We start from the raw sequence: 72089 nt of genomic DNA on the forward strand, positions 1-72089 counted from the left end.
TGTTGCCCTTGACCCTACGGATCCACGGTGAGGCCCCCGGCCTCTCTTCCTCCCGGCTCCTCGCGTCGTCCCGCAGCCGTGCACGAGCACCACCGCGTCGGCCACGCCGTCGCCCGCGTCCCTGGCCGCCCGACTGCGCGCCAGGCCAAGCCCCCTCCTCCCCGCGCACGCCTCGCGCCCTGCGCGCGCGGCAGCCCAGGCCCGGCTCGCCGTGCCGTCGCTCCCCGCTGTCCCCGCACCGCGCCTGGGCCGCGTGCCCCGCTCACGCCCTGGTTGTGCTCCGGCACCACCGCGCGTTGCTCGTCTCCGCCTCTGGCTCCCGCCGCTCCTGCCACTCGCCGTGGCCTCGCCACTTCCACCGGAGGCGGACAGCCCCCGTCTCTGCGGGCGGGCGTCCTGGCGCCCCGCACCTGATCCACCGCCCGCGCCCGTTTGGCCCTATGGGCCACTGCCCAGTGGGCCCCCCACCCACGCCCCTGTTAAAAAAAAAGAAAAAAAACATAATAAAAATAATTAATTAATTAATTAATTAGTTAACTTAATTAGATCTATTAAATTAACCTAATCACTTATTAAACTAACTAATCCTTTTTAGTTAACCTAAGTCAATGACAACCGGGACCCACGCGTCAGTTTGACCAAGTCAACTGACTATTAACTGCTGACATCACCCTGATGTCATGCTGACATCATAATGGCATTTCCAAATTAATTTTATTCTATTAATTTCAAAAATGATTTAAATCTTTTAAAATTAATATAAAATAAACCGTAGCTCGGATGGAAAAACTTTGTACATGAAAGTTGCTCAGAACGACGAGACGAATCCAGATACGCAGTCCGTTCACCCGCTACGCATCCCTAGCATAGCGAACACGCAACTTTCCCCCTCTGTTTCATCTGTGCGAAAACGCGAAACACCGGGGATACTCTCCCGGATGTTTCCCCCCCTTCACCGGTATCACCTCATACCGCGATAGGGCACCCCTAGCACCGCTACTTGTCATGTCATGCATCGCTATGCATCTATTTGCTTAAATATTTATTGTTTCTCCCCCCTCTTCTCTTGCTAGACACCGGGACCGACGCCGCTGCTACCCAGTACGACTACGGAGTTGACGATCCCTCTCTCTTGCCAGAGCAACCAGGCAAGCCCCCCCCCCTTTGATCACCAGATATCGCCTACTCTTCTCTATACTGCTTGCATTAGAGTAGTGTAGCATGTTACTGCTTCCCGTTAATCCTATACTGATGCATAGCCTGTCCTTGCTACTACTGTTGTTACCTTACCTGCAATCCTAATGCTTAGTATAGGATGCTAGTTTTTCATCAGTGGCCCTACATCCTTGTCCGTCTGCCATGCTATACTATCGGGCCGTGATCACTCGGGAGTTGATCACGGGTATATACTGTATACTTTATACATGATACATGTGGTGACTAAAGACGGGTCGGCTTGAGGAGCACCCGCGAGTGGATCTTTGAGGCGGAGCGACAGGGCAGGTTCCGACCACCTAGGAGAGAGGTGGGCCTGGCCCTGGTCGACGTTCGCGGATACTTAACACGCTTAACGAGATCTGGGTATTTGATCTGAGTTTGGCCATTTGGCCTATACGCACTAACCATCTACGCGGGAGTAGTTATGGGTATCCCGGCGTCGTGGTATCAGCCGAAGCCTTCGTGACGTCAGCGACTGAGTGGCGCGCGCCGGATTGGAACGTAAGCCTGCTCTTGTATTAAGGGGGCTAGTTCTGCTTCCGGCCGCGTACGCAACGTGCAGGTGTGCTAAGGGCGATGGGCCCAGACCCCTGTGCGCTTAGGTTTAGACCGGCGTGCTGACCTCTCTGTTGTGCCTAGGTGGGGCTGCGACGTGTTGATCTTCCGAGGCCGGGCATGACCCAGGAAAGTGTGTCCGGCCAAATGGGATCGAGCGTGTTGGGGTATGTGGTGCACCCCTGCAGGGAAGTTAATCTATTCGAATAGCCGTGATCTTCGGTAACAGGACGACTTGGAGTTGTACCTTGACCTTATGACAACTAGAACCGGATACTTAATAAAACACACCCTTCCAAGTGCCAGATACAACCGGTGGTCGCTCTCTCTCAGGGATACGAGGAGGGGATCGCCGGGTAGGTTTATGCTATGCGATGCTACTTGGAGGACTTCAGTCTACTCTCTTCTACATGTTGCAAGACGGAGGCTGCCAGAAGCGTAGTCTTCGAAAGGATTAGTTATCCCCCTCTTATTCTGGCTTTCTGCAGTTCAGTCCACCGATATGGCCCTTTACACATTTACCCATGCATATGTAGTGTAGCTTCTTGCTTGCGAGTACTTTGGATGAGTACTCACGGTTGCTTTCTCCCTCTTTTCCCCCTATCCCTTCTACCTGGTTGTCGCAACCAGATGTTGGAGCCCAGGAGCCAGACGCCACCTTCGACGACGACTCCTACTGCACCGGAGGTGCCTACTACTACGTGATGCCCGCTGACGACGACCAGGAGTAGTTAGGAGGATCCCAGGCAGGAGGCCTGCGCCTCTTTCGATCTGTATCCCAGTTTGTGCTAGCCTTCTTAAGGCAAACTTGTTTAACTTATGTCTGTACTCAGATATTGTTGCTTCCGCTGACTCGTCTATGATCGAGCTCTTGTATTCGAGCCCTCGAGGCCCCTGGCTTGTAATATGATGCTTGTATGACTTATTTTATTTATAGAGTTGTGTTGTGATATCTTCCCGTGAGTCCCTGATCTTGATCGTACACGTTTGCGTGTATGATTAGTGTACGATTAAATCGGGGGCGTCACATGATTGATGCTTCTTCCCTCATGAGTACAGTAAAGGGAAAAATGAAAAGGCAAAGGGCAGCGCTTTGTAAATGCATATATTCCAAAGATATAACATGGACGGGCCCCTTCCATGCTAGTTCCTTTTTTTTTCATTCGTTCATTTTTATTTTTCTATTCGGTATTATTTTAGGAATGTTGTAGATAGATGTATCCCAAAGACATAAAATTAATTAAATAACAATTGGAATCTGTGAATTTGGAAAACAAATAACGCAATGTAAAAAAATGTTATATTAATTCACAAAATGTTGATTGCATTAAAAAATTGTTTGTGACATTTAAGAAATGGTCATGGTTTCAAAACAATGTTTTACACCATTCAAACAACATATACATTATATCTCTAAAAATGTTCATGCTTTTCAGAATAGTATGTCCATGACATTTTTTAAAGACATAAAAGTAATTAAATAAATTTTGGAAACCGTGAATTTGGAAAACAAATAACGTAATGTAAAAAATTTGCTAGATTAATTCACAAAATGTTGATAGCATTAAAACAGTGTTTGTGACATTTAATAAATGGTCGTGGTTTCAAAACAATTATACCATTCAAACAACATGCACATTATATCTCAAAAAATGTTCGTGCTTTTCAGGATACTATGTCCATGACAATTATTTATTTTTTTATACAATCTACAATAATGTTATCGTAGCATAATTTTTTTATTCATATTCAAACAAAATGTTCCAAGTTGTATTTGAAAAATGTTTAAGAAAGTATCAACAACAAAATTCAAAAGCATTTGTTTGTAAAAATATTAAGGTTGTATATGAAAGATATTATACATGTATAAACATGTTAGATGTATAAAAAATGTTCAATCCTTTAAAAAAATAGACACCAAACATGTATTTGGAAAAAAATATCTAAGAAGCATTAAACATGTACAAAACAATGTTCCCGATGTATATCAAAAAATTATAAATGTGTACGAAAAATGTAGATATATGTTGAAAACAAAGGAAAGAAAATAAAAAAGGAAAAATATTTTCCATTATTTTTTCAAAAAAATTCAACATTTATAAATAAACTATGGCACATCTACACTGAAAATGAACACTATGTAAACGTAGATGTGTGTAGAAAAAAAAGGAAAAAAGGGTTAAAGGAAAAAACAGAAAAAAAACCATGAAGAAATGCCCAAAAATATAAGAAACCCATGAGGAAACTAAGGAAAATAGAAACCAAATAAGACATGTAAATAAACAAAGAAAAAGAAGGGGAAACAAAAAAAGGATATCGGCAACTTGAGCGCGGTAGTAGCCCAGTGATCATGATAAACTAGCAGACAACCTAGTTACGTCGAAGGATGACATAGAGGAAGCCGAACGTACGCGGCTACGCGAGAACAATATCTCGCATTAAGCGAGATGGTAGCTTCTCTTGTATAGACATCAACATTAATGGGTCGGCCGCTAAGACATGGTTGAGTTCATGATAGATAAAGTAGAGAGAAAAAGGGCGGGCGTGGGGTTCGAAACTTCGAACCATAGATCTCCAAGTCTCTTCGTGGCGCTGGTAGCCGCTAAGACATGGTGGAGTTCATGCTAGATAAAAAGGGTCTGGTATATTTGAAGGAAAAACGTCGGGTTTTATACTGGCTTTCCTTTTTCAATTTTCTTTTCTTGTTTTCCACCGGGTTTTCTTCGTTTCTTTCTTTTTCTACTCCTTTTTTCTTTTCTTCATTTTTTCTTTGTTTTTTTTCCTTTCCTTTGATTTTCTTTCTTTTTCTTCGGTTTTCTTCCTTTCTTCATTGTTTTTCATCTGTTATTTTGTTTCTCTCTCATGTTTTGACTGTTTTCAAATACAAGTTTAACATATTTCATATACCACTTTAACATTTTTAATACACGGTCAACATTTTTTCTACACACATTTTTCAGATGCTTGATTAACATTTTTCCAGTACCAGATTTAAAAAATTGAATACATGGTCGACATTTTTTCTATACATATTTAACGTTTTTTTGTGGGTGGATATTTAACATTTTTTAAAATGATTTATTATCATTTTTGGAATATAAGTTTAACATTTTTAATACATGATCAACATTTTTTTATACACATCTAACATTCTTCAAATACAAGTTTAACATTTTTTAATAAACGCTCAACAATTTTTCTATACACATTTAGCATTCTTAAAATATATATTCAAAATATTTTTAATACATGGTCAAATTTTTTCTATACACGTTTCACATTTTTCATATACAAGTTCAATTTTTTTAATACATGGTAAAACAAATCTATACAAATTTTAACATTTTTCAAATGATGCGTCATTAATATTTTTCAAATGCTTGATTAACATTTTTCAAATACTTGTTTAACAATAGATTTCAAAATATTTATTAACATTTTTTAAATACATGATCAACTTTTTCACACATTTATGAAGGGGCCTGGTGGTTTTCAAAATCTTTATGCTTGATTAACCACGAGCCATTCCATGTTGGCGCCATGTTGATGTCATGCACATTTTTCATTTTTCCCTCACACTTTTATTTAGGTTTCTCACTTTTTATATTTCAGAAAAATGTATATATTAAAAAATAATTTACATAAAAGTTGGAAAAATGTTGATCATACATTTTTAAAAAGTAAATGTATATAGGAAAATGTTTCTGACGTATACAAAAAAATGTATAAATGTGAATGCAAAAAGTGGAAGATGTCAACCATTTATTCGAAAAATGTTAATTGTATGTTCGGAAAAATCAACGTAACATTAAAATAATTTTTTATAACATTTAAAAAACTGTTTGTGTAATTAAATAAAAATATTTCATACATTCAATAAAATTTACAATAAATTTGAGAAAATATTTAAAGGTATCAAAAATGTGTTCATGAATTTTTTATAAAAGCCTTGTACAATTTAGAAAAAATGTTGGATAGTTCAAAAATATTTTTTATCATTTAGAAAATATTTCAACATGTATTTGAGAAAATCTTCAACAAGTATTTGAAAAAAAGTTCTAAATATGTTTTTGTAAAAAATGTTAAAGCTTGTATTTGAAATGTTGAATGTGTATAAAAAATGTTTGATATTTATACAAAAGATGAACAACATGTATGAGGAAAGTAGACATGTGTTGAAAAAACCAAGACAATGGACACCAACAAAAGATTATGCGCATAAAAAGAAAACCAACAAAAGATACAAAAAGAAAAGTGAAGTAACAAAAAAAACCTAGAAGAAAATCAAGACAAACAATGGAAACTAAATTATACAGAAGAAGAAAAGGAACACAAAAATGTTGTTGAAAAAAAACTCATGCATAAGGGAAAAAGGGCAAAATTGCTGGAAAACCTTACAGTATTACCAATAGATAGAAAGAAACAAAAAATCCAATAAAATCCTGACATTGCAACCAATAGACGGAAAGAAGAAGAAAAGATCCAGTTAAATTCGAGCGATTGATCGAAACACAACGACGAGGCATTTCCTATTTGGCCCCTTAAGCGCCCTTACAATGCATTTTCCAAACCGGCGGACACCCCTTCCACGTTTGGGCCTGCTCATTTGCTTTTTTTCTCTTTTTCTATTAAATCTACAAAAGGAGTGTGTGGGCTACGGTTCAAACTCGGAACATCAACCTTCTCAGAAGCAGCGCAACAACCACTAGGACATTGCACCACTTGTGCCTACTAACATCATTTTTTTCCTTTTATTGTTTGTCCTATTCGTGAAGCCCCCGGAGAAGCTTCCCAAACAAGTTTTTCCGTTTTTCTTCTTTTTGGAATAGTTTTATTTTTTATTTTACATTTAATAATGCACAAGTTTTGTTTTCGAAATCATGATTTTTTTAAAAATCTATGAACTTTAAAAAAATCATGAAGTTTTTTTCAAAATCGATGAACTTTTTGTCATAATTGATGAACTATTTTTGAAACTTTTGAATTTGAAAAAATTTGTGAACTTTTTCTAGAAATTCATTAACATTTTTGAATACATGATTTTTACAAAAAAAATATGAAAAAATATTTTTTTTAAAAAAGTCAACAGTTGGCCGGTCAACCATTGAGCAGCCCATGATGCAGCCAGTGGGCGGCGGAACTCCTAGCCGGCTCATAAGGTGCCGACTAGTAGCTCCTAACGAACGAACGAAACCAAGCGAGCAGCGAACGAAAAGCAAAATCCCAGAAAACAGGTCGGCGTAGTAACTTTGTGAGGGGGGGATCCTTCAGGCGGGGGCGGATCCTATATGGGGCGCAGGAGATTCTTTTTTCATTTTTCCTTTTCTTTTCTATTTCCCTTTTTCTTTCCTCTTTACTTTTTTTACCTTTTTGTGAATTTTATTTGAAATTCATGAACACTTTTTTGTTCATCAAATTCAAAAAATGTACATCAATGTAAAAAAGTGTTCAACAATTCAAAAATGTTCATCGTATTCAACTTTTTTGTCCATCGGATTTCAAAAATGTTCACCAAAAATCAAAATTTGTTCACCGACCTACAAAAATGTTCATTAAATTCAAATTTTGTTCGTCATTTTCAAAAAATGTTCATCAAACTCAAAATTTGTTCATTTAATTCAAAAACTTTTCATCCATTTTTCAAAATAAAATCTTGAATACAAATTTTTTTCATCAAGTTCAAAAAGTGTTAACCGAAATCAAAAAAATTTCATGAAATATTAAAAATGTTCATCGTTATTAAAAAATGCTCATTAAAATGTTCAATAAAATTTCAAAAAATGTTCATTCTTTTGAATCGGAAACATTTTTGAATTCAAGAACTGTTTTTATGACAATTCACAATATTTTGAATTTTAGAACCAATCCAGAATTATGTGAATATAGAATTAAACAAAAATAAAAAAGGAAAAGGAAAAGTAAAAAACGAAAACGGTGGCGCCCATCCCGCGCATGGGCCGGCGCAACAGGGCGCGCGGCTCGTTAAGCTCGTCGGCTCGTAACCGGGACGTCGCGCGAAATGATCGTGAGCTCGTGGTGCAATGCAATGGTTAATCTCAGTCTGGCACTCGGTACCACGCCGAGGGCGGACGGACGGCCATCTCTCACCTCTTGGCCGCCAGCCGCTCGGAGCTGCTGTGCAGATCCGGCACCGCACGTCTTCCAATCAAATAAAATGTGGTCCGTGTGGCTTTACCGGCTAGGAACAGGCAAGCTGGTAACGTCTTTACCGATTTGGAGCAGCCAAGTACGTAGCTTCACTTTTATATGGACGACTTCAAGAGATTAGCTGACATAGCTCGCTGGCTACAACGTCGCTTTCTGCTCAGAGTTCCCACGCGATAGTTCACGGCCATTCGTCTGCCTGCCGCTACTACAAAACTATACTCGCGACACAAGCTGTAGCCTGAACAGACAACACGGTCCAGCCTCCAGGTGTGGAGCCGGTGGCCGTAGGTACGTGTCATATTCTGCCTCCGACGTTCCTTATCGTTTAGGTACAACAGATGCCGAAATACCACCGTCAGTGAGACGTAGGACGAAGCCCATTCATTCAAGCTTATTAGTCATGTATCTCCGTCGGCTACTTGACGCAAGGCTTGCTTATTGGAATACGCGGGAGCCAACGTTCGGTACTTGATTTATGTGAATAATCTATATCCCACTTGTGATCTATGTCTAATGCCATTGTTTAATGGTCATTCGATTCTCGATTGGCTAACTAGTTAGTGTATTCTTTTTTCCGACGCCATGCCTACTAATCGTGTCGTGTGAATGATTTAGTTTGCTGAATAAGCGATCGATTCTCATTATCCAGTTTGTTTTCTGTCACCTATCGATGCTGATGGCTCATCTAACTGAATAAAAAACTCTTTTCAGGGTGAATGGGTACGAATCCTTACAATATAGTTCGAATGCATATTCTTGTCCTCTCCAACTATATTTCTTGCGTTACAACTTCTGTGAACACAAGTACGCAGTGAGATTACTGTGGCCTCTACATTTAGAACTATAAATATTCTACTATCTTGTTTTCTTTTCTTTTGACATCAATTCTGCTATATTGTTGTTAATAGTAGATGATCACCTTTACAAAATGATCAAACAAGGTACCTCCTTGCTCTTTCATTGACTGCGACAGCCATACAGTTTCTTGTCATTATCTTCTTCAGTTTTAAATGCAAAGAACCAATCAGTTAGAGCTTGCCATCTTACTCAATTGAATCGTAGTAGTAGTAATATATCAAAAGGGAATATGACGGTTTCGTACGTGTAAGGCCACACAATGACTGAAAACTAAACAATCATTGAGAAGAGCATTACGTGACTAGATGCCGACGGACAAGTGCAAGCTTGACTTCACCATCATTGTCCATCCACCATACGAGTCCTAGACTTCGTCGTCGTCACCAGACAACTCTGCGCATCTTGCAGAAACACATAAGCTCTAGCTAAGTATGTACCACATGAACCAGTAATAATAGAGCTAGTCTGGTAAATGTACAACTTAACAAATATGCTTGGGGTACGTACATCACATCACATGGCGAGTGCATAGAGTATCATATCCATGCCGTTTGCCCCTTCATAAACGAGAAAAATGGTCAAAGAAGAAAAAACCGGCGAGAGGGTGCATGCATGGCATGCAGATGCAGGACACCTCAGCTTGGACATCTCAAATCACAAACACACCCTCGCCAAACCCACGTGGTGCTGCCGCAGCAAGCAAGCTACCCCTGTTTATTCTCTTGACTCAATGGCCGGGAAAGGTTCACGTCCCCTGCGCTGTAGTTTACTGTGCAGCCAGCCCAGCAGGACTTGACCATGTTTAAGCAGCAGCTAGCTGCGCCTGCGCACATGAACTGCAGTCCACGACCTTTTCGTCGATCTGGCAGAGGCAGACAGTACCACGCACCACACCTGGATCGCGATCTGGCTCGCGAAACCAACGACCTACATCCTGTCTAGCCCGTGAGTAAATTTCACTGCAAAATGCACCCTTGTGTTCTGTCTCCGGTTAGGGCATCTCGCTCGCTGATCCTAAGGGAATGATCGTACTTATCTAAGCAGATCCCGAAGTTACAGTTTACTGCGGTATCCAGGTGAGGTTACGAGACGAGACGGAGAAAACTGTGTGGCCCGTCGTGTCATGGGCATCTTCCTCGTGGTCTCTTCTTCTTCACTCTCGCCGGCCACGTACAGTACACAGTAACACAACATACTCGCGGGCGCGCACATGTGCATACGACAAGGTGACTTGCCACTATAAACAACTCGTGTTATTAAAGCCCAAGCGATGTGACCTGCGATAAGATGTGCACTGCTTCACAACCGCATATTCAAAGGAAAACTACGGCGTAGGTCCACGCTGATTCATCATCTTGTTTCTACCGACAAGCCGTGACTAGACGTGAAGCTTTAGGCTATGTTTGGTAGGAAAGTATTGCAAAAACTGTAGTATTGCAAAACTACAGTATTTTAGCATATAGGCACAAAATACCACAATTTTAACAAAACAAAGTATTTTGAAGTATTAAGAATACTGCGACATGTTTGGTTAGTGCTTGTATGCATCAACCTAACTTAGCTAGCTATAGTCGTTCACGACACGCATGGGTTCCAACGAGCGCGTTAGGGTGGAGTGCATGGGGCACCTCGTGGTGCCATTCATGTTGGCGGCAGTCACGAGCAGTGCGTGTGGGATGAGCAGCAGCTAGCAAGGTCGCGGCATGGCGGCGGCTGCACAACCAGTGGCAAAACAACACGCATACAATACAGCTTTGACCAGCAGTAGCACACAACTAGGAGTGCGCAGAGCACATTCGAGCTTGGACAATAGTGCGTTGGGGGTTCACGGAGCAGCAGTACCACGTGAGTTGGCCAGCGGGGCAACCAGCTGCTTGGGGGCATGGGGCATAGGAGCAGAGAGGGAGGAGCGCAAGCGGCAGTACGATGGACACCGTTTTTTCTCTCCATCGTCATCTCTTAGTTTATCCATGTCTGCCCATGGAGAAGATCTGAACAACATGCAGGGGCGACACCTTGGGAGCGAGGAAGACGATACAAACGTCGTTTTTTCCGCTTGCTCTGTTAAAGAAAAAAAAAGGTCCGTGGTTCTTTTCTATATGCAGAAAAAATACCACGGTTTTGGCAATACTGTAATATTAAAATTGCAGTTTTTTATGGCAACCAAATAGCTCATTGCAAATAAAACTATGATAATATGAATGACTGTAGTATTTTTGGATTACTTAGAAAATACTTTACTATCAAACAGGGCCTTATATATAATCTTTCACACAAAGTCGGGAACATTAGACCAACTCCACCGCGTGACCCTATCCTGTCCGGCCCTGCCCGTTTGGAGTAAAAGGGAGAAAAGAGGTGGCCCAGCGCGCGGGAGCAAACGAACTTTTGTCCGTTTTGTGTCCTCTTTCGACCCATCCATGGCCCAAGTTTGCGCCGCTTTTGGGGTGAAACGGACACCAAGCGGACGCGCGGGTCGTCTGCGCGTGTCCTCCGCTGGCCCGCCCGTCGGTGGCACAAGGCGGGCCTTTTTCTATCCGCCCCCTCCCTCCGGTCGCACCCCCTCCACTCTTCCCCACTCTTCCCCTCGCTGCCGCCGCTGCCGCACCCCCTCCACTCTGCCGCCGCCGCCGCGAGCTCGCCCAACCCCTTCCCCTCGGCGCCGCCGAGCTACCCAACCACGGCCACCTGGTTTGCGCACCCGCCGGCCGGTTTTGGGGCGGATCCGGTCGGTCTTGAACTCGGCCGGCTGTGGGAGGCCGGGCCACGCCATGGACTGGTCGGGCACCTCACGGAAGGCCCTGGCAGGGCCGCAAGGCCACATGCAGGCAGTGGCTCCTCCTCTAGCCGCTCGGATCTGCATCGTCGGTTGTCCGCCGGCAAATACACGAATGGCGGTCGGCCGGGCTCGGTGCTTGCCCAAAAGCTCGCCGGCGCACCGTTGCCACTCATTAAGTGCGACCACTGCCCAAAGATGGTTGTGCGCCGCGTGTCTACAACGCCGGAACATCCCGGATGGGTGTTCATCAAGTGCTTAACCGATGGGGTATGCGCTTTTCTTAGCTTCAGTTTGTGCTCTACATTTGACTAGTTGTGCTAACTTCAAATTTTGCTGTGTAGAATGGATGCAAGTTTTGGTATTGGGAAGAAGAGTACATCGATATATTGATAGAGCGAAATTTAGTACATGTTCGTGCACTTTTAGCTAGCATAGAGGCTGTAAATGAGACAAGTGCACTTGTTGCTAGATTAGAGGCTAGACACGAGACTAGGTCTGAGAAAGCAGCATCTACATCTGGCTTGAAGAAGAAAAGAGGATGACAGATCGAGCCTCCTCCACAGATCAACAATGAGTGCATCGAAAAGGCCCTAACCCAACTCAAAGGGGCAGTTATGGAAGTTGGTTATCTTCTAAAATGTATTCTTGTTGTTCTTATTTTCTTTGGCCTTACTTTACTAGTCAAAATGTGATGATGTATTGTCATGTACCAAAAATGAATGAAAAAAAGTTAAGGACTTGCAAAGAAAAATGCACGCGGACAGGATGCGGCCGGGATGCGTCTGCGGGCTGGGCGCACGGCCACCGCATCCCAAGACACGCCCGGACACGACCCCAAATCCCTACCCAAATGGACAGAATCCGGACAAAACGGACGTCCTTTTGGGGTCGCGCGGTGGAGTTGGCCTTAGAGCATCTCCAGCGGTTCACCCCCCAGCTGCTAGAAAAAAGCGCTGTTTGGGGCAAACCGACGATATTTTTGTCGGGTTCCCAGTCGCCGTCCCTAGGTCGCCCCAGACGTTCTTTTTGTAAATATTTAAAAAAAAACATTTGGGCAAAATTTGACAAACACGACATACATTCGGCGGTATTTAGGCGTTCCATACTTTTTTACATATAGAAAACATAAAATCTACTAAAAAAGAAAACAAAGGGCTACTGCCACGCGTACAGGTCAAAGAACTTGATGAAGGCGGCGTAGTGGCCGTCGTCGCCGCCGTCGTCGTCCTCTTCTCCTTCTTCACACGACCGTCCCTGCTGGACCCCTGCCCGAGGTCGCCCTGGCAGAATGGTTTGGTCGGCGGCGGCGCCTCGTCGTCGCTGTCCTCGAGGACGATGACGCCTCCCTCGCCGCGGCCACGACGCTGTGCGACGATCTCCACTAGGGAGCGGTGTTGGCGCTCCATTTCTAGCCGCGCCCAGTCCTCACGGGCCCACTTCATGACAGCCTCGTCGTCACGTGTGGCCATGTCAGTGTGCTCGTTCTTCATGGGGGCGAGCCCCGGCTCCGTCTTCGGCTTGATGAGGCGGGACGTAGGAGCCGAGGAGGCGTGGAAGCCCTCGTTGATGACGAGGGCGGCGCCGCGGGTGCGCCGGTCGAGTGGCGTTTCCACGGGCTCGGCCTTGATGCTGACGAGCGCCAGCGACCCAGAGGAGTGGGAGGAGGATCGCACTACAAGAAATATGTCAACTTGTGACCTTGACTATTGGTCACTGAAAGGTCATTATTTTTCATTTGCGACCTTTTTGTGAGCAAAAACAGAAGGTCAAAAGCTGGCGGTCGTAAACTAAAATTAGCGACCTTCTCTGTGAGAAGGTCGTAGACGTTTACGACTAAAATATGCCTATTGTTTTGTTTTGGTCACTAGCAGCCTCCCCAGGCCACGTAGGCATCCGGCATGGCAATCTGATGTGGCACAAGAATCAGCCCGGTCCAATTCGATTTTCTACATGGGTCTAGCCCAACAATTCGGCCTTTTTAATGTTTTTTTCCTATGCTTTTATTAGCTACATGGGTCTGACCCAGTAATTCGGCCCATGTATTATTTTTTAGGCAAACCCTTTTAATATATGTATATTATGTTAATTTCAGTTAGCTATATGGGCCTGGCCTATATTTGGCCTTTTTATTTTCTAAAGCACAACATTTTGTAGTCAATTTATTTTTTATTTCCAGCTTTTTTTCGCAGCTCCAGTTTACAGATGGGTCCCAAATGTCAGATTTTTCACAGCTTATTAATGAGCAATATATATGTATATATCAAACAGACAGAAGAGAGAAAGCATATGAAAATCTTCAAATAACAGCTAAAATAAGTTTATTACAATATGCTATACAAAACAGAACACGTGAAACTTCATACACTCATTCACATCACAACAATCAGTTTCCATACACTCATTCACATCACATCAGCCAGTTTAACCATCGAATCTTGCATACCCAGGAACTTCAAACTTCACCCAGATCCACACAATCATAAATATTGGGATCTACAAATAGACCGCTCTGCCAGTACAAAAGCTAGCTGCTCTTCAACATGGGTAGAAGTCCTCAACGGAGTTCCATTCACCTACAAGAACAGAATGGAATATCAAGTACTTGCATTCTTCAAGAAGATTACAACCAACATATATATGTAGAAGGACATCAGGAAAGCTGATGGAGCAAAATCAACCAACAGATAAATCAAGTAAAGAGACCATTTGGAAAAAATACTACCAGGCTTGAACATGAGCATAGAAAAGAAAAGATGATTTCAGTGAAATAAAACTGCCAATGAAAGCTGAATAACAGTGCAGGTGATTAGCTCCTAGTATGGAGGAATATTACAAAATTAAACAAGATGGCCATACCAGTTTCTATACAAGTATTCGTGATTACAGTTTGTTATCATCGTCTAAATTCTCCAACATGCACAAAATTAATTAATATATCCGAATGTGCTACCAATGAAGCAAATTCTAAAAGATACACGGACAGGGCTTAATTAGCCAACCATGTCATTCTATAAACACACATCAAACTCAACGATAACGTGTATACTTATTACCATATAGTTTCTATATGAGTATTCATGATTTCAGTTTGTCATCGTCGTTTAAATAGCTTGGCAAACATTGACAACAAAGAAACAAAAAATTTAAGTCAATAGCTTTGTAAGCATGTAGTAGATTGTTCACATCCTAATGAAATACATGTCAAAGAAGCTTTACCATGTAGACAAACACCCACTAACTCAGACGCTACATGTGCTTGTTTCATCATGTTACAAAGGAGAAGCACAAACCACAACTTTACTCCACACACACACATTAAATACATGGAAAATATTTAATGAGAGCAGAGGTAAGAATGAGAATGTACGTATGTGTTAGTATCATTTTGAGCTACTCTCAACCTTGTAAAAGATAATAATTAAGGAAGGCCCTTTCAGTTGGCTAGAATCTTCCTAAGAGATGAGACCATTAGGACTAACTAAATAGGGCACAAAATTCAAATATAAAACAAAACCAGATGCATATGCTGACAATCAAGCAGGTGCATAACAGGGACCAATCAGCATGAACAGGACTGTAGTTGCTGCTACAAATCTTAAGAACACACACTTTACAAACTATCCTACAGTATTTTCTTCCGAACATAGTTCAGTCTCTATAAACAGAAACTAAGTCTGTATGTACGTGGATCAGTGGATGCATCTATCAACCTTTCTGATGCCAAACGTGTGACATGAGAGTGAGGCAAGTCACGATCCACAAAAGGGACTCACCCCTTTCTGCTTCCTACACTAACTTACATTTTTGGTTCCTCTTTTGGGGAAAAGCGAAGCAAGTAACAACAATTATCCAGATTCGTTGGGTTCTCAAAAGCGAAATCCTGGCCTTTTCTGAAGACGAAAATACAGTATATACCTCCGGAAGCAGCTCAAGGTTGCGGATCCGAGCACCAGGTTATGGACACCGGACTCCGTCGCGTACCTGGCCAGCGCCTCCGCGATGTTGTGCCCCTCCAGAACCACAGTCACCACCTGCACGCACGCACGCACGCTGGAATTCAGACACGATCTAGGCGGCTAGTAGGCGCCTCGAAGAAGGGAAGATGGTCGAGGACTTACGGTTTTGCTGCCGAAGAGGCGGCGGATCAGTAGGATAGCAATCAACGAGCTCTCAACAGGATGATTTTGCTCTGCTCAAGCAAGCAATGAACAACACGATAGCAATCACATACATTCAGGTTGTGTCAAACTGAACCAAACCAAAGCAATCAACATCACCAAGTTGTGTCCGGAAGAATCGCGTGTGTTTATGTGCACATCAATCAAATCAAATATAATCAGATGTGCAGGGGGCCAGGTAGAACACCACTTGAGATGGGGAGGCACTCACCACTTGAGATGTGCAGCAGCCACGTCCGTCGGGGGGGTTGCTTCTTCTGGTTCCACCTGCAGCAGCAACAACAGCTTCTACAGATCAGATCGGACACAAAACAAATCACACGCAGGCAGACAGAAGGAATCAGAGGGAGGGAGGAAACAGACAAGACAAGGGAGGAGGGATTCACGCTCACCCACCATGGTCGGAGAGGAGATGCACGTCGTGGAAGGTCGAGGAAGAACCGGCCTTGGTCGGAGACAAGGCCACCGCATCAGGACGCTCCGGCCCCCACCGAGAGATGGTGGATGCGGATCCGGAGCCGCTGCCGTCGTCCCCGTCCATCCATCCATCCATCTGGGGAGGGAGGGAAGTCGCCGGTGGTGATGGGGTTGGTGGAGACGGTCGCGAGTGGGGGTGGGGTTGGGGGTTGGCGACGGCGACGGCAGCGGGATTGGAGGAGGGGAGCTCGAGTGGATCTCCAGCCAGTGAAGGGAGGGGAGGTGGCACCGGCAGCGGAGTGGAGGCGGTCGCCGGCGGCTGGTTCACCGGAGGGGGATCCAAATCGAATCATGGGGAGACGAGGAGGAGGAGGAGAAGGTTGGTTAGTCGGCCGGCGGGTGTGAAGTAGAGGATGTTGCCGGGCAGTCGAGGAGTGGGGGAGGAGGTCGCTGACGGGGCTGGTGTCGTGGATCTAAGACTGATAGTAGAATGGGGGGTAAGTATGAGGAGGCAAGATCCTAGCTATGAAGGAGTTGTACACGCGAATTTTACGAGTTCAGGCCCTTCTCGGAGGAAGTAACAGCCCTACGTCTCGGTGCCCTGAGGCGGTCGACTGGATTATATGTGTGTGTGAGTTTACAAAAAGATGCGAACCCTTGTCCCAGAGGAGGGGGTGGCTTATATAGAGTGCGCCAGGACCCCAGCTCCCCTCCGTTACACATGATTCAATGTTCATAAAGGAAAGGTGTTACTGGTAACGTCTACAGTAAAGCGTCATAAATGCTCATAATGCTATGGTTTAAGTCCTGGCCGTTGCAGAGTGGAGGGTCCTCATCTTCTGGGGGTCGAGTGTCTTCAAGGTGGTCGAGTGAGTGCATCTCCACGGTCGAGTGGTTGATGGTTTCTCTTCGACTGTTTCTGATTCTTTGTAGAGATGTCCTTGGGGAGGGTAAGTTGGACAGGTCCATGACCCTACCCTAGGTACATAGCTTCATCATTAGCCCCAGAATGGATCATGGTTTGAGTGAGGAAGGGGTTGAGAACACTTCCGACCCACTCTTTGTGCTATGAATATGCCTTGTCTGGAACAATGAGTTGAGGTGACGGCGTCGACTCCTTTCTCAATCGCCTTGGTCCATTCTTGGTTGTTGTCGAGTGAACTTTCATGGTAAAATTCTAAATGATGATGTAGTGGGTGTTTGTCTTCAGTCTGACAGGTTGTTCTGCTCTCCGCGGATCTCGCGGGATTCGAATTTTGGGAAGTGCGCCAGACGGGCGGAACCGAAGTTATCGGGACGGATTAGGCAAGTCTCCTCGATCCCCGCGCCACCTTTTTTGCCACGTACTATGCGCGCGACTGTTGCGGGATTTGTTTAGATCACTTGGGTCCACCAGTCAGCCACTCGGTGAAAGGCCTTATAAAAGGTCTCGGGCCAGGCCTCTGCTCCGTGTGCTCCCATTCTCTCTTCTCTTTCCCCCGATCTCTCTGCCACTCTCGCTTCCGCTTCGTCGCCGGACCTCTGTTCGAGCTTGACCCATCACCATGGGGAAGGAGAAGACGGCGGCGCTGGAACGCGCAAAGAAGGCGACCGTGAAGGAGAAGGGCAAGCGGACCAGCCGGGGCGGATCCTCGTCGAGGTCCGGCCTGCCGGCGGGCTGGATCCAGGGCGACTAGATCCGCTCGGCAATCACGTAGGACGACCTCGACGACCTGGTGGAGGGGGGATTGATCCCTCACAAGTCGGCTCGGCTCCCGGGGGATGAAACCGAGCCGTAGCCTAGAGAGGGTGAGTGTGTCCTCCTCGCAACCCACATAGATCGCGGATTCTCACTGCCTCCCCACCCTTTCTTCCGGGGTTTTTTGAACTTCTTTGGGGCTCAGCTCCACCATTTCACTCCGAACACCATAGTCTATCTGGCCGCTTTCGTGTCCATGTGCGAAAACTTCTTGGGCTGTCGACTGCACTGGGGGCTTTTCAAACACATCTTCACTTGCCGTTCCCAGTCGGTCAAAAATGGCCAAGTCGAGTGACGAGAGGACGCGGGTGATCCAGATGTGCGGTGGTCTGGGGATCCAGATGAGGAGCAAGAGTACTTTCCCAGCCATGATCCTTCCTGACTCGGTCCGGGGCTGGCAGTCGACTTGGTTTTACTACAAGGATCAGCCAACCCCTGGCCAGTCGACTGGACTTCCTCCTTTTTCCTTGGCTCGAGTGGAGAAGCCTGCTCCCCTGAAGGTAGTTCCAGAAGAGAAGGCGCAGGTCAAGGAGCTGGTTGAACGGGTCGTCCAGCTTGTCCGCGACGGAGTGACCGAGAAGGATCTGCTGGAGGTCTTTCTCGGTCGACGCATCCAACCTCTTCAGGCACGCGATCATCCGAAGTGGATGTACTCTGGGCTCGAGGATACCACTCGGATCCACCCGGAGGAGGTTAGCGAGGATATCTTGGAGAACTGGTTGAGGGGAATCACTGGCAACAAAGACAACCCTCGGGGATCCAGGAGGGTGATTCCATTCGATAACTCGCATCAGCCAGAGCAGGTATATTTCTGTTTTATCAAGTATCTTTCCGATTCACCATGTGATGTCCCATTTGTGGTCGACTGAATGTCCTTTGATTGTTATCCTTTCAGGCCCTCATTGAAATGTACTCGATGCCCAACGGAGTGCAGGACCTAGGCACTGAAGAAGAAGGGAGCGGGGGCGAGAGCGGCGAGGAGCATTCGGAAGCCGAGGAGGAGGAGAGCGATGAATCGACTGATGAGGAAGAAGTCGACTCGCCTCCTCGCAGGGAGAGGAGGTCCAAGCACACTCATGACCCGGCAAGCGCTCCGGACTTGGTGGCTGCGCCAATCGGGCAGTCCTCGAAGCTCCCCAGGACGTCTTCCCCGACGCCGACTGAGAAGGCTCCAAAGCAATCTAAGGTCGCGTCGCCCCCAGCGCCGAAAGTGCCGAAAGCCATCTCCTATAAACTGCCAAAAGCTTTGCCCAGGATCAAAGTGACCGTTCCTACTATCTCCGGGTAACCATCTGACTTGTCCTTTATGTGGATTCGATTAACTGGGTGTAACCAATTGAATGCTGGCCTTTGCAGTGCTGCTACGTCAGGGACCTCTTCATACCAGTACCGGGACGAGGAAATGGAGGATGCAGTAACCTCCAACCCAGGTATAAACTCTTGTGATTTCGATTCTTGATCCTTTTAGGGTCGAGTGGTTCACTTGGGGTCGAATGTTCTGTCTTGCAGCTCCACCCAACATCATTGATCTTCCGGATGACGACGAAGATGTGGCTCCTAAGCCTAGGAAGAGCAAGAAGGTAACAGCTGGCAGGGTGACTCGGCAAGAACCAACTGCAACGCCTCCCGTCCGTCAAGCTGAAAACGCGGGTAGGGCCACTGTGACGTTCGTTGCACCCTTGCCGAGTGGGCATCCCACGCGGTCGACCGTGCCTGTGGTTCCTTCAACTATCCAACTCCACACCACGGAGCTTCAAGCAGCCGCACCTGGGTCGTCTGCACACTTTTTCACCAGCAACCCTGTCCCAGACAACCAGTCGGAAGCGGCTGCAGAAGCCATCCGGCAGGCTGATATGATGATGGAGCGGGTGAAGATAGTGCACGAGAGCAGTCAGGCTTCCTACGACGCTAGCGCTGCCCTTCGGGCCAATGTCTAGGTGAGTAGACTTTCTGACTGTTTTTGTTCTCAAAAAATCTTCTTCTGCACAATCTCCTGTTGTTCGCGTCGAATTAGAGCACCCACTTGGTGTCGCTGTCGTTTTTGGTAGTTTCGCTCTTCCACTCGGTCTCGGTGAGTGGGACCAGAACTGGTGGGGGCACGCTAAGTGCACCCACTGGGTGTAGTCCACGAGACCGCGGTCGACTGCTGGCAGTCGACTGTGGTCTTAGTTCTTCTTTCTTGACAGCGCAATTGTTCTTTCTCTCTTTTTTTACTCCTTGCACTCGACTCCGGCGGGCCGGTCGTGTCGGATCAGAACCGGTGGGGGCACGCCAAGTGCACCCACTGGGTGTAGTCCCCGAGACCGCGGTCGACTGCTGGTAGTCGACTGGGGTCTGAACAGCTTGTTGCCCACTTCTTTAGGTTGTATTCACTCGAAAATGAACTGCCTTCGAACCTATCGATTGATCTGTCTCTTGCCTCCCGCAGAAGTCTTGTACTCTTATCTCCAAGTTTGCCGAACTCGAAGAGAAGCAGAGGCAACTCGACTTAGACTTGGAATTGGCTCAGCAAAATCTGAAAAAAGCTCAAGACGAGGCCGCTGGTATGGAAGGTAACTGATTGCTGACTGAATTTCAATATATTTCTTTGATCTCTTCTTTGATTTGATTATTTCTTTTGCAGAGAAAATGAAGTTGGCTCTGGACAAGAAGGACTTGGACCTCACCGCCGCGCAAAAAGCAGCCCAAGACAAAACCACTCTCGCAGACAAGAAGCTTGCTTCAGTCGAAACGCTTGAAGGAGAGGTGAATAGACTGAAATCTTGTCTTAATGAAGCTAACCGCGAAGTGACCAGCCTGAAGAAGGACAAGGTCGTCCTGAACAAAAAGTTGGAGTCTGCGATCCGCAAGAGGAACGACACAGAAGCTTATCTGAGGACCCTCGCCAAGAAACTTTATCTCGTGCTGGAAGGTATTTCTTTTAATCCGACTGTGTTGATGCTTGCAATTGGGTCTTGCTCGGTTGATGGACTGACTTTTGGCTGCAGAACTCTGCCAAGACTTCGACGAAGAAACTGGAAGGGTCGAGACGGGTCTGGACCCTATCGCTTCTCCAGTCTGCGACGAAACTGCGATGAACGTGCTCTGACTGGAGTCCCGTATCGCCAGCGCCACAAGCTACCTCGCACGCCTGAAGGAGGTTGTCTCTCGAATCGACTCGACGCTTTGGCCGGGGTTGATGCTTCAGAATGATCTAGAATCTCTGATGACTCGTCTGAACAAGATCCCTGACCGAGTGCAAGAATGGAAGAAATCCTCCGCCCGGTGTGGTACTGATGTGGCGCTGTCCTTGGTGCGAGTCCATTGCAAGGAGGCTCGTGAAGACAAGCTGGCTGCAATCAAAGTTGCTAACACCAAAAAGCACGACTTCCAGTCCTTCATGGAGACTTTCATTGCTGCCGCCACTCGGATCGCTGATGGGATCGATCTGGACTCATTCGTGGAGCCTGCCAGCCCTCCTCCGGCCGAGTGAACAATCTTATGAAACTCAGAAACGCTTTAAATTTTCCTTGGAATGCCGAGTGGTTTCTGTAACCGTTAAACTCCTTCGTGCTTGGTGCCCGAGTACTTTTGATTCGCTGCTTGGAACCTTTTAGGATTTATTTGAATTTGGTTTATCTCCGAATGTGCTTGTGTTTGCCTCCGGATGGACTTTGCTCACTGCACCTCGTCGCCCTTGTGGATAGGGATGGAGCGGACGTTCTATTTGTGCCGCAGTTCCGAAGGAGAAGGTTTCAGTCGACCTGCACCTCGTCGTCCTTGTGGATAGGGATTGAGCGGACGTTGTATTTGTGCCGCAGCTCCGAAGGAGATGGTTGCAGTCAACCTGCACCTCGTCGTCCTTGCGGATGGGGATGGAGCCGATGTTGTATTTGTGCCGCAGCTCCGAAGGAGAAGGTTGCAGTCGACCTGCACCTCGTCATCCTTGCGGATGGGGATGGATCTCGAACTTAGGCGAGTGCTGGACTGTCGTTAAGCCTCTTAGTGAGAGAACTTAGGTGAGTGCTCGACTGCAGCTAAGCCCCCCGAGTGGGAGGATTGCTCTCCACTCGGTAGGATTTTTCCAAACTTAGGCGAGTGCTGGATTGCCGTTAAGTCTCTTAGTGAGAGAACTTAGGCGAGTGCTCGACTGCAGCTAAGCCCCCGAGTGGGAGGATTGCTCTCCACTCGGTAGGATTTTTCCAAACTTAGGCGAGTGCTGGACTGCCGTTAAGTCTCTTAGTGAGAGAACTTAGGCGAGTGCTCGACTGCAGCTAAGCCCCCGAGTGGGAGGATTGCTCTCCACTCGGTAGGATTTTTCCAAACTTAGGCGAGTGCTGGACTGCCGTTAAGTCTCTTAGTGAGAGAACTTAGGCGAGTGCTCGACTGCAGCTAATCCCCCGAGTGGGAGGATTGCTCTCCACTCGGTGAGATTTTTCCAAACTTAGGCGAGTGCTGGACTGCCGTTAAGTCTCTTAGTGAGAGAACTTAGGCGAGTGCTCGACTGGAGCTAAGCCCCCGAGTGGGAGGATTGCTTTCCACTCGGTAGGATTTTTTCAAACTTAGGCGAGTGCTGGACTACCGTTAAGTCTCTTAGTGAGAGAACTAAGGTGAGTGCTCAACTGCAGCTAAGCCCCCGAGTGGGAGGATTGCTCTCCACTCGGTGGGATTTTTTTCAAACTTAGGCGAGTGCTCGACTGCCTTTAAGTCTCTTAGTAAGAGAACTTAGGCGAGTGCTCGACTGCAGCTAAGCCCCCGAGTGGGAGGGTTGCTCTCCACTCGGTAGGTTTTTTTCAAACTTAGGCGAGTGCTGGACTGCCGTTAAGTCTCTTAGTAAGAGAACTTAGGTGAGTGCTCGACTGCAGCTAAGCCCCCGAGTGGGAGGATTGCTCTCCACTCGGTGGAATTTTTTCAAACTTAGGCGAGTGCTCGACTGCCGTTAAGTCTCTTAGTAAGAGAACTTAGGCGAGTGCTCGACTGCAGCTAAGCCCCCGAGTGGGAGGGTTGCTCTCCACTCGGTAGGATTTTTTCAAACTTAGGCGAGTGTTGGACTTTCGTTAAGTCTCTTAGTAAGAGAACTTAGGCGAGTGCTCGACTGCAGCTAAGCCCCCGAGTGGGAGGGTTGCTCTCCACTCGGTAGGATTTTTTCAAACTTAGGCGAGTGTTGGACTTTCGTTAAGTCTCTTAGTAAGAGAACTTAGGCGAGTGCTCGACTGCAGCTAAGCCCCCGAGTGGGAGGGTTGCTCTCCACTCGGTAGGATTTTTTCAAACTTAGGCGAGTGTTGGACTTTCGTTAAGTCTCTTAGTAAGAGAACTTAGGCGAGTGCTCGACTGCAGCTAAGCCCCCGAGTGGGAGGGTTGCTCTCCACTCGGTAGGATTTTTTCGAACTTAGGCAGAACGGATTCGCGACTAAGCCCACCCACTGGGGGATTTCAAAAGTAAATAAGAACAACACAATCGAATGAGAGAACCGTAAGCTCTTGTCTTTGATAAATGAATTACAAAAGGTGTTGCTTATTACATTTTATTCGAGCGAGTGTTTAAGTATAAAAGGGGCGGAGCAGCTCCGCATTCCAAGCCCATGGCTCGTCTTTCTGATGCTTGATACTGTAAAGATGATATGCTCCATTGTGGAGAACTTTGGTAACGATGAAGGGGCCTTCCCAAGTTGGAGCGAGCTTGTGTGGTTTCTGCTGATCCACTCGAAGAACCCAGTCTCCTTCTTGAAAGGCCCGACCCCTCACATTCCTGGCATGGAATCGACGCAAGTCTTGCTGATAAATGGTCGAGCGGATCAAGGCCATCTCTTTCCTCCTCTAGGAGATCGACTGAATCTTGTCGGGCCTGCTCTGCTTCCGCTTCGGAGAAGAGTTCAACTCGAGGTGCATTGTGGAGCAAGTCACTTGGCAAAACAGTTTCGGCTCCATAAACTAAGAAGAAAGGAGTTCTTCCAGTCGACCGGTTAGGAGTTGTCCTTAAGCCCCACAGAACTGATGAAAGTTCATCAACCCAAGCACCTGCCGCGTGTTTGAGATCACACATCAGTCGGGGTTTCAGTCCTTTGAGAATTAGGCCATTGGCTCTTTCTGCTTGTCCGTTCGACTGCGGGTGAGCGACCGAAGCATAGTTGACTCGAGTGCCCTGAGAGGCGCAAAAAGTTCTGAACTCATCGGAATCGAAGTTTGACCCATTGTCCGTGATGATGCTGTGTGGGACTCCATATCTGAATGTCAATTCCCTGATAAAACTGACAGCGGTGCTAGCATCAAGGTTCTTGATAGGTTTGGCTTCGATCCATTTGGTAAACTTGTCGACTGCAACGAGCATGAGAGTGAAGCCGCTTTTGCCGGTTCTCAGCGGTCCAACCATATCTAGTCCCCAAACAGCGAAGGGCCAGACGAGGGGGATGGTCTTCAGGGCTGACGCTGGCTTGTGAGACATGTCGGAGTAAAATTGACAGCCTTCACATCTGTTGACTATATCTTTCGCCATCTCATTTGCTCATGGCCAATAAAATCCAGCTCGGTATGCTTTAGCCACGATGGCCCGAGAGGACGCATGGTGACCACAGGTCCCCGAGTGAATGTCATTGAGGATCATTTGACCTTCTTATGGTGTTATGCACTTCTGACCGACTCCAGTCACACTTTCCCTGAACAGCTGACCTCTTATCACAGTAAAAGCTTTGGATCGATGGACGATCTGTCGAGCTTCTTCTTCATCCTCTAGGAGCTCTTTCCTGAGGATGTACGCAATGTAGGGCACCGTCTAGTCGGGAGTAATGGCCAGAACCTCCATGATCAGGTCGACCACAGCTGGGACGTCGACTTCAGTCGGATCCGTGGCGCTCTTGGGTTGTGGGGGCTCTTTAGTGAAAGGGTCTTCCTGAACTGTCGTCGTGTGAATATGCTCCAAGAACACATTGCTGGGAATGGCTTCTCTCTTGGAACCTATCTTTGCCAATTCATCGGCTGCTTGATTTTTCAATCGGGGGACATGGTGGAGTTCTAACCCCTCGAACTTCTTCTCAAGCTTTCTCACCGCGTTCCAGTAACAAGTCATGGTTGGACTTCTGACGTCCCACTCCTTCATCACTTGATTAACTACCAAATCTGAGTTGCCATAGACCATGAGGCAATGAACACCGAGTGAGATGGCCATGTGCAACCCATACAGGAGTGCTTCATATTCTGCTTCATTGTTGGAGGAATCAAAGTGAATCTGGAGGACATATCTGAGCATGTCTCCTCGGGGGTATACCGGAACTACTCCAGCACTAGAACCGTTCAACATCTTGGATCCGTCAAAGAACATGGTCCGGTGCTCAGAGTGAACTTGAGTCGGTAGTTGCTGTTCGATCCACTCGGCGAGGAAATCTGCTATTGCTTGGGACTTGATAGCTTTCGTTGCCTCAAACTTGATATCCAAGGGAAGGAGTTCAATCGCCCATTTTGCCACTCGACCAGTTGCATCTCTGTTGTGCAGAATCTCTGACAATGGAGCGTCGCAGATGACTGTAATAGAGTGATCTGAGAAGTAGTGTGCAACCTTCTTCGTGGTCATGACAAGCTTCTGATAGTGAGGATATCTTTGCTTTGACGGGGTCAAGACTTCAGAAATATAATAAACTAGGCATTGGACTTTGTATGCTTTTCCTTCTTCTTCCCACTCGACCGTAAGTATTGTACTGACAACTTGTCCAGTGGCTGCTATATAAAGCAGTAGAGGCTCTTTGCTGACTGGAGCAGCAAGCACCGGCTGGGTGGAAAGCAGGGCTTTTAGCTCTGCGAATGCTGTATCAGCTTCTGGAGTCCACTCGAACTTATCTGATTTCTTCATTAGTCGTTAAAGAGGCAGCGCCTTTTCACCGAGGCGAGAAATGAATCGACTTAGGGCGGCCAAGCAACCCGTGAGCTTCTGGACATCATGCACATGCACAGGGCATTTCATTCGGAGTATAGCGCCTACTTTCTCTGGGTTAGCATCGATTCCTCGCTCGGAAACAAGAAAACCGAGTAACTTGCCGCCTGGAACTCCAAACGTGCACTTTGATGGATTGAGCTTGATATCATACCTTCAGAGGTTGGCAAAGGTTTCAGCGAGGTCGGTCAGCAGGTCGGAACCTTTACGTGACTTGAACACAATGTCATCCATGTATGCTTCCACATTCTGACTGATCTGAGTGAGCAGGCACTTCTGAATCATCCGCATAAATGTGGCTCCGACATTCTTCAAGCCGAATGGCATGGTGACATAACAGAAGCACCCAAACGGGGTGATAAAAGCTGTCTTTATTTCGTCGGGTCCGTACAGACGGATCTGGTGGTACCCGGAGTAGGCATCCAAAAAGGACAAACGCTCGCACCCAGCAGTCGAATCGACTATCTGATCGATGCGAGGGAGAGGGAAGTGATCTTTCAGGCAGGCCTGATTGATATGCTTGAAATCGATGCACATGCGGAGTGAGTCATCTTTCTTTGGGACCATGACAACATTGGTTAACCACTCGGAGTGGTAAATCTCTCGGATAAACTCAGCTGCCAAAAGCCGAGCCACCTCTTCGCCGATTGCTTTTCTTTTCTGGACGGCGGACCGTCGAAGATGCTCTTTGACTGGTTTCACTTTCGGGTCGACTCACAAACGATGCTCAGCCAGTCCCCTGGGAACACCTGGCATGTCAGAAGGCTTTCATGCAAAGATGTCCCAGTTCTCACGGAGGAACTGGATGAGCGATTCTTCCTATTTGGAGTCGAGTGTGGTCGAAATGTGGGTCGGAGCTGCATTGGGGTCCGTCGGGTGAATGTGAACAAACTTCGTCTCGCCAGACGACTGGAATGCTGAATCCATGGCTGGCTTCTTGGCTCGCAGCAAGTCACTCGGGTCTACATTTTTCTGGTATTCTTGCAATTCCACCACGGCCATCTGGGCATCGGCGATCTTTGAGCCCTTCTGGAAACACTATTCCGCCTTTTTATGATTACCAGAGATAGTGATCACTCCTCTGGGACCAGGCATCTTCAGTTTGAGGTACACGTAACAAGGTCGAGCCATGAATCGTGCATAAGCTGGCCTGCCCAGAATTGCATGATACACACTCTGAAAATCCACGACTTCAAACGTCAACTTTTCTTTGCGGTAATTTTTGGCATCACCGAAAACCACGTCAAGTGCAATCTGACCGAGGGACGTAGCCTTCTTGCCTGGGACGACCCCATGGAAACTCATATGGCTTTCACTAAGTCTGGACATCGGAATGCCCATTCCTTTCAATGTTTCTGCATACAGAATGTTCAGGCCATTGCCATCGTCCATTAGGACCTTTGTCAGTCGAGTGCCTTCGACCACCGGGTCGACCACCAGCGCTTGCCTCCCAGGGGTGGCGATGTGTGCTGGATGATCAGACTGGTCGAACGTAATGGCAGTCTGCGACCATTTCAAGTAACTGGGTGTTGCCGGAGCGACCATGTTCACTTCTCTATTGATGACTTTCAATCGACTCTTGTTTTCAACATCAGCAAAAAACATCAGAGTGGAATTCACGTGAGGATAACCATCATCATCTTCTCCTTCACTCTCAGCCTTGTCTGCCTCCTTCTCCTTTTCCTTGGGCTGTTTCTCACGGAACTGCTGGATCAGGAGCCGACACTGTCGAGTGGTATGCTTTGGGTAAAAGAAATTACCTTCTTCGTATTTTTTGGTGTGGATATGGCACGGCAGATCCAACATGTCATTTCCATCTTGATGTTTTACTTTCTTGGGGTTCCACGGCCCTTTGGGCTTCCCCTTGAACTTTCCTTGAACCACAGCCAAGGCCTCACCCGGAGCAGCTGGTTCGGCCTTGCGTTTTTGTTTCCGACTGGAGTTTCCTCCTCCGGTTTCGTGGGCGACTGCTTTGTGCTTGCCGCTCCGCAGTCGCTCTTCTTCTTCACCATTGGCATACTTGGTGGCAATTTCCATCATCCGAGTCAGAGTCATGTTTCCTGTCCGAGCGAATTTCGGATTCAACTCCCGGTACCTGACGCCTTCCTTGAAGGCACAAATTGCCTGATGACCAGACACATCTTCCACCGTGTGGTGCAGGGTGATCCACCTCTGGATATAATCTCTCAAAGTTTCATTCGGTTTCTGGACGCAACACTGTAATTCTGTCAAACCTGCTAGCCGTTTGCAAGTACCCTCAAACATTCTGACAAACACTCGGGCGATATCTTCCCAAGTATAGATGCTGCCAGGTGCCAACTGATTCAGCCACGCTCTAGCCGAGCCCTCCAACATCAGTGGAAGGTGTTTCATGGCCACCTCATCATTGCTGCCACCAATATGGATAGCCACTCGGTAGTCTTCGAGCCAGGTGTCAGGCTTGGACTCTCCGGTGAACTTACTGACTCTAGTCGCCAACCTGAAGTTGGGGGGAATCACTGCAGCTCTGATAGCTCTCCTGAAGCACTCTGGGCCAGAGAATGCACTCTATTGCTGGTTTGCGGGCCTCTGTCATGACCATCTCGGTGAGCTCTGTTTCTGTCGACCAAGCCCTGCACGAGAATAGATCTCACATCAAATCCTGGCTCCCTTGGGTCGACTGGAATACCTCTTCCGACGCTGTTAGGGCGTCTGTCTTCATGTGGCCGCGGCACGTATGACCCACTCCTTGGAGGAGGCGTGGGCACTCGACGGCGACCATCGCGATCGGCTCGACGATCATATTGCTCCTGGTTTCTGTACTGATCACGCTGCTCTCCACATCCCTCACGCCTTGGGGCCATCTCGGGCTATGGGCCGACTGGACCGTATCTGCGACCACAGATCTACTATGGATCCTATCCCGCGACTGAGACACGACCGTATTCTGCTCTCCCGCTGCCCGGAGCAAGGCCCTGATCTGCGCCAGACCTCGGCCAGCTTCTGACTGGGAAGGTTGAATCAACTCTGCTATCTGGGCAGCAGCTGCTAGGTTTTGGATCGGTGTTCGGTATACCTGAGCCGGAGGTGGAAAAAGTTGGCGTCGGCTGGACTCAGGAGCACGTTGACGAGCGTGATCGTCGAGTGCGCGCTGGAGGTTCTCCAGTCGAGTGCGCTCAGCTAGATTGGCCAGGCGAGCCTGCTCCAAGGCCTGGGCCTCGGGTGTATCTCCAACTATAGGAGTATGCAGTGCATCCATGTTTCGGCAACGAAGTTCTTCTCTCTGCTGCGAGGAGAGAGGCTCGGGGCGGTACTCCTAGTGAATGCGCGACGGATCGCCGTTCCCGTCGCCTCCGTCTTCGCGATCGAAGCCAGGAGGGCCGCGTGGTCCATTGACCACCAGGACTTCCGCCACCGAGTCATTGCTGCCGCACTCGGATGCAGTCTCTACGGAGCCAGTCGACAGATCGAACAGGCCGTAGAGAGACTCGTCGGGCTCGATCGCCGCGACTTGAGGGGTGGCGGACTGGCGGGCCGCCGCATGCTTCACCCACCGTTGAAGCCTCGACCGGCCGGTGCGCTTGCTCCGGCGGGTCGCAGGGAGGGGGAAAGCCGTTGGAGTCGACTGGTACTGGGTCGACAGTTGCCGCAGGAGGACGCCGCGGACGCACGCGTGAAAGTGCGTCGCCCCGCGGGCGGGGAGCGCGTCGACGTCGAGTGGTGCCTCCTGAAGCCAAGCGGAGTCATCGGCGACAAACACGAGCACGCCGAGACGGATTTCGCGGCCCTCAGCCAAACCTCCGCCTGGAATCATGATGATGGGGATCGGAAAAATTGCAACTTCTCCAATAAGTCGCTAAGACACCTGCCCCACGGTGGGCGCCAACTGTCGTGGATCTAAGACTGACAGTAGAATGGGGGATAAGTATGAGGAGGCAAGATCCTAGCTATGAAGGAGTTGTACACGGGAGTTTTACGAGTTCAGGCCCTTCTCGGAGGAAGTAACAGCCCTACGTCTCGGTGCCCCGAGGCGGTCGACTGGATTATATGTGTGTGCGAGTTTACAAAAAGATGCGAACCCTTGTCCCAGAGGAGGGGGTGGCTTATATAGAGTGCGCCAGGACCCCAGCTCCCCTCCGTTATACAGGATTCAATGTTCATAAAGGAAAGGTGTTACTGGTAACATCTACAGTAAAGTGTCATAAATGCTCATAATGTTATGGTTTAAGTCCTGAATGTTGCAGAGTGGAGGGTTCCTCATCTTCTGGTGGTCGAGTGTCTTCAAGGTGGTCGAGTGAGTGCATCTCCACGGTCGAGTGGTTGATGGTTTTTCTTCGACCGTTTCTGATTCTTTGTAGAGATGTCCTTGGGGAGGGTAAGTTGGACAGGTCCATGACCCTACCCTAGGTACATAGCTTCATCAGCTGGGGCTCGGTTTGGGGAAGTGGCGATCGGCGGCGTGGCCGGGTTTGGGGTTGCGGGAGAGGAGAGGATGGATCTGGAGGACCGAGCGGAGCGAGGGAGTGGGTGAGTGGGGGTGGCGGCGGGTGAGGATCTGGGGATCGAGGGAGGGGTGGGTGGGTGGATTAGGGTTTTTGATTCTCGGGAGTAGCTCCACCGTTGGATGGATGTGTGATGGATGGCTTAGATTGTGTCCAATTTGGTGATCCGCGTGAAAGCAGTTCCTCACGTCTCATTGGCCGGCTATCTCGCACTTGAATCTTAAAATTTTGGACCCAAAACTTTGAATTTTGTAAACATAAAAATGTCATAGTTTGTCAAAATGATCTCGTTTTTTTCATAAGTGTGCATCTTAGAATGGCAAACGATGCCATAGCTCGACGACTTTCATTTTCTTTGCACAAAATGATGATTTTCCATTTTTTGAGTGCATAAAATGGGTTTTTCTGTGAAGAAGCTACCAAATATTTGTTCCAAAATAGCACAACTCCATTTTTCAAAAACATTAGACCACATTTTATGTAAAATTGACCAAATAGTTACATGTCAAAAGCTTTTGATCCACTTCTTATAAAAAAACAAATTTCACCCATTCAGTGGGAAGCGGGGAAAATTTGAACGAGAATATGTTCAAATGATCTCATATTGTGCACAAGGGTGCATATTGAAATGGCAAACAATGTTTCCTAAGAAAGTTTTCATTTTCTTTGGACGAAAAAATCATTTTCCATTTTCTGAGTGCCCAAAATGAGTTTTTTTGTGAAGTACCTACCAAATAATTGTTGCAAATTTGTACCAAATCAATTTTCTAAAATACTAGGACATATTTAGTGCATAATTGAGCAAATGGTTGGGTGTCAAAAGTCTTGATCCACCTCTGGTGAAAAAGAGAAGTTTCCGCCGATTCAGCTGGAAGTGGGTCAAATTTGAACTGCAGCTGCCTCATAGTTTGCTCTATATTTTTTCAAAAAACATTTCTAGGTATAAAAGTATCTATTTAACAAGAGAAACACCAAAAAAATTCCAAGATTCAACCACTAGCTAGTAACGGTCATTCCCGCCGTTTTGACCGCATTTTGAAACGGGCACAAAATATTCAAAAAAAATCAAAAAATTGGAAAACCTTCGCATTGTGTCATTATATGTGACCAAGTTGGTAGGAAAAATAAAAAAACTTGTAATACGACAATTATTTTAAAAAAGTGTTCTCAGAAATGAGGTGTCATGCATGAAGATTCATGTCTTTCAAGCCAAATGATCAATCTTATGTTCACATTCATGGCATAGTTTGTTCAAATGATCTCATATTGTGCACAAGGGTCCATATTGGAATTCCAAACAATGTTGCCGAAGGGAGTTTTCATTTTCTTTGCACAGAAAATCCATTTTCCATTTTTTGAGTGCCCGAAATGAGTTCTTTTTGTGAAGGACCTACCATATATTTGTTGCAAAATTGGACCAAATCATTTTCTAAAATACTAGGCCATATTTAATTCACAATTGACCAAATGGTTGGGTGTCAAAAGTTTTGATCCACCTCTGGTGAAAAAGACAAATTCCCGCCGATTCAGTAGGAAGCGGGTTAAATTTGAACTGCAGGTGCCTCATAGTTTGCTCTTTATTTTTTCCAAAAATCATTTATAGGTACATAAGTATCTATTTAATCAGAGAAACACCAAAAAAATTCCAAGATTCAAGCACTAGCTAGGAACAGTCATGTCCGCCGTTTTGACCGCATTTTGAAACGGGCATAAAAAATTCAAAAAAAATCAAAAAATTGGGAAACCTTCGCATTGTGTCATTATATGTGACCGAGTTTCCAGGAAAAATAATAAACTTGTAATAAGGCAATTATTTTAAAAAAGTGTTCTCGGAAATGAGCTATCACGCGTGAAAATTCAGGGTTTTCAAGCCAAATGATCAATCTTATGGCCACATTCATCGCATAGTTTGTTCAAATGATCTCATATTGTGCACAAGGGTGCATCTTGGCATTCCAAACAATATTGCCTAAGGAAGTTTTCATTTTCTTTGGACGAAAAAACCATTTTCCATTTTTCGAGTGCCCAAAAGGAGGTTTTTTGTGAAGGACCTCCCAAATAATTATTGCAAAATTGGACCAAATCAATTTTATAAAATACTAGGACATATTTAATTCACAATTGACAAAATTATTGGGTGTAAAAGTTTTTGATCCACCTCTCGTGAAAAAGACTAATTTCTGCCGATTCAGTTGGAAGCGGGTCAAATTTGAACTGTAGCTGCCTTGTAGTTTGCTATTTACTTTTTCCAAAAATAATTTATACCTACATAAGTATCTATTCAATCATAGAAACACCAAAAAAATTCCAAGATTCAACCACTAGCTAGGAACGGTCATTCCCGCCGTTTTGACCGCATTTTGAAACGGGCATAAATTCAAAAAAAATCAAAAAATTGGGAAACCTTCGCATTGTGTCATTATATGTGGCCAAGTTCCCAGGAAAAATAATAAACTTGTAATACGAAAATTATTTTCAAAAAGTGTTCTCAGAAACGAGTTATCATGTGTGGAGATCAATGGCTTTGAAGCCAAATGATCAATCTTATGGCCACATTCATGGCATAGTTTGTTCAAATGATCTCATATTGTGCACATGGGTGCATATTGGAATGGCAAACAATGTTGCCTAAGGAAGTTTTCATTTTCTTTAGACGAAAAAACATTTTCCATTTTTCAAGTGCCCAAAAGGAGGGTTTTTTTGTGAAGGACCTCCCAAATAATTGTTGCAAAATTGGACCGAATCAATTTTCTAAAATACTAGGACATATTTAATGCACAATTGACAAAATGGTTGGGTGTAAAATTTTTTGATCCACCTCTGGTGAAAAAGACAAATTCCCGCCGATTCAGATGGAAGCGGGTCAAATTTGAACTGCGGCTGCCTCATAGTTTGCTATTTATTTTTTCCAAAAATCATTTCTAGTTACATAAGTACCTATTTAACCATAAATACATGGTTTGGCGGCGATACATCGAGGTTTGAGCGGTGGCCGAGGGCCCCAACTCTAGAGCGCGTAAACTCGCATGCCCGCCGCGAGGTCACCGCGTGGCCGTGGCGTTGCCATGTGTTCTGGGTGGCCTAGGCATGTCTAGTGGGTTGGGCACTCCCCAGGTAGGTGCTTGGAAGAAAATTACAACATAAGATTCTCACGAGGAGACCGATCGATGCTCAAACATGAATTAGCAGCCAAGTGTTTGATTAACGGTACGGGAAATGTACATGGCTAATGGGCGTGAGTTTTGGCTGAGGATGATCAGTTACTAAGAAGACCGTCTTCACAAATTTTCAGCTCAAAAGGAGGAGCCTAGGTGGTACTTGATTTGCAAAGTACCACACTGGACATAAATACGAATGTTGAAGCTAGGCTCAAAATAATGAATGGATTGAGCTGGCGTTTGGTGGAGGATGGTTATTTGGGCATAGGAAAGCACTATAGAAAATGGATACTATTTGGACATGCCAAAGTGGTACTTCCTTCACAAACTATTGTTCTGAACAGAATAGGAAAATGAATATTTTTGAATTATTTTTGAACTAGGCAAGGAAGGTTTTTTTACATATTTGACGAATATATGACCCAAAGAATTTATGAGATTTTTTTGGGAATTTTGGGAATGACAGAAATATAGGTTGCTTCACAACCTAGGGCAAAAACTGCCACATGGACATGACACATAGGCAAAACTGATGAGGTGGCGCCTAGTCATAGCAACCCACCACAATTTACAAGGTTATGACCATCTATATTGGTCATGATCAGCTAGAAATAAGGCAGCAGACCAGTGCTATCTGCTTTATGACCATTTCGTGTAAGGAAATTACGACTTTCTGACCAAAATGGTCGTTATAGTTTAGGGTTTGGAGCCCCCCGAACAGCTTTTGACCAATTGGTCTGAAATGGTCATAGATCTATGACCAATTCTTCCAGGGTCACTGACAGAAGGTCACTAGTTGACATATTTCTTGTAGTGTCGGGAGGAGGAGAACTCGCCCAACATTCGCCTCGGCAGCCACGGGCCGCCACTCCGGCGGGGTACCGGGGCCGCCGGGCACTCGAGCGGCGAATCTTTGTCGCCCTCGAGGTACTCGAGAACGGCATGGAGCGTGGAGCTGGGGGCGCCCCACCACAGGCGGCGGCCATCGCTGTTGTTGCGGCCCCTTACCACCGGCGTGTTGTTGATGGAGGCGAGCCGCTCCACCTACCGGCGTTCGAAGTACGCCGCCAGGAGGGCCCGCTCCTCCACCAACAGAGAGAGGCCCACACACACTCGATCTCGGCGTGGAAGTAGCCGGGGTGTTCGACATCGGGCAGCGGGGAGACTGGGGCGCCCCCGGCGTTGAGCCTCCACCGCCCCGGTGCACGCATGTCGGGAGGCACCGCGTAGTTCGCCTCGTGGAGGAGGTGGGCTTCCCACTCGTGCAGAGAGCGGCGGCCAAAGCCGTTGGCCGACGCCGCATCGCCGGGGAACCGTTCACCCATCGGCTGGGCGTGCACGCGGTGGCTAGACGGGGAGAGAGAGGGAAAGAGAGGCGTTGGTGGCGAGAGAGGGGGGCTGTGGGCGTGTGCATCCACCGGCGAGGGAGGGGCGGCTTTTATAGCGGTTGGGGGGCGCCAGCGTGTGTAGGCATGGCGGGAGGGGGCGTGTCGCCGCACTGCACCGCCCATGAGGGATCAATGGAAGGTTGACCGGCGGCAGCCTTGGCATTGATTCCCCGCAGGAAATCGAGGCGATGAGGACGACGAGGCGCGGGGGTCGCTAACTCAGCGGGCCCACCATTATTTCGCGCCAAAAACGATTGCCCCGACGCCCCCAGGCGCCCCCAGCGCACCGGCTTCAGCCTGGGTCCGCCAGCCCCAGTTTCGGGCTTAACCGGCAAAAAATAGGCTCCTCGGGGCGCGACTGGGCCGTTTTTCGGCGTCGGCGCTAAAAAAGGCCTTGGGAGCCTGTTGGGGCGCGACTTGATAACCCACAAGTATAGGGGATCGCAACAGTTTTCGAGGGTAGAGTATTCAACCCAAATTTATTGATTCGACACAAGGGGAACCAATGAATATTCTCTAGTATTAGCACCTGAGTTGTCAATTCAACCACACCGAAAGACTTAATATTTGCAGCAAAGTATTTAGTAGCAAAGTAATATGGAAGTAGCAGTAACAGTGGCAAAAGTAACAGTAGCAGTTTTATAGCAACTGTAGCAGTGGCAATGGAAAAGTAACTTAGCAAAGATCAATATGAAACGAGCTCGTAGGCAATGGATCAATGATGGATAATTATGTCGGATGGCATTCATCATGCAACAGTTATAACATAGGGTGACGCAGAACTAGCTCCAATTCATCAATATAATGTAGGCATGTATTCCGAATATAGTCATACGTGCTTATGGAAAAGAACTTGCATGGCATTTTTTGTCCTACCCTCCCGTGGTAGCGGGATCCTATTGGAAACTAAGGGATATTAAGGCCTCCTTTTAATAGAGTACCGGACCAAAGCATTAGCACTTAGTGAATACATGAACTCCTCAAACTACGGTCATCACCGCGAGTAGTCCCAACTATTGTCACTCCGGGGTTGCCGCATCACAACACGTAGTAGGTGATTATAACTTGCAATACTGAATCAAGACCACAAATATATTCATGAAAACATAATAGGTTCAGATCTGAAATCATGGCACTCGAGCCCTAGTGACAAGCATTAGGCATAGCAAAGACATAGCAATATCAATCTTACAACACAGTGGATACTAGGGGATCAAACCCTATCAAAACTAACTCAATTACATGGTAAATATCATCCAACCCATCATGGTCCAGCAAGACCATGATGGAATTACTCACGCACGGCGGTGAGCATCATGAAATTAGTGATGGAAGATGGTTGATGATGACGGATTCCCCTCTCCGGAGCCCCGAACGAACAACAGATCTGCCCTCCCGAGGAAGAACAGGGCTTGGCGGAGGCTCCGTATCGTAAAACGCGATGAATCCTTCTCTCTGATTTTTGTCTACCCGCAAGAGAATATGTGGAGTTGGATTTGAGGTCGGTGGAGATCCAGGGGGTCCACAAGGTCGGGTGGCACGCCCCCCACCCTTGTGGCCAGGGTGTGGGCCCCTTCACTTGATTATTTAGCCAATATTTTTTACTAATTCCAAAAGTGATCTCCATGAATTTTCACGTCATTCCGAGAACTTTTTATTCTGCACAAAAATAACACCATGGCAATTCTGCTGAAAACAGCGTTAGTCCGGGTTAGTTCCATTCAAATCATGGAAGTGAGAGTCGAAAACAAGGGCAAAAGAGTTTGGAAAAGTAGATACGATGGAGACGTATCAACTCCCCCAAGCTTAACCCATTGCTTGCCCTCAAGCAATTCAATTGACAAACTGAAAGTGATAAAGAAAACTTTTACAAACTCTGTTTGATGTTGTTGTTGCAAATATGTAAAGCCAGCATTCAAGTTTTCAGCAAAGATCATGAACTAGCCATATTCACAATAACATTTAGGTCTCACATTTACTCATATCAATGGCATAATCAACTAGCGAGCAATAATAATAAATCTTGGATGACAACACTTTCTCAAAACAATCATGATATGATATAACAAGATGGTATCTCCCTAGCCCTTTATGAGACTGCAAAACATAAATGTAGAGCACCCCTGAAGATCAAGGACTGACTAGACATTGTAATTCATGGTAAAAGAGATCCAGTCATACTCAATATAAATTAATAACAATGCATGCAAATGACAGTGGTGCTCTCTAACTGGTGCTTTTTATAAGAGGATGACGACTCAGCAATAAAAGTAAATAGATAGGCCCTTCGCAGAGGGAAGCAGGGATTTGTAGAGGTTCTAGAGCTCGAGTTTTGAAATAGAGAGGAATAATATTTTGAGAGGTATGCTTTCGTTGTCAACATAACAATCAAGAGGTCTCGGTATCTTCCATGCTACATACATTATAGGCGGTTCCGAAACAGAATGGCAAAGTTTATACTCCACCACCACCAACAAGCACACTCCACGGCTGGTCCGAAACAACGGGTACCGTCCAACTAACAACAACCCTGGGGGAGTTTTGTTTGTAGTTATTTTGATTTGATTTGATTTGCCTTGAGCAAGGGACTAGGCATCCCGATTACCGGCCATTTTCTCGTGAATGATGAGCGGAGTCCACTCATCGTGAGAATAACACACCTATCATGGAAGATATCGACAACCCTAGTTGATATATGAGCTATTCGAGCATACAAAACAGATTATTATTTGAAGGTTTAGATTTTGGCACATGCAAATTTACTTGGAACGGCAGGTAAATACCGCATATAGAAGGTATGGTGGACCCATATAGAACAACTTTGGGGTTTATGGAAGTGGATGCACAAGCAGTATAACCGCTTAGTACAAGTGAGGGCTAGAAAAAGACTGGGAAGCGACCAACTAGAGAGCGACAACAATCATAAACATGCATTGAGATTAACCAACATTGAGTGCAAACATGAGTAAGATATAAATCACCATGAACATAAATATCGTAGAGGCTATGTTGATTTTGTTTCAACTTCATGCGTGCACATGTGCCAAGTCAAGCCACTCGAATCATTCAAAGGAGGATACCATCCTATAATACTACATCACAACCATTCTAAAAGCATGTTGGCATGCAAGGTAAACCATTATAAATTCCTAGCTAATTAAGCATGGCATGAGTAACTATAATCTCTAATTGTCATTGCAAACATGTTTCATTCATAATATGTTGAATTAGGAATGATGAACTAATCATATTTACAAAAACAAGATAGGTCGAGTTCATAGCAGCTTTTCCTCATCTCAATCATTTCATCATATATCATCATTATTTTCTTTCACTTGCACAACCGAACGGTGTGGACAAATAATAATAGTGCACATGCATTGGACTAAGTTGGAATCTGCAACATTTATTCAAAGGAGAAGACAAGGTAACATGGGCTCTTTGTTAGATCAACAATAATGCATATGAGGGCCACTCAACATTTTCATCGTGGTCTTCTCCTCTCGGCCCCCAAAGAAAAGAAAAGAACTTCAAAGAAACACACTGAAATATTTTTGGATTTTTTGTTTTTCTGAAGGAATTAAAACAAGAACGAGAAAAACTATTTACACGGGAAAGCTCCCAACAAGCAAAAGAAGAACAAGAAATCTTTTTGGGTTTTGTTTTAATATTACTACTAAGCATGCATAGAAATTAAACTAACTACAACTAATTTTTTTTGGTATTGCTTAAGGTTTATCAAACACACAAGAAGAAAGCACGAGAAATAAATAAACTAGCATGGATAATACAATGTAAAAGTATGAACACCGACAACTCGAATGAGTGTGTGAACAAGAATGTAACGATGGTGAGAAATACGTACTCCCCCAAGTTTAGGCTTTTGGCCTAAGTTGGTCTACGCCCATGGATCAAAGTAGCCCTCTCTGGTGTACTGAGGAGGATCTTGGGGGTTCCACTGGTTAGCGAGCTCCTGTGGCTCCCACTGATAAATAGACTCTTGATATGGATCAGGTGATGGCTCTGGCTCAGGAGGTGGGGATCGTGTCCCCTCCTAGTATGCGTGAATGTCCGTGGGCAAAACAAAGTTCCTGCCTGAATGAATATCGAACAAAATAGGTGCAGGCAAGGTAATAATCTGAAAGGTGACCTCGCTAAATACCAAGTTATAAATAAGTCTCTTTTCCTCATAATGGCGAATAAACTTATGTGCTACCATGCTGTCATAATCTAAATATATAGTGGGTAGCAGTTTCTCCTCTTTTTCATAGTGCCTAATGGGTATCTCAAAATGTTTAGCAAGGCGGGAGGCAAAGATACCTCCGAAAATAGGACCCTTTGTACGGTTTAAACTCAACCGTTTAGCGACCATAGCGCCCAAACTATAAGTTATATCTCTATGTAAAGCGTGGCACAAAATGGCGAGGTTAGGGGCACTAAGGCCTCCACTCTCTCCACGACCAATTAAACATCTCCCAGCGAATAATGAATAATAGCACAGAACAGGTAAATGTATACTAGCCACTCTTGCTCCCGACACCCCTCTGTTTTCCCCTATGGTAATTTCATGAATAAAACCTTCCACATCACTAGGGTGTGGTTCCTCGATGCTACCCTCATAAGGTAATTTACAAGCCTCACAAAAGTCATAGAGCGTCATTTCCTTGTACTCATCATATAAGTAAAAGTGTACCATGGGTGGTGATCTACTAGCATGAAAGTTAAATTTTTGCACGGAAGTATTTGTGAGTTGGAGTTACTGATCACACTGGTCGAGGAGGAAGTCGGTGATGCCTGCATTCTCAGCCAAATAATAGAAATCATCATAAATTCCTGCCGCCTGTAAGAATGCATCACATGGCCATTAACACGGCCGAATCTCCGTGGCGCGAGGAAGATTATACTTGGGCTTCTCTTTCTCTTCATTTTCCTTTTCCTTCGAACCCCGGCTCGAGGAGCCTCTCAACAATCTCCTCATCATTTTCTGTTGGGGAATGTAGTATTTCAAAAACTTTCCTACGATCACGCAAGATCTATCTAGGAGATGCATAGCAGTGAGAGGGGAGAGTGTGTCCACGTACCCTCGTAGACCTAAAGCGAAAGCGTTTAGTAACGCGGTTGATGTAGTCGAACTTCTTCGCGATCCAACCGATCCAAGCACCAATTGTACGGCACCTCCATGTTCAGCACACATTCTTCTCGATGACGTCCCTCGAGCTCTTGATCCAGTTGAGGATGAGGGAGAGTTTCGTCAGCAGGACGGTGTGTTGACGGTGATGATGAAGTTACCGGCGCATGGCTTCGTCTAAGCACTACAACGCTATGATCAAGGTGTGTAACTGTGGAGGGGGCACCGCACACGGCTAAGAGAACACTTGGTGTGCCTTTGGGGTGCCCCCCTCCCACGTATACAAAGGAGGGGGAGGAGTAGGCCGACCCTAGAGGGGGCACGCAAAGGGGGGCAGTCCTACTTGGACTCCCGGTCCAAGTAGGATTCGCCCCCCCCTTCTTTCCTTTCTACGGAGGGGGAAAAGGGGGAAGGAGGGGAGGGGAAGAGGGAAAGGGGGGCCGCGCCCTCCCCTTCCCATTCAGACTCCACTTGGGGGGGGGGCGCCTCCCCCTTGTGGGTTGTCCCCTCTTCTCTCCCATGGCCCATAAGGCCCATGATTTCCCCCGGGGGGTTCCGGTAACCTCCCGGTACTCCGGAAAAATGCCCGAATCACTCGGAACCATTCCGATGTTCAAATGCAACCTTCCAATATATGAATATTTACCTCTCGACCATTTCGAGACTCCTCATCATGTCCGTGATCTCATCCGGGACTCCGAACAACCTCCGGTCATCAAATCACATAACTCATAATATAAATCATCATTGAGCGTTAAGCGTGCGGACCCTACGGGTTCGAGAACTATGTAGACATGACCGAGACACATCTCCGGTCGATAACCAATAGCAGAACTTGGATGCTCATATTGGCTCCTACACATTTTATGAAGATCTTTATCGGTCAAACCGCATAACAACATACGTTGTTCCCTTTGTCATCAGTATGTTACTTGCCCGAGATTCGATCGTCGGTATCATCATACCTAGTTCAGTCTCGTCACCGGCAAGTCTCTTTACTCATTCCGTAATGCATCATCCCGTAACTAACTCATTAGTCACATTGCTTGCAAGGCTCATAGTGATGTGCATTACCAAGAGGGCCCAGAGATACCTCTCCGATACACTGAGTGACAAATCCTAATCTCGATCTATGCCATCTCAACAAACACCATCGGAGCCACCTGTAGAGCATCTTTATAATCACCCAGTTATGTTGTGACATTTGATAGCACACAAGGTGTTCCTCCGGTATTCGGGAGTTGCATAATCTCATAGTCAGAGGAACATGTATAAGTCATGAAGAAAGCAATAGCGATAAAACTAAACGATCATTATGCCAAGCTAACGGATGGGTCTTGTCCATCACATCATTATCTAATGATGTGATCCCATTCATCAAATGACAATGCATGTCTATGGTTAGGAAACTTAACCATCTTTGATTAACGAGCTAGTCAAGTAGAGGCATACTAGGGACACTCTGTTTGTCTATGTATTCACACATGTACTAAGTTTCCTGTTAATACAATTCTAGCATGAACAATAAACATTTATCATGATATAAGGAAATATAAACAACAACTTTATTATTGCCTCTAGGGAATATTTCCTTTTCTTCCTCTGAAAATTTCTGAATTTTTTAGTGACTCAAAATAAAAGTGAACCAAACTCAACAATATTGATAGCAACTACTCCTACAAGTTCCTAGAGGCCATATCATGCATCAAAACTACTTTGGACCATATAAATTTGACATGAAAGCTCAAGAACAGGGTCACCAAGGCAGCAAAAAAATTCAATAAATAAAGCACTAGAACAAAAACTAATTGGGCCATTGGAAGAGTCACATACCGAAGAACAATCCCCCCAAAGCCGTTTTGTGAGTGGAGCTTTGAGAAAGGAGATCGAAAATGGCAGCAAAATGAGCACACACACGAGTTTGAGCTATGGAGTGATTTTTTCGGGAGAAAGAAGGAGTGGATGGGTGCTGGAATAAGTGGAGGGGGCCACATGGGGCCCACAAGGACAGGGGGCGCGCTCCAGGGTGGTGGGTGCGCCCTCCACCCTTTTGGCCCGCTGCTGAGGCCCCCTGGTGTGTTCTAAGTGCGAGAAATTCTAAAAACAAAAATTCATCTCAAATTTTCAGGGCATGTGGAGAACTTTTATTTTCAGGACATTTTTTATTACATGGATAATTCAGAAAATAGACAGAAAATACTATTTGCATTATTTATTCTAAATAACAGAAAATAAAAGATGGGTACAAAGAGTTGTGCCTTCTAAATTGATCCATCTCATGCTCATCAAAAGGAATCCATTAACAAGATTGATCCAGTCTTATTAATAAACTTCTTCCAAGTGACATGAAACCGGAGAATTTTTGAATAACACTAGGTTACCTCAACGAGGATATGCATTTCCCCAACAATAAGAATACCATATTTCTTTCTGGCAGTATGTAGAGGGAATTCAAAACCTCCAATAGTAGTAGTTGAAAATTTTCCAATAGAATTGATACTATGAACTTGAGGTTGTTCCTTCAGAAAGTGTAACGTATGCTCATTACCATTAATATGAAAAGTGACATTGCCTTTGTTGCAATCAATAACAGCCCCTGTAGTATTCAAAAAGGGTCTACCAAGGATGATTGACATACTATCATCCTCGGGAATATCAAGAATAACGAAGTTCGTTAAGATAGTTACGTTTGCAACCACAACAGGCACATCTTCATAAATACCGATGGGTATAGCAGTTGATTTATCAAGCATTTGCGAAGAAATTTCAGTAGGTGTCAACTTATTCAATTCAAGTCTATGATACAAAGATAAAGGCATAACACTAACACCAGCTCCGAGATCACATAAAGCAGTTTTAACATAGTTTCTTTTAATGGAGCATGGTATAGTTGGTACCCCTGGATCTCCAAGTTTCTTTGGTATTCCACCCTTGAAAGTATAATTAGCAAGCATGGTGGAAATTTCAGCTTTCGATATCTTTCTTTTATTAGTAACAATCTCTTTCATATACTTAGCATAAGGAGGGATTTTAAGCATATCAGCCGAACACATATGCAAAAAGATAGGTCTAGTCATTTCAGCAAAAGCGCTCAAAATTCTCATCATCCTTTTTCTTGGATGGTTTAGGAGGAAAGGGCATGGGTTTCTGAACCCATGGTTCTCTTACTTTACCATATTTCCTAGCAACAAAATCTCTCTTATCATAACGTTGATTCTTTGATTGTGGGCCATCAAGATCAACAGCAGGTTCAATCTCTACATCATTATCATTACTAGGTTGAGCATCAACATGAACATCACCATTAACATTAGCACTAGGTTCATGTTCATTGCCAGATTGTGTCTCAACATTAGAAATAGAAATATCATTGGGATTCTCGGGTGTGTCTAAAACAGGTTCACTAGAAGCATGCAAAGTCTTATTAGTTTTTCTTTTTCTTTTTAGTACGAGGGCTTGGTGCATCAGTATTAATTCTCTGAGGATCTTGCTCAATTCTCTTCGGATGACCTTCAGGATACAAAGGCTCCTGAGTCATCTTACCACCTCTAGTCATAACCCTAATAGCATTATCATTGTTCTTACTATTCAACTCATTAAGGAAATCATCTTGTGCCTTAAGTACTTGTTCTACTTGTGTTGTAACCATGGAAGCATGTTTACTAATAAGCTTAAGATCATTACCAGTTCTACTCATATAATCACCCAAGTGGTCAAGCATGTAAGCATTATGTTTCAATTGTCTACTAACATAAGAATTGAAGTTTTCTTGTTTAACAATAAAATTATCAAACTCATCCAAGCATTGACTAGCAGACTTATTATGAGGGGTATCACCTTCATCAAATCTACGGAGAGAGTTTACCTCTACTACCTGTGTCGGGTTATCAAGACCATGTATTTCTTCAATAGGCGGTAAATTTTTAACTTCTTCAGGTTTAATACCTTTTTATTTCATAGATTTCTTTGCCTCTTGCATATCTTCAGGATTGAGAAATAGAATATCCCTTTTCTTCGGAGTTGGTTCAGGAAGTGTCCAATCATTATCATTACTCAATATATTATTCAATAACAACTCAACTTGCTCAACATTTCTTCCCATGAAAATACAACCAGCACAACTATCCAGGTGGTCTCTAGAAGCATCGGTTAGTCCATTATAAAAGATATCAAGTATTTCATTTTTCTTGAGAGGATGATGAGGTAAAGCATTAAGTAATTAGAGAAGCCTCCCCCAAGCTTGTGGGAGACTCTCTTCTTCAATTTGCACAAAAATAGATATTTCCTTTAAAGCAAATTGTTTCTTATGAGCAGGGAAATATTTTTGAGAGAAGTAATAAATCATATCCTGGGGACTACGCACACAACCAGGAGCAAGAGAATTAAACCATAACTTAGCATCACCCTTTAATGAGAAAGGAAACAATTTAAGAATATAGTAGTAGCGAATTTTTCCCTCATGAGAAAATATGGTGGCTATATCATTCAATTTAGTAAGATGTGCCACAACAGTTTCAGATTCATAACCATAGAAAGGATCAGATTCAACCAAAGTAATTAACTCAGGATCAACAAAGAATTCATAATACTTATCGGTAACAAAGATAGGTGAAGTAGCAAAAGCAGGGTCACATTTCATTCTAGCATTCAGGGATTTTTCTTTCAGCTTAGCTAACAATTTATTAAGATCGTCTCTATCATTGCAAGCAAAGAAGTCTCTAGTAGTTTCTTCATCCATAACATAACTCTTAGGTACAACAGGCAATTCATATCTAGGGGGAGAATCATAATCTTCATTTTCAATAATATCATCAGTTTCAGTAATTTCATTATCTCTAACCCTAGCAAGTTGTTCATTAAGAAATTCACCTAGTGGCACAGTATCATCAAGCACAGAAGTAGTATCATCATAAGCATCATGCATAGCAGAAGTGGCATCATCAATGATATGCGACATATCGAATCAATAGCAGGTGTAAGTGTCGCAAATTTACTCAAAACAAAAGGAGAATCAAGTGCAGAGCTAGATGGCAGTTCCTTACCTCCCCTCGTAGCTGAGGGAAAAAATCTTAGTTCTTTGATCTTGCAAATTCCTCATAGTGATCAACATATATAAATCCCAAGTGACTCAAAGAATAGAGATATGCTCCCCAGCAACGGCGCCATAAAAAGGTCTTGATAACCCACAAGTATAGGGGATCACAACAGTTTTCGAGGGTTGAGTATTCACTACTGCAAGATGCTGCTAACGCGACACTACGATCAGAGACCCTTCGAGAAACTGTGTGCGATGCAATAATCGCAAACGGCGCTGTATGAAAATTGTCAGAAATTTATAAAACGTTTGTGATGACGGATGCATGAAACACGGTTCAGGTTTTAGTTGCGTGTGCGATGAAGGGCATACGGTTCAGTTCAATTAACTGTTTGCGATGAGGAGGAACAAAAGAAATGAGCAGCCGAATGAAGGCGTGTGCGATACACAGCATACAGTTCACTCGGATGAACTGTTTGTGATTAGGCAACACAAAAGAAACGGCCAGCCAGATCAAGGTGTGTGTGATTGAGGGCATATGCTTCAGAAGGATTGACTATTTGCGATTAGGCAACATAACAGAAACGGGTCAGCCAGATCAAAGTGTCTGCGATTGATGGCATACACTTCACATGGATGAACTGTTTGCGATTAGCCACAACAAACTGAAACAGTTAGATAGATCAACGTGTGTGCACTAGACGGGTAAACACATTCTAATTAAAAGAACCATGCGCGATGGTGCTGACATTGCCTATTGCGGTGCACCCTATGGTGCAAACGCCACGTACGCGGCCGAGAAGGTGTACGTGCCCACGTTACACCTTCCGGGAATAGTGCCGCACTTATAACCGTCAGTAAATTTTGAGCATGCGTCCCATCACATTTTTTTAGAAGAACAGGGAGTCCGCGTCCCGTCACATTCCAAATTGCAAACCTGTTCACACTGATCAAAACCTAATCGGTTTCCCACTTAGGAGCGTATTACTATGTGGTTATAAATACTACTACAAGATGACTGCACATTCCTCCCCAACTCCTCATCCACAAAAAGTGAAAAACAAACAAGTCATTCATCATCGTTCCCTTGCGTCCGCCATGGCCAGCGTGACTTCTGGGTCGAGAGATTGCCACCAGGGAGAGGCGAGCCTGGAAATGGGAGCACGAGAGATGTCCCGCCTCGCCGCGAAAGGAGCCAACATGTCCCGCCGGACGGTCGTAGCAGCAAAGAGGTCCCGCCACCGAAGCAGCACGGAGGACCCGCCGCGCCGTCAAAGCAGCAGACCGGTCCGACCGCGCCGCGGAAGCAGAAGAGATGTCCCGCCGCACCGCGAATGCGGCAGAGATGTCCTCCCGCACCGCGGCGGCCTGGTAAAATGCCTCGCGGGCAGGCGAGGACTCTTACAGGCGCATGCGTGCCCTCGTCCTTAGGCAGATGGATCAGATCTCCAGGTGGGCGAGGTTGCAGGATGACCTGCAAGCCTTGTTTGAACAGTCTACCGACGTCATCCGGCAACTAAATGAGAGCAATGTGAAGCTCCGGCCCGAGCGTGACCTGCTGAGGGCGAAGATCGTCGGAAGTGCGGAGCAGCAGGAGCAGACCACTACCTTGTTGAAGAGGACTGGCGTCATCGCCGAGAAACTTATGGACGAGAATGCCATGCTGCGCATTGAGCGTAGAAGGCTGGTGGAGGAATCCGTGGATGCTCTCAACCAGCATCTTGAGGACAAGAAAGAGCTCGTCGCCGCCCGCCGCAGAGACTAGTTGTCTTCCTTCTTATTTTGCCCTTGTGTATATCGGGTGTTGCCGCATGTGGCTTTTTTTAATTATGTTTATAAATAAGTAAGATAATTATTATCCAATGTCATCGTCCTTATATTCATCATGCTTGCTATAAGTTGCAGTCGATGCTATATAGGTCCGTCGGATCTTACATCAAGATCCGTGCAAAACTTTCTTTTTCAGATTTTCATTTTTCTCTCTTAAATCTCAGTCCAGAGAGACATATAGCCACGTCGTAGAACAGGTGCTCGGGCGCCATTAATGGAGACGTTGGGAGGGAGGTGCGTGGCGGGTAGCGGTCAAAAGGGCTCTCCTCCCAATGAGCACGCGCAGGGATCTAATCGCACGCCTCCCGTACTCAAATAGCTACCCCACACGACACCTCCTAGCCAATAAAAAAGGGGACACGTGCCCGCACATAATTGGTAAGTCGAACGCCCACGGTTTCAATAATACTTGCATTTCCGATTTGTAACGTGATAGCACTTATTCCAAAATGACTTTGTTGATTGTTAATGTGTGCGCCTTCGCAAATCGGACAAAAAATTACCACAGCATGTTGGAGCCATGTCATGACACCATGCCAAGTTTCATGATTTTCAGGCGTGTTTTGGATTTACAGGAATTAAAAAACCAAGTTTCTCAATGTAAGTGCATCTAGTGCCACCCCTAGTTGGTTTTGGAGTATTGACGACAAACCTAGTTGAGGGACTAATGTGTTTGTGAGAATTGCAGGATAACACAGGTAGAAGTCCCTCATTGATTCGGTTTTACTACCAGAGATGACCCCTAAAAATGTATGAAGACATTGAAGCCAAAGGTGGTATATGAAGATATTCACATTGAAGACTATGACAAAAGAAGACACGTTATGAAGCCTATGGAGCTCGAAGACTTAGATCTTTCGTAGTTCTTTTTCTTTTGTGTTGAGTCATAGGAACCACCGTACTGTTAAGTGGGGTCCAGGAGAACCAGTCAGAATGACTGAAGTGATGCCTAAACCAAAAATCTATGTCTTCGAGTGAAGACAATGAGAGCGAATCTTGTCCAGAGCCGGACAAGTCAGCTTTGCTTGTAGCCTAAGTAAAGTTGCCATGAGAGTTTGAAATCTGACCGTTGAGACACCTGTCAGTTCCTTAGTGACCCAGGGTCATTTCGGACAAATTAGGTCGGGTTGCCAAGTGGCTATAAATAGCCCACCCCTACAACCATAAACGGTTGGCTGCTTAGATTTCAGTGCACGGCTTTTGTCGTTTGAGAGCAACCCACCTCGAAGCCTTTGAGAGAAAATTCCTAGCGAGGAGAAAAGCCCTAACCACCCAGAGCCAGAGAACATTGGGCATCACTTAAGTCTTCTTGTCTGTGTGATCTGAAGACTTATTACACTTGAGGACTGTGAATCCTCCAGACGGTTAGGCGTCGCGTTCAGAGCATCCAAGAGACATTGTGGATTGCCAGTGAACGAAGTCTATGAAGGTTTGGGAGTCTACCTTGAAGACTTACCAGAGTGATTGGGCGAGGACTATGTGACCTTAGCTCAAGGAGAATACGGTGAGGACTTGGTGTCCTGAGCTGCGTGTTCAGGACTGGGTGTCCGGGACTGTGTGTCCTAAGGTTTAAATACCTAGCCGCTCCAACCAGACGTACAGTTGTCACAGCAACTGGAACTGGTCCAACACATCATTGTCTTCAATGAGTCACCGGTTTCATCTTCACTTCCTTTTTTCTTACTGTTACTCATTGTGAAGCCATTGCATGCTTTCTCTATCTTTTGTCTTCACAACGTGAATGTATGATCTGTTTGGCTTCATAACTTCTTCCTACCTCATCCTTATTACACTGCAGCTGTTTGTCTTTGTGCTTTCACTCTATTGAATACTTGACCATGGCTTGCCTAGTGTAATCTAACTTCCGCTGCATAGTAATAGGCATAATCTTCGTTGTTTGTCTTCATAACTTCCACGTTTTGAAGACTTTCATAAAAATCGCCTATTCACCCCCCCTCTAGTCAATATAACGCACTTTCAATTGGTATCAGAGCGAGGTGCTCCCTTGTTCTGTGTGATTTGGTTTAACCACCTGGAGTTTTAGCTATGTCGATTGCAGGGATAATCAAAGTCTCCGCTGCGTGCCCCGTCTTTGATGGAACTGAATATCCCTACTGGAAGAATAAGATGCGCATGCATCTTGAAGCCATTGACGTCGACCTATGGTATGTCGTCGAGAACGGCGTTCCCAAGGCTGGAGAAGGTGTCACTGCTGCTGATGTCAAGAAGTTCACTCAACTGGACTCTACTGCCAAAAATATCATCTGTGGTCATTTGACAAAAGGATAGTATGGCCGTGTGAGTGCCTTGAAGACATCCAAGCTGGTCTGGGACTGGCTCTCCAAGGTCAATGAAGGCATCTCAACCCAGAGAGATCAGAGAATCAGTGTTCTTCGCAACCTCTTCAACCACTTCAAGCGAAATGACAATGATAATGTCCAACACACATTTGACCGGCTCACTGACATCACAAATGAACTTCAAGCCCTCGGCGCCACTAAGATCACCAAACATGAAATCGTCAAGACGCTGCTGAGATCACTTGATAATTCGTTTGACATCCTAGCCCTGATGATTCAAGAACGTCCTGATTTCAAGACACTCGATCCGTCTGACATACTTGAGAGGCTCAACACACATGAGTTCCAGCTTTCTGAGAAAAGAGATATCTACGGTCCAAACTATGGGAGAACTCGTGCCTTGAAGGCAAAAGCTGTTTCCTCATCTGAAGAAGAATCTGACAGCAGTTCTGATGATCCTGAAGACATTGGAAGGGAACTTGCAATGCTAGTGAAGAAGTTCCAAAAATTCACCAAGAAGAAAGGCTTCAGAAAATCTTCACGATCAAGCTCAAGGAATGATGAAGCTTCTGCTCATGACTACAAGAAGAAAACATGTCACAAGTGCAAGAAAACTGGACACTTCATCTCTGAGTGTCCACAGTGGGACAATGAGAACAAAAGGAAGAAGAAGAGCAAGGAATATGATTCTTACGACAAGAAGAAGAAGAAGAAATACTCAAAGTCTTCTTCCAAGTCTTCCTCAAAGTCTTCATCACACAAGAAGAGCTCATCTGGCAAGGCACGTGCGTTTGTTGGCAAGGAAATGGATTCAGAGGAGGAGTCCGCTTCTGAGGAGGCAGAGGTGGAATCTGAGGAGGAGTATGATTCTGGCATTGCGAGTCTGGCTACAGCATACGTCGCCAAGTCCATCTTCAACACTGAAGACAATGACTTCATCACCGACACTGATGCAAATGACAAGAACGACTCCACTCCTACCTACTAAAGACAATGGTGCCAAGGTAAACACACGCACTACTCGCTATCAAACATCTAGTGACGATGACTCTGACTGTGATTCAAAACCCAGCTACAAAACACTTGCTAAAATTGCAACTGAACAACAGAAAGCTATGGAACATATTCAAAAACTGTTAGACAGAAGCGATGATCTGTTGGGTGCTGAAATGACTCGATCTGAATCCTTAATTGAAGACATAAAAAATCTTCACGTTAAGTATCAGGAACTTGAAGATCGTCTTGATACTCTCTCAACAACTCATGAAAAGCTTTCCTATGATTATCTTCAAAGGAAGCAAGAACTTGAGAAATTGAGAGCGGCTCATGAAGATCTTCAAAAGGAAAACGAATCACTTCGCACCGAACAGATCAGTTCCGCTCAGGAAGGATTTGAACCACCATGTCTTAAATGCATTGAGCGTGATAATGCTACTTCTGTTGCTGAATGTTCCACTACTACTGCTGTTGCAATATCTTCAACTGTTGATGTGGTAACTAACCCCTCTGCTGAGGATACCACTGCTATTGCTGATGAGAATGCTAGGTTGAAGACATTGCTTGAAACAGGGATGTACAAAAGTCTTAAAGGACATCAGACATTATGTGATGTCCTCAAGAAGCAGATTCTGAACCGAAACCCTAGGAAAGAGGGTGTTGGGTTCGTAAGGAAAATAAATGCAGATGGCTCTTACTGGAAACCTGAGCAGTACCCCAAAACCACATGGGTTGCTGCAAAGGAACCTTCAGCAGATCCATCCAATTTATCTGGCTTCACATGTGCTAACCCCATTATTATTGATGAATCCTTTGATGCAAACTATAAACTGTTTAAGAATCAGAATGGTGAAGTGTTTGCCAGGTACATTGGTACTAACTGCAGGAATGGACCGCCTATGAAGAAGATCTGGGTTCTGAAAAAGTGTCTGGAAAATCTTCCTGTGAATGTCTTCATGACACCTCACTTGAAGAAGACAAACCTCAGACCAAAGGCTTCATACGGTCCAAAGGCTTCATACAAACAGAGGACTCACCTGAGTCACACTAACGCAAATGTTTTGCAGGGAAACCATATTCAGGCATATGAATATGAGAGCAGTTCATCGAACCGTCATGTTCATATGACCAAAAATTATTCTGCTTATTCCTATGAGTATTATTGTCCACCTGCAAGACTGTTTGCTAAGGCTTCAAAGCCAAAATTCTCAGATGCTGCACTTAGACTTATTGCTTCTAAGCCACCCTTGAAGATGTGGGTGGTTAAGAAAGCTTAACTCTCTTTTGCAGGGAAAGGTCTCCAGCAGAAAAACAAAATCTTCTAATGCTATTGCTGGGGACCTTAAAAATCTTGTAGGGCGCAAGATAAAATGCCCGAATGGCATCATTATGTACTTCGTTCCTGAATCGCATGCTACTCTCCCTATTAGTCCTAATCTGGATCTAAGTTTTCATAACCCACTGGTTCGTCAAATGTTTTTGCTTCATAATTCTCTTCGTGAAACCTATCCCCCTAACTGCACTGTAGGGTACGACACCAGCGTCTTCAAAGTCTTCAGAATGGATTATTGACAGTGGGTGTACAAATCACATGACTGGCAAAAGAAGCCTTCTTATGGACTCAACCTTACGTCCATCCGACAAGAGCCACATCACATTTGCTGACACTGGTAAAAGTAAGGTATTGGGTCTAGGTAGAGTTGCAATCTCAAAGGATCAACACATGGATAAAGTCATGCTTGTTGAATCCCTTGGCTTCAACTTAATGTCTATCTCAATGCTTTGCGATTTGAACACGATCGTAATGTTTGGAAAATATCGTTGCCTAGTACTAATGGAATCTGACAAGTCTCTAGTGTTTGAAGGGTATCGAAAAGATGATCTGTACGTGGTAGATTTCTCAACAGGGCCACAACTTGCAGTATGTCTTCTTGCAAAAGCTTCAGAATGCTGGCTTTGGCATCGGAGGCTTGGGCATGCTGGCATGAGGAACCTCCACACCCTTGCGAAGAAGAAGCATGTCATAGGCATCGAGGGCGTCAAGTTCAAGAAAGATCACTTATGCGGTGCCTGTGAAGCAGGGAAGATGACAAGGGCAAAACATCCTTCGAAGACAATCATGACTACTACTCAACCCTTCGAACTGCTCCACATGGATCTTTTCGGCCCCACTCACTACTCAACTTTTACTACTACTGCTTGCCTCTATGGCTTCGTCATTGTTGATGATTACTCTAGATATACTTGGGTGCACATAATCCTTTACAAGACTGAAGTGCAGGATGTCTTCAGACGCTTCGCTAATCGTGCTATGAACAATTTTGGCGCCAAGATAAAACACATCAGAAGTGACAATGGCACTGAATTCAAGAACACTGGCCTTGATACATATCTTGATACCTTGGGAATCTCACATGAATTCTCAGCTCCGTACACGCCACAGCAGAATGGTGTCGTTGAACGCAAGAACAGAACACTCATTGAGATGGCCAGAACAATGCTAGATGAATACAAGACTCCAAGAAAATTCTGGACTGAAGCCATTGACACTGCATGCCATACAATCAATCGTGTTTATCTTCACAAGCTTCTGAACCAGACATCTTATGAACTCCTAACTGGCAAGAAGCCAAATGTCAGTTACTTCAGAGTATTTGGCGCAAGGTGCTGGATCAAGGACCCACACCACACCTCAAAGTTTGCACCAAAAGCACATGAGGGCTTTATGCTTGGATATGGAAAGGATTCGCACTCCTACAGAGTCTTCAATCTCTTTCATTACAAAGTGGTTGAAACAGTTTATTTGCGGTTCGATGAGACAAATGGTTCACAAAGAGAGCAACTGCCAAATGTGCTAGATGAGATTCTAGCTAGTGAATCAATCAAGCTAATGGGAACTAGAGAGATTATACCTTCTAAAGCTCATCCTGAAGAAGAACTTATCATCTCAGCACCTGATCAACATGAAGACAATGCTCAGCCTGAAGACATTCCTCCCAACAACAACACAGATCAGCAAGAGCAAAGTCTTCGCCCTGTACATCCTCGTGTTGCCAATGAAGTGCAGATTGACAGAATAATTGACAGCATCAATGCACCTGGTCCACTCACTCATTCAAGGGCAACTCAGCTAGCAAATTTCTGTGGGCACTTCGCATTCGTCTCAATATCAGAACCCAAGAAAGTTGAAGAAGCCTTCATGGAACCTGAATGGATTCAAGCTATGCAAGAAGAGCTTCAACAGTTTGAGCTGAATAATGTATGGGAACTGGTTAAGCGTCCTGATCCACGGAAGCACAACATAATAGGCACCAAATGGATATACCGCAACAAACAAGATGAGCATGGTCAAGTTGTCAGAAACAAAGCTCGTCTCATTGCTCAAGGATATACTCAAGTGGAAGGCATTGACTTCGATGAAACATTTGCTCCCGTGGCTAGGCTTGAAGCCATACGCATTCTGCTGGCCTATGCAAATCATCATAACATACTTCTATATCAAATGGATGTGAAAAGTGCCTTTCTCAATGGCAAGATTGAAGAAGAAGTGTATGTTGCACAACCGCCTGGCTTTGAAAATCCAAAACATCCTGACATGGTATACAAGCTCAACAAGGCACTGTATGGCCTCAAACAAGCCCCTAGGGCCTGGTATGACACACTCAAATACTTCCTGAAGAGCAAAGGCTTCATACCTGGTTCCCTGGATCCCACTCTTTTCACGAAGACATATGATGGTGAACTGTTTGTGTGCCAAATATATGTGGATGACATTATCTTCGTCTGCACCAATCAGAAGTACAATGAAGAGTTTGGATATATGATGCAAGAGCAATATCAGATGTCCATGATGGGGGAGCTGAAGTTCTTCCTTGGTCTTCAAATACGACAACAACACAATGGCATCTTCATATCTCAAGAGAAGTATCTCAAAGATTGCCTGAAGAAGTTCGGTATGCAAGACTGCAAATGCTTCACAACACCAATGCTAGCCAAACATCATCTAGGTCCTGACGACAATGGTAAAGAGTTCGATCAAAAGGTATACCGCTCCATGATTGGTTCTTTGCTTTATTTATGTGCATCTAGGCCAGATATTATGCTTAGTGTTTGCATGTGTGCTCGATTTCAAGCGGCACCAAAGGAGTCGCATCACTTAGCTGTGAAGCGAATTCTTCGATATTTGGATCACACCCCAACTCTAGGATTATGGTATCCAAAGGGCTCAGAGTTTGATTCGGTTGGATTTTCGGATGCTGATTATGCTGGTGACAAAGTTGATCGCAAGTCTACATCAGGCACATGTCACTTTCTGGGATGATCACTTGTATGTTGGTCTTCAAAGAAGCAGAACTGTGTATCTCTCTCCACTGCTGAATCTGAATACATTGCTGCTGGATCTTGCTGCGCTCAGCTTCTGTGGATGAAGCAAACACTCAAGGATTATGGCATTCATCTGAAGCAAGTACCACTTTACTGCGACATCGAAAGTGCCATCAAGATTGCCAACAACCCAGTTCAGCACTCGAAGACAAAGCACATTGAAATTCGTCATCACTTTCTCAGAGATCATGTTGTGAAGGAAGACATTGATATCATACACGTCAACACTGAAGAACAATTGGCAGATATCTTCACCAAGCCCTTGGATGAGAAGAGATTTTGCAAGTTACGGTGTGAGCTAAATATCCTGGAATCCTCAAATGTCCTGTGATCAGGCACACATCCTAACACTTATGCATATGATGACTTAGATGTGCAACGCACAAAGTAAAGTATATCTTCAATCAATGAAGACATACATTCTAAGTGTGAATACATTAATGTGGAATTTGACTTCGGAGCGCCACGATAATTGTGCGCTGTGTCTGGGTCTAATACTTCCTATACGGTGGGTAACGCCACCACCAAACGTTCTATTTTGAAGTGTTTCACTCATGGCGTTACCTTGCAATATCTTCACATTTGGTTTGGCTTCGAACTCAACATGTCTTCATGATTATCTTCACTACGTTGATTATATAGATGTATACATACTAGTGTTCTGTCCTCTACAACATTCACTTATAGCTATGTCTTCTTGGTTGAATCTGTTGAACTAAGTGAATGTGATCGGACCCTAATCTCTCTATGCTTTCTATCTCAAATTCTATCTCTCCAAGTCATATGCATTCTATTGAAACTGTCGAATGTCTTCACTGCGTCCTTGTCAGCAAAAGATATAGAGACAACCATAAAGTCCGTTTTCAATGCTCATTCCTCCACATAAAATCCGGAGAAACAGGAACGACCGCCCGACAATCCAGGCGTGCGTGGGACGTGGAACAAACCCCAAACTTCCGCAAACAGGCCACGCATTCCTCAGATGCGAATCGCCAGGGGCACCTGTGTAATAGCACAGTGCCGCCCCTGTGCCTATAAATTCACACTTACCGCATTCATTATCTCCTTCTTCCACCCTCGCAAGAACCCTAGCGCCACCGCTAGCTCTCAACGACGTCGGCGACGAAGCGCTTCGCTGCCGCAACCTCTCCGACACCGTCCTCACGCCGACCGCGGACATCGTTCTCTCCGCCGTCGCCGTAGGTGTCTTCCGTCGCCAAGTTAGGGCACGGAGGACTGAACTGCTCGGCATCATCTCCCACTTCCGTCTAGCAGTTCCAAGTGTGGTAAATAAAACTTCTTTTTACAGCCCCTTTTTATCTCATGGTTCTGTCACTTTCTACCATAAGAAGTTTATCTTCACACAAGTTAGATCTCTCAATCTGCATCTCATAACATGCCTAGTATATTCACTTGTGCTTCATGAAGTAGTTAGATTCCTCACTTGTACTGATCTGTGGGTTCGTACAAATCTGGAACCAACTTCTTATCTATGAGTGAATGTCTTCGCACGATGAGGTCAATGTCTTCTAAACTGATTAATCTTCAAAACCTTCTGAGAATGCATATGACCTCTTCCCCTTCCCTCGCACCTTAATGCTGTCACAGGTACATGTCCATGGGAGAATCCTTCGGTTCTCATAGTCTGCATTCATTTGCAGAATTCCTACAGCATCACATAAATTCTCCTGAAGCCAGTTCCTGTTGGTCCAGCAAAAGAAAGCCTTTGAAGCCTTTGAAAGTTTTGAAGCCTTTCAAGTCAAAGTTTATGGCTTCAGAAGCAGCAGCAAGGAAGGGGGGCAGACATCGACGTGAAGGAACTTCCAAAGATCGGCCTGAAGACCTGGCAGAAATGTATAAAACAGATCCTAAAGAGAATTATGGGCAGCGCAAGACCCGAATCCAATGGATTCGACGCTATTGGGATGAACAATGGTTCAAATACCGCTTCACAACCCAAGAGTATGCTGAGAAAAGTGCCACCAAAAGACCGTGGGGAGACATCTTATACAAAAACCTTGTACCCAGGTCCAGAGATGAAGCTATTGCCCAAAGCTTCTATCCATACATGGTTCGTGGGCCACAGCCTGATGATGCACATCCGTCGTCACTACTCTAGTGTCGTGACGACAATCTATTCAAGCGCAACTTCCAGTTTGCCCAACAATCAGCGAAGTAGAACAAGAAGAAGTTGGGGTTAGACTTCAACCTTGGTCCCTCAGCACCAAGGGCAGATGGCACACGCTACGCAGAACCCAATATCATCGGTCCGTATGCCAATCTTGAGGGCCTCATCACCCGCATCTTAGTCCAAGGGACTGCCGTGAATGACCCTCCAGCTGACTCTGAGTCTGATGAAGCTCCTGCTGTACCGAAGCCAAAGCAGTCGAAGAAGCCAAAAGCTTCAAAGCCAGCCCCTTCAGCAAAAATCTCAAGGGCGAAGCCATTGGCAACTGCACCTCCTGAAGACAGTGTGCAGTCTAAAGATGTATCCCGCGTCTCCAAGCCCTAGAAGGCCAAGGTGCCTCAGCCACACACCGGCAAAGAGCTCACAGCTGCTGCCATTCTGCGCAGCGAAGCCATTGATCTGTCAAGTGATGAAGATCTTGGAGATGACGCTCTAGAGCAGCTCATCAAGAGCAAAGAAGAAGCTGAAATCTTTAACAATTTGCCTCTCTTTGATGTCGCCATCATCCACAACTTCATCGACGAATGGTTTGCCATACCAAACATCAGCTTCGAAGATCTGCAGTTGCCTGTTGGCCTCAGCGTCGCCTTCCAAGGCGCAATTGCTTCAGAACTTGCCATTGCCCAGCGCATTGTTGAACTGAAGCAGAAAATTGATCATGAAAAGGCTCAGTTCAAGAAGAATATGGCCAAGCTCAGCGTGCAAGAAGTGAAGAGCTTCAAGACCATGTTGCATGAGCTCAAGGAAAATTTTCTGAAGAAGCGTGCAGAAGCTCAGGGCTCACGTGAGTGGATGAAGTCTCTGGCTGAAAGATGTACAAGCCTACAATGAGGCTGAGAAGCGCAAGGCACTTGGGCGTCCTGGCATCGACCCCAAGATGGACGCGAAGAAGAAGAAGAAGCCTGTTATGGCTGAACCAGAGGCACCTAGGCAAGAAGCAGTTCCAATTGTCTTGCCAACTGCAATGACTAGCTCGAAGCCAAAGAGCCGGTCAACAGCTTCAGAGCTCAAGAAGACAAGAACTGCTGAGGCTGAAGCTAGGAAGAGGAAAAGCTCTGAAGCCTCTCCTACTGCCCCCAGCAAGAAGAAGCGAAAGATCAAGAAATCTCGGGCTGCTCCCACAGAGCCCTTGATAGTTGAACCTATCTCTATGGTTCACCCCAACGCAGAACGACAACTGACAGTTCATGAGCCTGCTTCCACAGAGGCTCCTGAAGCTGAAGTCATACCAGCAGCCGACCCCATTACTGCTCAAGACATTGGTCATCAGGACAATGTACAAGATGATGCAACCCTTCCTCAGTATGAACAAAGCGAGCTCATCAGCATTGGTCGTCCTCTGACGCCAATTGCACAAGATGCGTCATGGGCGGATCGCCCTCAAGAGGAAGAAGACAATGAGGCCCAGCCCACTCCAACCCCACAGGCATCGTCTGCATTCCGCAGGCTTCGCAAAGGTCCAAGGCCTCAAGTCTATGCTGAAGACATTCCGGCTGCATCAGCCGCAGAAGACGCACCACAAGAGCCTACTCCTATGCTCCACCAAGAAGCAGTTCTCCAGGAGAACGTGCTTGTGATTGACCCTCCAGCTAGTAAAGCGGAGGCTGAAAATGTTGAGGCTGCCACAACCAACACTGAAGCCAATGTGGAGCCCTCCCCACCAAAAGCTTCAGCAGACAGCGAAGCTACTGATCCAGACACTTCTGTTCCTGAGTCTGCTGCAGGTCCTCAATTTGATTACCATGTTGAGCACAGGCCTCATGTCCAGAAGCCAGTCCCAAGGCTGCCAAGGTTCCCAGGTCCTGCATCAGCACCTGGCTCCTTTGACATCAATAGCTTCAAGGCAGACAATACGTTCTTCAACAGCTCCAAGAACCCCTATTCAAGGGAAAGGATTTCATCAGATAGGTTCTAGAGCTATCCTCAGCGCAGCTACTATTCATGCATCCTATACAACCAAGGTCGCATCTTCCCGCACAAGCGCCTTGATGTTGAAGCCATTATTGGTCTGCCTTGCTTAGAGGAAGCGCTGGATTGCTTCAAGCAAGTGGGTCTGCTGCAGTTTATAACTGATGAAGAGCATTGGAATGAAGAGCTTCTGTTGCAATTCTATGCCACCCTACACATCAAAGGATACAACAGAGATCCGAAGACTTGGGCCCTGGAGTGGATGACCGGCAATGTCCATCACGAAGCCAATGCATTCGATATCATTGAGCTCACCGGCCTGCCCACTACACACTGAAGCTCTTGAGAGCATATTCCAGAGGCCTGAACCAAATATGAGTCAGATGCTCTCCATGATGAAGCCATTGCCCCACGATGCTCCTTATCCAACAGAGTTCTTCGTTGAAGACTTTGAGTACCTGCCCAGAACCATCTATCACATTATCCGGCGGACTCTCTGGCCTATTAAAGGGCACTCTCCAAATGCCAAGATCGAGGGTGCAATGAAGACTCTGATATTCTGTATCCTTCATGGCAAATGCTTCAACGCACAGGATTTCTTCATACACCAACTCGCTGCATCAGGCTTAGATCTGTTTGGTTTAAAGTTCTATGCTCCTTGGGTAATGAGACTGATCAAGCTTCACTCTGCGATCTCATATCATCCCTCAGCCCGCAACCATCAGATCTTCTTGCCAGATGTGGTTACCTCTGCTGAAGCTATATATCCTGAGCCTGCCAAGCAACCTTTGAGTCTTCAGAATGCAGAACACCAGAGCTTCACTCAAAATGATGAAGGTGTTGAAGCCATCTCCAGGGTGTATCCTTTGGCTGGCACTACACGTGCGCCACACCCTGCTTCAACTGAAGCCACTGATAGTGCAACTGCTTCCAGACCCAAGAAGCGCACTCGTGTTCTCAATAACCGAGAGCTTCTTGTGGCCCTTCATCAAAAACAAGATAGGCATCACGACTGGCTAAAGCGTCAGATGAAAAGCCTCTTGGTGGATGTTAATCGTCTTCGAAATCTTGCCACCAAGAATGCTTTCGTCACTCATGAAACCTGTCATCGTACAAGGAAAGGGCTATCAATGATGTGTACTGAAGCTGAACTTGAAGAGGATGGCTTCACTGAGCGATTCAAGTTTGACACCACACCTCCTAGAAGGGCTGTGATGCGCAACACACCATCACTTGAAGACTCTGAGTTTTCTTCATCTGCTGCCACAGTCACTGCCAGAATCATTGATGAAGAAGACGATGCTACATCACCGCCACCTGCTTCAGCACCTCCAAGCTCTTCTGCACCGCCAAACACCTCCAACGACCCTGCTGCTCCTGGGAACGAGTAGACACTCTATGTCTTCAAACCTTTTTGGTCCTTGCTGACAAAAGGGGGAGAAGCATATGGGTTGATAGTCTTCAAGCGGGTCCATATGGGCGGGTGCTTTATGTTTTGCTATATTTTGCTTCGTGCTTACAACTCTCGTTTTTGCTTCATTTGGTACTTTGAGTTGTAACACTAAAACTCGATGGTCGTCTGCTACTTGTTTGCCACCCTGTTTGCGAAGATAAATTCCGCATGTGCGACGATAAATTCCGCACTTATCTCATTCTACAGTCCATTTTCCATTATGCATGTCATTATCTTCATATACTTTCACATGCATAGTGGATTGTCATCATAAGCTGAATTGGATCTCCACAAGTACAACCTGCCATGTGCATTTGCATTCCAAAAGCAAATTAACTTATATGCACATCTTCAGGGGGAGCCCTTGAAACTTATGAAGACAATTCCTTATCCTTTACAATTTCACAGACTATATTCCCCGTTGAAAACTTCAACTAGTTTGTCATCAATCACCAAAAAGGGGGAGATTGTAAGTGCATCTAGTGCCACCCCTAGTTGGTTTTGGAGTATTGACGACAAACCTAGTTGAGGGACTAATGTGTTTGTGAGAATTGCAGGATAACACAGGTAGAAGTCCCTCATTGATTCGGTTTTACTACCAGAGATGACCCCTAAAAATGTATGAAGACATTGAAGCCAGGTGGTATATGAAGATATTCACATTGAAGACTATGACAAAAGAAGACACGTTATGAAGCCTATGGAGCTCGAAGACTTAGATCTTTCGTAGTTCTTTTTCTTTTGTGTTGAGTCATAGGAACCACCGCACTGTTAAGTGGGGTCCAGGAGAACCAGTCAGAATGACTGAAGTGATGCCTAAACCAAAAACCTATGTCTTCGAGTGAAGACAATGAGAGCGAATCTTGTCCAGAGCCGGACAAGTCAGCTTTGCTTGTAACCCAAGTAAAGTTGCCATGAGAGTTTTGAAAAATTCTGACCGTTGAGACATGTCAGTTCCTTAGTGACCCAGGGTCATTTCGGACAAATCAGGTCGGGTTGCCAAGTGGCTATAAATAGCCCACCCCCTACAACCATAAATGGTTGGCTGCTCAGATTTCAGTGCACGGCTTTTGTCGTTTGAGAGCAACCCACCTCGAAGCCTTTGAGAGAAAATTCCTAGCGAGGAGAAAAGCCCTAACCACCCAGAGCCAGAGAACATTGGGCATCACTTAAGTCTTCTTGTCTGTGTGATCTGAAGACTTATTACACTTGAGGACTGTGAATCCTCCAGACGGTTAGGCGTCGCGTTCAGAGCATCCAAGAGACATTGTGGATTGCCAGTGAACGAAGTCCGTGAAGGTTTGGGAGTCTACCTTGAAGACTTACCAGAGTGATTGGGCGAGGACTATGTGACCTTAGCTCAAGGAGAATACGGTGAGGACTTGGTGTCCTGAGCTACGTGTTGAGGACTGGGTGTCCGGGACTGTGTGTCCTAAGGTTTAAATACCTAGCCGCTCCAACCGGACGTACAATTGTCACAACAACTGGAACTGGTCCAACACATCATTGTCTTCAACGAGTCACCAGTTTCATCTTCACTTCCTTTTTTCTTACTGTTACTCATTGTGAAGCCATTGCATGCTTGCTCTATCTTTTGTCTTCACAACGTGAATGTATGATCTGTTTGGCTTCATAACTTCTTCCTACCTGATCCTTATTACACTGCAGCTGTTTGTCTTTGTGCTTTCACTCTATCGAATACTTGACCATGGCTTGCCTAGTGTAATCTAACTTCCGCTGCATAGTAATAGGCAAAATCTTCGTTGTTTGTCTTCATAACTTCCACGTTTTGAAGACTTACATAAAAATCGCCTATTCACCCCCCTCTAGTCGATATAACGCACTTTCACTCAATCTTTCCAACCGAGCCACGACGCCTAGATGTTTGAATTTCATTCCCATTTCTTGCATGAGACCTAGAAATTCACCCAAGGACACATATGTGATTTTTCAATAATAGTTGTGTTTCCGATTTGTAACATGACAACACTTGTTCCAAAATGACTTTGTTGATTGTTAATGTGTGCGCCTTTGCAAATCGGATAGAAAAGTTACCACAGGATGTTGGTGCCATGTCATGAGACCATGCCCAGTTTCATGATTTTCAGGCATGTTTTGGAATTACAGGAATTAAAAAACCAAGTTTCTCTATCTTTCCGGCCAAGCCACAATGCCTAGATGTTTGAATTTCACTCCCATCTCTTGCATGGGACCTAGAAATCCACCCAAGGACACACATGTGATTTTTTAAACAACTTTGGTGCACTGGAGCATGTGCTTGTAGTTCAAATTTGAATTATGCACATTAAATGCCCAAAAACTCAATAATGTATAAAAAAGGGCAAACGAACCCGAAATTATTCCAAAATTTAGCATGATACTTCTATTTGGTCTAATCTGGCAGTGTAAAAAAATTAAGGCGGGAGAAGGCAGTGTACGTATGTCGTTTCGCACACGGAGGTGACACGTTCCCTCTTGGAACCACGAGCCTTCTTGAGGGAAGCTCCGGTATGCAAGAAGCTTACACCAAAACTTGTCCCAACTCGGCCAAAAAAATACCGCATCATGTTGGTGCCATGTCATGACACCATGTCAAGTTTCATAATTTTCAGGCGTGTTTTGGAATTACAAGAATTAGAAAACCAAGTTTCTTTCTTTTCGGCCAAGCCACGATGCCCAGATGTTTGAATTTCACTCCCATCTCTTGCATGGGACCTAGAAATTCACCCAAGGACACACATGTGATTTTTCAAACAACTTTGGTGCACTGGAGCTTGTGCTTGTAGTTCAAATTTGAATTATGCACATTAAATGTCCAGAAACTCAATTAATGTATAAAAAATGCGAAACGAGCCCGAAATAATTCCAAAATTTAGCACGGTACTTCTATTTGGTCTAATCTGGCTGTGTAAAAAAATTAAGGCAGGAGAAGGCAGTGTACGTATGTCGTTTCGCACACGGAGGTGACACGTTCCCTCTCGGAACCACGAGCCTTCTTCAGGGAAGCTCCGGTTTGCAAGAAGCTTACACCAAAGCTTGTCCCAATTCGGCAAAAAAATTATCGCACCATGTTGGTGCCATGTCATGACACCATGCCAAGTTTCATGATTTTCAGGCGTGTTTTTGATTTACAGAATTAAAAAACCAAGTTTCTCAATCTTTCCGGCCGAGCCACGACGCCCAGATGTTTGAATTTCACTCCCATCTCTTGCATGGGACCTAGAAATTCACCCAAGGACACACATGTGATTTTTCAAACAACTTTGGTGCACTGGAGCCTGTTCTTGTAGTTCAAATTTGAATTATGCATATTAAATGCCTAGAAACTCAATTAATATATATAAAAAAAAGGCAAAACGAGCCCGGAATAATTCCAAAATTTAGCATGGTACTTCTATTTGGTCTAATCTGTCTGTGTAAAAAAATTAAGGCGGGAGAAGGCAATGTACGTATTTGTTTCTCGGAACCACGAGCCTTCTTGAGGGAAGCTCCGGTTTGCAAGAAGCTTACACCAAAGCTTGTCCCAATCCAGCCAAAAAATTACTGCAGCATGATGGTGTCATGTCATGAGACCATGCCAAGTTTCATAATTTTCACACGTGTTTTGAATTACAGGAATTAAAAAACCAAGTTTCTCAATCTTTCCGGCCGAGCCACGACGCCCAGATGTTTGAATTTCACTCCCATCTCTTGCATGGGACCTAGAAATTCACCCAAGGACACACATGTGGTTTTTCAAACAACTTTGGTGCACTGGAGCCTCTGCTTGTAGTTCAAATTTGAATTATGCACATTAAATGCTCAGAAACTCAATTAATGTATAAAATAGGCGACACAAGCACGGAATAATTCCAAAACTTAGCACAGTGCTTCTGTTTGGTCAAATCTAGCTGTGTGAAAAAATTAAGGCAGGAGAAGGCAGTGTACGTATGTCGTTTCGCACACGGAGGTGACACGTTCCTTCTCGGGACCACGAGCCTTCTTGAGGGAATCTCTGGTTTGCAAGAAGCCTACACCAAAGGTTGTCCCAATTCGGCCAAAATAATTACCACAACATGTTGGTGCCATGTCATGACACCATGCCAAGTTCCATAATTTTCAGGCGTGTTTTGGAATTACAGGAATTAAAAAACCAAGTTTCTCAATATTTTTGGCCGAGCCATGACGCCCAGATGTTTGAATTTCACTCCCATCTCTTGCATGGCACCTAGAAATTCACCCAAGGACACACATGTCATTTTTCAAACAATTTTGGTGCACTGGAGCCTGTGCTTGTAGTTCAAATTTGAATTATGCACATTAAATGCCCAGAAACTCAATTAATACATAAAAATGCCAAACAAACCCAGAATAATTCCAAATTTAAACATGACACTCATGTACTAGTTGCATGTTCAGTATACGTAAATTTTCTAGCAATTCAAACACCATCCTTTCCCTCCGTAACACCATTTTGTCTTTCAAAACATAATGAAAAAAATCAGGTAATACCACAAACAGTTTACTAGAAAGAATCGTGTGGGATGTGATATAAAATATCTAGGCGCACCGTCTTGTCTGGCTTACGCAGGAAGCTTCGCCGTCTACAGTCCACCGCCCTGATACGTCTCCAACATATCTATAATTTATGAAGTATTCATGCTATTATATTAGCAACATTGGATGTTTTATATGCATTTATATGCCATTTTATATGATTGGGACTAACCTATTAACCTAGTGCCCACTGTCAGTTTCTGTTTTTTTCCTGGTTTTTGAGTTCTACAGAAAAGGAATATCAAATGGGGTCCAATTGACGTGCCAATTTTTGACGATTTTTATGGACCAAAAGAAGATCTCAGAGTAAAAGAGTTGGGCCAGGAGTGTCTCGGGGCATCCACGAGGGTGGGGGCACGCCCCCCAGGCACCTCCTTGACGTGAGACCGACACCAAAAGTTCCTATAAATACAGAAACCTCGGAAAAATAACCTAGATCGGGAGTTCCGCCGCCATAAGCCTCCGTAGCCACCGAAAACCAATCTAGGCCCTCTCCGGCACCCTGCCGAAGGGGGCCATCATCACCGGAGGGCATGGAGGAGGATCCCGGAGGGGCCATCATCACCATGAAGGCCAAGGACCAGAGGGGGAACCTCTCCCCATCTAGGGGGGATGCCATGGAGGAGGAAGCACAAGGGGGAGAACCTCTCCTCCTCTCTCTTGGTGGCACCGGAGTGCCATCGAGAGGGGAATCATCGCCGCGGTGATCGTCTTCATCAACATCACCATCATCATCACCATCCTCATCTCTTTTACGCGGTCCACTCTCCCGCACCCCGCTGTAATCCCTACTTGAACATGGTGCTTTATGCCACATATTATGATCCAATGATGTGTTGCCATCCTATGATGTTTTGAGTAGATATCTTTTGTCTTTGGGTTGATTGATGATCTAGATTGGTATGAGTTGTATGTTTTACTTTGATGCTATCCTATGGTGCCCTCCGTGTTGCGCAAGCGTGAGGGGTTCCCGATGTAGGGTGTTGTAATACGTTCATGATTCGCTTATAGTGGGCTGGTGAGTGACTGAAACACAAACCCGAGTAAGGGGGTTGTTGCGTATGGGAATAAAGAGGACTTGATGCTTTAATGCTATGGTTGGGTTTTACCTTAATGATCTTTAGTAGTTGCGGATGCTTGCTAGAGTTCCAATCATAAGTGCATATGATCCAAGTAGAGAAAGTATGTTAGCTTATGCCTCTCCCTCATATGAAACTGCAATAGTGATTACCGGTCTTGTTAACAATTTCCTAGGACAATTCCGCACACCGATCCACCATTATTCCACACTCGCTACTTATAATATTTAGTAATATATTCTAAATTTATGATAGCAGCACCTACTTTCATATTTTAGCTCTCCGATATCATACAAAGTTATCCTCTTCATACGCACAACGTAGTTTTATTTCTGGTTGCTAGTTTTATTCTTTTTGCAGAAGATTAATAGAAAAATTCCTCACGTACACCAATTTATTTCATAATTGTTTGAGTAGCAGAAGTATGGTTAGTGTTCAGATCATTACAGACTGTTCTGTTTCTGACAGATTCTGTCTTCATTGCATAGTTTGCTTGTTTTCTAGTTTCTATGACTTATATTCCTCAATATAAATTGTAGAAATGATATGGTACAGTAGGCATTGTGTGAGAACAATTATGATCTTTGTCTTTGACAGTACCAAGGTGAATGGTTTACTCTTTATCATACTAACCTATCTCACGAAGTTCTGTTAAGTTTTGTGTGATTAAAGTTTTCAAGCTTTGGGTGAGATATCGATATGAGGAGAATAAGGAGTGGAAAGAACCTAAGCTTGGGGATGCCCAAGGCACCCCAAGGTAATATTTAAGGAAGACTCAAGCGCCTAAGCTTGGGGATGCCCCGGAAGACATCCCCTCTTTCGTCTTCAAAACTATCGGTATACCTTACTCGAAGCTATATTTTTATTCGTCACATGATATGTGTTTTGCTTGGAGCGTATTTTCAATTTTACTTGCTGTTTGAATAAAATCATTGGATCTGAATTATTAAATGAAAAAGAATCCTCCCATGGCTAGTTAATTATTTGACTACTCAGTGTCCTTCACTATTATCTTTTGGAGTAGTTTGTCATTTACTCACGTGCTTCACGTATATCCTATGAGTAAATGGTTGAATAATTGAATATCATAAATCTGAATTTATATATGTTTCATATGATTATACCATGGGGAGTAATGACTTCACATAGAATAAGTATAGGTAGTAAACTTATTGAAAGTTAGCAAATGTAGAATTGGTCACTTGAACAATTCATGAAATAATATTGAAGGAAGAGAGATTTCACATATAAATATACTATCTTGGAAATCTTTTGTAATTGTGAGCACTCATTAAAATATGACATGCTAAAAGGTTGATGTCAGACAAGGAAGAAAACGGAATGGGTTATGTTTTCTTATATCTGAAATAAAGTATACTATCTTGGATCATCCAACATGTTGAGCTTGCTTTTCCCCTCATGCTAGCCAAATTATTTGCACCAAGTAGAGATACTACTTATGCTTTCAAACATTCCTTATACCAGTTTTGCCATGAGAGTCCACCATACCTACCTATGGATTGAGTAAGATCCTTCAAGCAAGTTGTCATCGGTGCATGCAATAAAAATTGCCCTCTAAATATGCATGATCTATTAATGTGGAGAAAATAAGCTTTATACGATCTTGTGATGTGGAAGAAATAAAAGCGACGGACTGCATAATAAAGATCCATATCACAAGTGGCAATATAAAGTGATGTTCTTTTGCATCAAGATTTTGTGCATCCAACCATAAAAGCGCAAGACAACCTCTGCTTCCCTCTGCGAAGGGCCTATCTTTTACTATTATCTTGTACCCTTATGCAAGAGTCATGCCTTTCCTTTTTACATTTTATCCTTTGGCAAGCACATTGTGTTGGAAAGATCCTGATATATATATATCCAATTGGATGTAAGTTTCATGAACTATTATTGTTGACATTACCCTTGAGGTAAAAGGTTGGGAGGCGAATCTATAAGCCCCTATCTTTCTCTGTGTCCGATTAAAACTTTGAACCCATAAATATCACGTGAGTGTTAGCAATTGTGAAAGACTAAATGATACTCCCTCTGTCCCGGAATATAAGAACATTTTTGACACTATGCTAGTGATAAAAACGTTCTTATATTTTGGGACGGAGGGAGTAGTTGAGTATGTGGAGTTTGCTAAATCAAAGCTCTAACATAGACCCTTCCTGAAAATAAGATGAATTGCAATTGTTTTATGACTGAGAATATAGTTTGTTAGTTTCAAGAAAGTTTATGATCTATACTTTAACATGTGAATAGCTTGCTACTTGATCATGAAAAGTTTTATGAAGATGAGCTACTGTTATGATATATAATGATGCTATAAAAAGTGATTGAAACTATCATTGATGAAACTTATGCGCTTGCTAGCATTCACACTTCATAAATTATTTCTTTTATCATTTACCTACTTGAGGACGAGCAGGAATTAAGCTTGCGGATGCTGATACGTCTCCAACGTATCTATAATTTATGAAGTATTCATGCTATTATATTATCAACCTTGGATGTTTTATATGCATTTATATGCTATTTTATATGATTTCTGGGACTAACCTATTAACCTAGTGCCCAGTGCCAGTTTCTGTTTTTTTTCTTGTTTTTGAGTTCTACAGAAAAGGAATATCAAACGGAGTCCAATTGACGTGCCAATTTTTGACGATTTTTTATGGACCAAAAGAAGACCCCGGAGTAAAAGAGTTGGGCCAGGAGAGTCCTGGGGCGTCCACGAGGGTGGGGGCGCCCCCCCCCCCAAGCGTGTGGGCCTGCCTCGTGGACGCCTCGGGCACCTCCTTGAAGTGAGAGCAGCGCCAAAAATTCCTATAAATACAGAAACCTCGAAAAAATAACCTAGATCGGGAGTTCCGCCGCCAAAAGCCTCCTTAGGCATCGAAAACCAATCTAGGCCCTCTCCGACACCCTGTCGGAGGGGGCCATCATCACCGGAGGGCATGGAGGAGGATCCCGGAGGGGCCATCATCACCATGAAGGCCAAGGACCAGAGGGGGAACCTCTCCCCATCCAGGGGGAGGCCATGGAGGAGGAAGCACAAGGGGGAGAACCTCTCCTCCTCTCTCTTGGTGGCACTAGAGTGCCATCGAGAGGGGAATCATCGCCGCGGTGATCGTCTTCATCAACATCACCATCATCATCACCATCCTCATCTCTTTTACGCGGTCCACTCTCCCGCACCCCGCTGTAATCCCTACTTGAACATGGTGCTTTATGCCACATATTATGATCCAATGATGTGTTGCCATCCTATGATGTTTTGAGTAGATATCTTTTGTCTTTGGGTTGATTGATGATCTAGATTGGTATGAGTTGTATGTTTTACTTTGATGCTGTCCTATGATGCCCTCCATGTCGCGCAAGCGTGAGGGGTTCCCGCTATAGGGTGCTGCAATACGTTCATGATTTGCTTATAGTGGGTTGGTGAGTGACTGAAACACAAACCCGAGTAAGGGGGTTGTTGCGTATGGGAATAAAGAGGACTTGATGCTTTAATGTTATGGTTGGGTTTTACCTTAATGATCTTTAGTAGTTGCGGAGGCTTGCTAGAGTTCCAATCATAAGTGCATATGATCCAAGTAGAGAAAGTATGTTAGCTTATGCCTCTCCCTCGTATGAAACTGCAATAGTGATTACCGGTCTTGTTAACAATTGCCTAGGACAATTCCGCACACCGATCCACCATTATTCCACACTCGCTATTTATAATATTTTGTAATATATTCTAACTTTATGATAACAACACCTACTTTCATATTTTAGCTCTCCGATATCATACAAAGTTATCCTCTTCATACCTACAACGTAGTTTTATTTCTCGTTGCTAGTTGGAAGCAAACGTTCGGTGTACGTAGAGTCTTATCAGTGGCAGATAGGACTTGAGAGAATATTGATCTTACCTTTAGCTCCTTGTGGGTTCGACACTCCATACTTATCACTTCCACCATTGGGAATTACTACGATGATTCCCTGCACTTGGGGATTATCACGCCCCCGCTTGAACCACACTTGCGTGCCAGTTTCTCGCGGCACCGAGCAAATTTTTTTTCCACCGCGGCAATATCTATCTCCCCGCCCCCTCCCTCCTACCAAAAGCCACATTTCCACTGTTCCTCCTTTCTTTCCAAGTTCAAACCTTCACTGCTGCTTACTGGCAGCTCAGCCTCCTCGCCGGGGACCCTTCTTCTTGCAACGCCGCCTCCTCGCCGGCTACCCTTCTTCTTGCAGTGACGCCCCCTCGCCGATGACCCTTCTTCTTGCAGCGCCGCCTCCTTGCTAGCGACCCTTCTTCTTGCTGCATGGCTTCCTCGCTGCCGACCCTTCTTCTTGCTGTGCGACCTCGTCGATATGGTCAGGTAATCCACACCCCACTCACACCAACCTCCTCCTTTCCCGTCCCACATGCCCCGACTGACGGAGCGACACCTTCCACCAAAATCACTGCCCCCTCCTCCAATTAAGCGCCGCCCACATCCATTTTACACGCAATATAACATGGAGCTGAGTAGCATGCGACCACACACGCGAACAAGGTCGCTATGGCTGACATGCGTGTCGACCGCTAGATCTTGGAGGAGCACCTCATCTTCGAGGCCACCGTCGACACCATCGCACGGTTGTCTACTTTAAAATATAGTTCGTGATGTTTTCTCGAGGCCACCGCCAGTGCCTTCTAGTGATTTGTCCTCTGTAATGTTAATATGCAATCTGATGTTCAGTTAACAGTTTGGTCCTCTGAAATGTAGTGTTTACTTAACACTTCGGTCCAACAATTGCTACATTTCGTAGTACTGTTCTCAAGCATTCTTTGCTTTGTTAACTGTCTTATCTTCTCATACATGTTTCTACTCTGCAATGTCGTGCTCAGTTAACTTTTTGGTTCATTTGGTCTGCTATCCATTTAACTGTTTGGTTCAGTTCTGCAATTTGGCTGTACTCAATACATATTCTACTCATAGTATGACAACTCTCAGTTAACCTGATCAAGATCTTCCTTATGTGTGTTGCAGGGAAACAATGAGAGACACTTTGGTTTACCATCGAGGTTTGTTCAAGAAGGGTCCTTTGGCTAATAGCACATTATTGTGCAGTTGCAGGAATCATTCTAATATTTAGGTTTCTTACAATTTGGTCTTGCACATGTAGGTCCTGCTGTCAGAGGTTTAGATCCACTGTTCGACCCATTTTGCATATGGGGAAATGAGATGTCTATGAATATCAGTCAAGCCAAGAAACTCAGAATGATTGTTAGGATGAGAAACTTGCGACGAATAACAACAAGATCTTTGTTTGCACAATGAAGAAGACATCAGTCAACTATAGGATGGTACCAACTCTTTTACCTTGTTTTTACCCCTTGCGCCATTTCAAAATTTACAACAGCGATTTATGCATAGCTTTGTTTTCAGTACTTTTCAAAGCAGTTCACCGATGATTACCTCTCAAACCACCCGCATGGTCAAGAGGCGAGGAAGGTATTCATTCAACACCCACGGTACAATATTGAAGTCTTGCTGAAGAGGACAAAGGTTGGGCAGGCAATTATCCATAGCCACTGGCCTAAAGTTGCAAGGACATTCAACATCACCGACGGCTCAATATTTTCCTTCCGCTTCTGCAGTTTCCTAGATGAGATTCATCTGTCTATTTATCGTGTACGATGCTAGTTTCCAAAGGTTTTTGATGCTGCATGTGAAACTTGGTGCTGTTGTGTAATGGCGTAACCGAGTGCTGAAGCTATCTGATGTAATTCGATTATGAAATCCTGGTTGCTTTTATATGGATATGAATTATTTGGCGTGTTTTATAAGAAATATCAGTTTGATTAGTACATGTATTATCAATAATAGGCTAATTAGCTTGCTTATTGGGGTTTTCTATTGCAAACGGTTACTCAGACAGCACCGTGGGCGATGAACTCAAACAACCCGCACAGTTTCTAGAAAGTAGGCGTGTTCGATCAACTAACAATCACACATGGCTTTCGGCAGCGAATTGTCTGCGTTAGGCCACCTTGCACAAACGTTTCCACACAAAGAACTGTGTGGAATGTACATACCTACGGAAATGATTTTCTAGGATTCACCGTGTGGGATGTACATACCTACGAAAATGATTTCTGGGATTCATCGTGTGCGATGTACATACCTACGGAAATGATTTCTGGGATTCACCGTGTGGAATGTACATACCTACGGAAATGATTTATGGGATTCACCGTGTGGGATGTACATACCTACGAAAATGATTTCTGGGATTCACCGTGTGGGATGTACATACCTACGGAAATGATTGGGTTTCCATGCCTTGCTCGATCGCACACGGCCCCATCCTGGGTCCCACGAGAGCCTATCCCCAACGATTTCTGGGTCGTGTGGGAAGGACCCCCTATCGC

The sequence above is a fragment of the Triticum urartu genome, chromosome 3 (genome assembly GCF_003073215.2).
Source record: "Triticum urartu cultivar G1812 chromosome 3, Tu2.1, whole genome shotgun sequence".
Lineage (NCBI taxonomy): Eukaryota > Viridiplantae > Streptophyta > Magnoliopsida > Poales > Poaceae > Triticum > Triticum urartu.